Below are 71,091 nucleotides of genomic sequence, written 5' to 3'. Positions count from 1 at the left end.
GGCCCGCGGTCGTCGGGGCCGCTGCGGTCAGCTCTTAGCCGGGAAGCCCTCGTTCGGCTGCGTGGGCTGCTTCACCGTGGACCAGCTCCCAGCAGCCGCTGGTCGGGAGAAACGCTCTGGCTGCAGCTCCGATCAGACCCTACCAACACCTCGCCACAGACAGCACCGCATTAAAAGCCCACAATTACGACCCGCTCCCCATGTTACAGTTCTCAAGCACTGATGAACACATACATAACCCACAACAGCTATGAAATGTGTGTTATTTACGGCAAAAAGGAGATATTTTTCAAGCCGACGTGCCAATGTTAACCGCAGTTGGCTTGGAAATGTGCTGATTTTATTATTTTTATCAATTAAAACCCCCCTCGTTTGCTCTTACGTTTTACGAAAACGCAATATTAATTAAAGCACGCTTTAGTGATCAGCATGTAAAGCAAAGAAGAAATGTGAACATTTCAACCCATTTCGAACCAACCAGTAATATGATTTCTTAATACGGTGCAGCGGCAGCATTTAAAAACCAAAATATAGTTTTTACTCTCCAAAAAAAGGAGAAGACAGTCACGGTGCAGCAACCCATTTTAGTCCATTAATCTCCACAATAAATATCCAGACAGAGAATTTCTACGGCCTCGCTGTAAACTCCAATGTCACCCAGGACCAGTCTTAAAGAGACAACGCGCTTAAAGGGAAAGTGTGTAGATTTCTGGCAATAGGGGGTAGTAAATACCAAAGTCACTGCAAACAAGCTGTATTTTTTGTTCAAGTGAGGACCTTACTAACTAATGCTCATAAAGCCAACAAAACCCTCTGGACTCTAGCTGTAACTCTCAAATTAGGATATGAGATTAATGACTCAGGTTCACGCTCCAATACATTAATTGTTTGAGAAATGCATCTTTTTATGTTGAGTGCCATCCGCCAAATAACACACGAGAAAAGGAAGAAGAAGAGTGTTGTTGCACAGTTTTCAAAGGAGTCAAAAACCACCAGCAAAACCATAAATACAGCTAAATAAACATAGAATCCAACATGGCGTCCTCCAGAGAGTCAGACCCTCGCCTGTGTATTTTATTACTATGAAGGGTACATGAACTGATTAGGAACACAATGTCATAGGGTCAAAGGTCAAGGTTGTGTGAGGTCATATATATATCAAAAATTGCCTGAACGGGTTGAATGATTTTGACCAAATCAGAGGTGATAGCTCCCTATCAAAGGTAGATAAACTGATCAGGTCACAACCTCATAGGGTCAAAGGTAAAGGTCGTGTGAGGCCGTATATATGAAAAATTGGTTTTTGTGTGCAATATCTTCTGAACAGGTTGAAATACTTTGACCAAATCGCAGGTGAGAACTCCCTATCTAAGGTAAATAAACTCATGAGGTACAAAACCTCATAGGGTCAAAGGTCAAGGTTGTGTGAGGCCGTATATATGAAAATTTGGCTTTTGTGTGCAATATCTCCTGAACGGGTTGAAAGATTTTGACAAAATCAGAGGTCATAACTCCCTATCAAAGGTAAATAAACTCATCACATACACAAGTTCATAGGGTCAGAGGTCAGTGTCATGAGAGGTAATATATATGACCAGTCAGGCATATCCCGCGACGCTCTGCATCGATTTGCAGGGCTTTCTTGTTTCTACAGAGTTTATGTAGGGTGCTGCTGGTTTGGGGTGTTATGTCAGCAGGCAGAGTTTAGGAGTCTGACAGCTGTGGGGAAGAAACTGTTTCGGGACCTGGTAGTCTTAGTCCATAGGCTCCTGTAGCGCTTCCCAGAGGGCAGGAGGGTGAAGAGTCCATTCGATGGGTGACTGGAGTCTGATGGTTTTCCCTGCCCTTTTCAGACACCAAGAAAAAAGGAGAGTAACTTTATTTTGTTTGTGTGATTTTATTTTGTTGTGTGACTACTGGTTGCAGTTCCCTGTTCAATTGATTGCTGTTCCCTGTTAAATTTAAAAAAGAAAAAAGTCTAAAGTTTTGTTTTGACTGGAGAGAACTAAAAAAGGTTACACTGTCTTCTGGTACTAGCTCAAAATAACAAGTGGTGCTTGCTGCAGAACCACAAAGGCGGAGCTGCACCAGAAGGTGGAGCTGCACCAGAGTCAGCCCCGCCCATTCCAGAATCAGCCCCGCCCATTCCATTAGAGTCAGTCTAATTCCTTCCAGTTGTCAGACTTGATAGCATTCTGGAACCAAAGAGGGTGTTGTAGCTAAAAAATGCGAGATTGAGGACGGAGTTGAGAAGTTAATTGAACAGTTTTTGTAAAGGTTCCATATAATTAAAAATCTAACTTTTGGAACTTTTAATCATGTTATATTGTCATTTCCTCATAAGAAACACGCCAAAGCCATTTTTAGCCTCATTCATGCATTTTCCTCCCATCTCAGCTTCAATTTGGTCTCCTCCCCCGAAGCGGGTCTGGTCTTGGTTCTCAAATCTGGATATTCTGTGAATTTTCTGACAAATTATTTCTGAAATGACTTCTACTGAGACACCGCCAATAAACCATACATCCCATCTCAGAGACACACTGGGCAGCACAATTACATGTAACGCCACTTGATTTATAACAGATGTGGTGGTGTAGTGGTTATGGAGTCAGGTTGACATGCTGTTTCGCCTCCCAGTAGTGTAAGTTTTAGGTAGTTTACAACCTCTTTTCTTCATTTCTAGCTACACTTGCCAGTACTATGTTTACAACAATTTACTGGTATACCGTTTAACATATAATGTGTTTATTTATTTATTTATTCGTTTATTTAGCCAGTGTGAGTCCATTTGTGAGCAGAGTTTCAACTAAAATGCTGTTTAGGAACGACCAAATTCAAAGAACTTTTAGCGACATAAATATTTTGCTGAAAAGAAACATTACAACTAAAATATAAACAAATTGAATGTGGCTAAATAGACTGCTGATGACCCCACCGAGAATCGAACCAGCATCAGCTGAGGGGAAAGCAAAAACCAACTCAGACGATTTTACCACTAGACTACCAGAGGCCATTCAATATACTGAAGTGCTGTTGTAGACCACTTTTATTAGACCAGCTGTAGGCAGATATTCGCTAAAAGAAACCTTTTCATTTCGAGATATATTCAGTCTTTGTCATGTAGCAAGTTATATTTATCTTGTTTAATTGGAGTATAGAACATAGCATTAACGACTGTAAACTAGTAACAGCCGTAATTCATGTGGGTCAGGTCAGTTTGCGATAAAGTTGAAAACAAAAACGGAAGTCAGTGGGCTAGGCTGAGTTTGCGTGAATGGGCGGGGTGCAGCTCCGCCTTTGTGGTTTTGCAGCGAGCACCCTCTCCAAAATAACCACAGTTTTTTCCCTCAGTGTCATTTGATCTATTTCTTGGGAAGATGGATGGATGGATGGATGGAGATATATATATATATATATATATATATATATATATATATATATATATATATATATATATATATCTCAATAATTATTTTTAATATAGCCTTTTTCAATACCAAACTTTCAATACCAAACAAAAATGAACTACAATAAAATTACTGGCACACTAAATTCCAATTCTCCTCAATGGGACTTGAACTCGCCAACTGATCTCCCTTACACGACACCAAACGAGGTGCTTTACTTGATTTGGGAGGGGGGAATAAAAGCAGTAAAACAATAAAACTTTGAACATTACAACACAAAGAGAAAATAAATAATGTTACAGCAATTGCGGAATCCCATCTGCGGGATTCGAACCCGCCGCAACGACCAACCAGTAGGTGTCAAACCATGACTAATGAGTGCAAGCCTTGGCGCTCAGGGACACCCATCAGTATGTGATTGTGAGGCCACAGCACATACGTTTTAGACTGGGTGAGATTCTTATACCCAACAGGAGTCTTCTGCCCGCCTTCTCATTAGAATATGCATAATTTGTGTTTCAGGCACTAGTTAACTAGTGAGCTGCTGCACTGCCACACATGTAAACTGGTGAAATTTCAATTGTTCCACTAGTTAACTAGTGGACAAAAATGGTCAGCTTGTATGTGTTTTTAGATGCAACTAGTTAACTAGTGAGCAAATCCGCACCTCACTAGTTAACTAGTGAGGTGCAGATATGCTCACTAGTTAACTTGTGAGGTACTAGTGAGGTGCAGATATGCTCACTAGTTAACTAGTGAGCATATCTGCACCTCACTAGTTAACTAGTGAGCAAATCTGCACCTCACTAGTTAACTAGTGAGCAAATCCGCACCTCACTAGTTAACTAGTGAGCAAATCCGCACCTCACTAGTTAACTAGTGAGCAAATCCGCACCTCACTAGTTAACTAGTGAGCATATCTGCGCCTCACTAGTTAACTAGTAAGCAAATCCGCACGTCACTAGTTAACTAGTGAGCATATCTGCGCCTCACTAGTTAACTAGTGAGCAAATCCGCACCCTACTAGTTAACTAGTTGGCGTTTTGGGGCCCACTAGTTAACTAGTGAGCATATCTGCACCTTACTAGTTAACTAGTGATGCTTTTTTGCACCTTACTAGTTAACTAGTGGGCGCTTAAGGGTGCACTAGTTAACTAGTGAGCAAATCTGCACCTCACTAGTTAACTAGTGAGCATATCCACACCTTACTAGTTAACTTGTGGGCGTTTTGGGGCCCACTAGTGAACTAGTGACACTTATTTTGCACCTCACTAGTTAACTAGTGGACATTTGTACCCTCTCTAGTTAACTAGTGAGCAGTTCCGCCTTCACAAGTTTACATGTAAGTGTCACACTGAAGCCACTACTAGTTTACTAGCTGAGGTTCCTCTGGCCAGCATGTTAACTTGTGTGCCGCATGCAAATGTTTGGGGTGGGATTTTGCAAAATTCCGCACTGTGATTGGTTGTCATATTTTATTTTAACATAGTGAGCCAATAGAAAGCCTCAATTTGAGAAATTCTCTGCCTCGTAATTAGAATTCTGTGCAACTAGCTAGCTAGTGTGAATGTAGGCTTGAACTAGTTTACTAGTATACATTTATGTCCTCACTAGTTAACTAGTTTGGACAATGGATGCATCAACTAGGTAACTAGTGAGCCTGCTACAATCAACTAGCTAGCTAGTGAGTCATTAATGGTTCACTAGTTAACTAGTGGCACTGCCCTACTCCAACTACTTAACTAGTTAGGAGTTTTGCCTTCACTAGTGAACATGTGGACACTTTGAACTGTCACTAGTTAACTAGTGAGACACAAAAACCTTCAACTAGCTGACTGGTATGCATTTTAGCCCTTACTAGTTAACTAGTGAGCCATTTTTGTGTCACCTAGTTAACTAGGAAGCCAAAATGTGTTCACTAGTCAACTAGTGGGCATTTCTTCTGTCACTAGTTAACTGGTGTGCACATTTTGGCCATCACTAGTTAACTAGTGAGACACAAAAACCTTCAACTAGCTGACTGGTATGCATTTTGGCCTTTACTAGTTAACTAGTGAGCCATTTTGTGTCACCTAGTTAACTAGTGAAGCCAAAATGTGTTCACTAGTTAACTAGTGAACATTTCCGTCTCCCACTAGTTAACTGGTGGGCTCATTTTGACCCTGACTAGTTAACTAGTGAGACACAAATACCTTCAACTAGCTGACTGGTATGCATTTTGGCCTTTACTAGTTAACTAATGAGCCATTTTTGTGTCAACTAGTTAACTAGTGAAGGTCAAAATGTGTTCACTAGTTAACTAGCGTGTACAGTTTGACCCTCACTAGTTAACTAGTTGACCTGTTGACAAGATATCAGAATTAATGCTCAAGCGGCTGGCCAAATTGGGCAAAGTTAACAAGTGGGATTTTTACATTCAGTAGTCAGCTAGTACGAGTTTTTGTACCTTACTAGTTGACTAGTAAAAACTAAATGTGTTTTAACTAGTTAACTAGTGGACATTGATCTGTCCACTAGTTAACTAGTGAACACACTGAGCAATACTAGTTAACTAGTAAGATATGAAACATTTTAACTAGTTAACTAGAGAGAATTTAGGCCTTACTAGTTAACTAGTTGACATTTAGGCTGTCACTATTTAACTAGTTGACACAAACATGGCTAACTAGTTAACTAGTGGACAGAAATGGCTTACATGTTCATGACAATTCTGGCTGATATTCTGATATCAGAATAAATGCTCATTTGGCTTGCCATAGACGTCACATGCAGCTGCTAAGGTCACACACCACCATTTGGCCAACAGCAATTAATTACTAAGAATAAAATGCTGTGCAGAAATTTAACCACAAGAGTGCACCACACAACTCATGGTTTTAGGCAGAACAGCCATAATTGACATAATATGTACTAAGATGCCGTAAGTAATGACCACACCTGTCTACAGCACTATTAGTCACTCTTTCATACATTTGTCATCTAAAAATGTCAGCTATGGGTAACTTTTTCTCAATGAAATAATAGCAACATTCTAAAGTTGATCAAATTGTAATTTATGTAATTAACATTTTCTACGTAGGCACAGCATCATGTGAGAAGCTCACTGCCATTCTGTTAGCTCCACGGTTTGTGAAGGACGTAGAGAAGATAAGCCCTCAGTACCACACATCCACCTTGGAGGCTTTCCACAGCCTCATCATCAGATTGACTCCAAAAAGTCAGGTCTTCTCCTTCAAAGGAATGCTGTCTAGGTAATGAATACAACACATGTTCAAATTAATGCCTCTAATTGTTCAAATTTTAGCATGAAATGTAGAATTTTGCCTAAAATGTACATGGTTTGTTTATTTGATTATTTCAGATTACAAATTGCTGCAATGCACTACAATGAAAATGCAGCACGCTCACATGCAGCAACAGCAACTGGTGAGCTGAGATATGCTGTAGTGTACCCAAAGTACAAACGTGGAGACTACACAGTGAGAGCCCTGAAGACCAATCCAACCTCATGTATGTCAGATATTGTATGATAAAACCAAAATGATGTCATGGAGAGCTATTGTAATACTGAAAACCCTTTTCCAGTATATGTGCACAAGCTTATGGACCTGCTGTTCGACTCTGTGGTGGTGGATCCTCTCCCATATCAGGAGTACTCGGACAAAATTCCGGTTCCACAACCGCTCTGTGCCCAGTTCCAAAGACCAGATAAACGGGATGCTGTGAGCAGGCACAGGTCCAGGTTTTAAAGTGCACGTAAGGTGAGCTACACAACAAGAGATTGTAATTATTAGTTAGTTTTCTACTCTGTGTGGTTTTTCCTTTTCTCCTCCTCAGCCAGGCTGCTCACCACTGTACGACAGAGGAGATACCTGTCGTCATTATGGATCTTTATGCTCATCCACTCGTGACTCATGCTGTCCACCTCCCAGATGTCTATTGATCTCTACAACCTTTCTGCTCTGTGGCTCCCATACAACTTGAAAATCTTGGCCATATGTAACATAACAAAACTCACCAGTCTTGCTTTTGTAAGTCATACTACAGTCATACTAATATTCCATTTTTCCTCAGAGCCTCTTGATCTTGTAACAGAAAATCCTGTGCTCCTGGGATCCATCTCCACGTTTGTCATCACAGTGAAAGCTACCTCCAGTCTAAGGAACCAAAGAAACATCACTGTTGGCCCAACCTATCCTCACATGGCTCCAGAATCTCTGCTTGTGGTTTAGAGTTTTGTCAAAAATCATGAAAGTTATGATCAGATTGTAATCTAACATTGTCTTAGTAGTAGCTATAATAAATGTTATCTTTGCAGCGCATTTGTGTCATTTTAAATACAATTATATTGATATTTTGATGTGTATAAATACATATATCACATTTATGAAATTATCATTCATTTTTACCTATTTGAACCTGCTCTAGAATAGACTTCATTAATCACACAGGGTGTAAACTCACTTGTTACAGCAGCATTAATTAACCCCGAATTTAGAACCTTACTGTTGTAAGAGCTCATTTGAAAGTGTGTGGCTATATGTGTGTATATATAAATAATGTCAAAGTGTAAAGAAGTGCATTTACCGTTTAGTGATTTATGCAGCTTTTTATGGACAGGAATCAATACAGGAAATATATATTATAACATTTATTTAATCCAAAAAATATATATTAGTTCAGAGGAGGGAGGAATCCTTTGTATGCACCGTCTTCTGGGAACTCCTGCCTTATTCTGGAGACAGCGCATGACGGTATCACAACACGAACGTGCTGTCCCAGGTAACCCCAACACCACCTGACCACATTCCGGTACGCCAGATGTCTGTAACAGCTGAGAAAGAGGTGGTATGAGTAATAAAGTATTCATAAAAAAAGTAATTTGACAGTTGTCTTACCTGTTGAGCTTAGTCTCCTGCATCTCCCCATAGAGTTGCAGAAAGGTGCCATAAACTGCCTGCAACACGTAGGGATTCAGAGCAACAGGCTCAAAACCAGGATGCTCAGTTATGCAGGAGGTTACACCCACCTGCTGACACCTGAGCATTACCTACGACAAAGAACAACTGATATCAGGGCTGTAAGAGTTCAATATTAGTATGATGTTAGTGATTGTGTAACAAATGTGTACATTACAGAATGCTTTTCTCATGGTGGGGTACTTTTATTTTTATACCTTGGGCATTTCTCTGCAGCACACATTTTCTCTGGCAGACAATGATGTGCAGTAGCCGCAGGTGCACCTGTTGAGGCAGTCATACAATATTACTTTTAGCTAAGCTAAATATAGCTAACTGTGGCTAAAAGCTACTTACCACTCAGAGACTGGACCCATTCGATGCCTTGATACTCCTGTTGGCTCGGCTCCAGGGGCCTCTGACAACTCACGAGCTAGTGGCTCAAAAAGATACGGTTCAGGACCGCTTGCTTCCCCCAATAAGCCCTCCTCCCTATACTCTGGGGAAGAAGGTGGGGAAAAGTCCTCCACCTCGAATGACTGCTCTGAGCTAGTGTCGCTCTCCGTCGCCATCTGTATTCAAATTTCAGTATGTCAATCACGGTTGTAGCTCCACCTTCTCGGTCTTACAGGAAACGCCTCTTTGGGCCGCATTTTTCAAATATGAAATGTGGGTGGAGTAAGACTGAGGGGGATATTACCACTACTTTAATGACACATGCAGGTGCACAGATATTTAACACGTTACACAAAGAGTACATCGTGGAGCTAATCACTTAAAGATCCACACCAGAGCATCTGCGCTCTCACACTTTCTCACACAATCTTTTAAGAGTGGGCTCAAGCGCCATGCTAAATAGGAGCTTGAAGCGTGTCTGTGACAGACCTGTGCTCAAGAGTACAATGTCGAGTGCTTCCCGTTCTAGATAGTGTTAACCCTTCTTTCACAGAATCTGATAGACTCCTGGTTATTTAATTTTGATAAATGTTTCCCAATTTTAAAACTTTGGCTTAAGTAGCACCCGATATTCCGTCATCCGCTCAGATCCCGTGTGTCAGCGGGGCGCTGAATTATCAGGACAAAATTTAAACCGCCATGAGTGTCTTGAGTCAAAAGTCCAGAACTTCACAAGTCTCTTCAGCATGCTTCTAAGAGAGACTTGATTACAGACAGGCAGGTGCCAAATTCAGGTTTATGCCGGAGTAGATGAAATTTGCGTTTTGGCCACATTGTTTATATGTTACGAGCCCACGGGATTCAGCTTTTTTAGACCAAATAATGCACACCCCTATCCAGTAGCGTTTGCTCAGAAAAATTTACATTTAAATAAAATAGCACAATGGCGGATGCTGCAGGAAAATAACGATTAAGCTGGATTTTAACACTAACTGTGTTTAATCCGGACCATTTATATGTTACTCTACCAAACAACAAGTGTAAAATTAAACAAAAATTCAGAAAAATCAAGATGTCTCTTCCAGCAAAAATATTCAATGTGCTTCCATTAAAAGATTCCATGTTTGGACTTCTGCTGTGTTGTCCAATCATTCCGTGCATGATTACATTGAGTCACATGCACAAATGAATTGCACAGTCATTTATTGGACTGACGATAGAAGGTTGGAAAGTTATACATATAACCCAACACTACGGAATTTCCAAGCAAATTTTTTTTTGCTCCCAATCAAACTCATTTGATTTTTAGTATCTGCCAGTTCTGAGTCCAAATCAGATACTTCAGCTAAGCATTAAACTAAGAAGGAAAAAAGTAGAACACATCCAAGTTTTACTTAAATTTATGATATTTATTATCATTTAGGTAATGGCTTGTAATGGTTTGACCAACCATGAAATATGTCATGCTCCTTGTCGGTGTTTTGGGGTGTGAAGGTAAGACACCAGAAAGTATTGTGGGCATTTTCTGTTATTCTTAAAGAAGGAGTCGGAGACGGAGTTCTCAGCCAGACAGCGTGGTCTTTTTATTCATCTGCTCACAGCTCAGGACAGCCAAAAGACAAAGACAATCACGAGTGGTTCCCTTCTTTTATAGCCCCCACTCTTTGAACATTCCAGCTCACAGTCAACAGACGAGAACCAGACCATATTTGGTAGCACATCTCGTGGAGGCTATGAGTGGAGACTTCTTGCCTGGAACACAGAAACATTTTTGGAGTCACATCAAGTTTACTGTTAGCAAGTAAGATAAGCATCTAGCTTTTACTGGAAGCAGGCAGAGACCTAAACAGGAAATTCCTTTGGAGCTGATGTTGAAACAGCGCACAAACTCTAACCAGAGAACACATCTCGATAAGCTTTCAACCTAAGAACTCAGTTTCAACTCAATACATTTTGTAGATGACCTCTTGACCTTTTTGGCGCCGACAGTATCTCTCATGCATGCTTTCTCAATGTTTGGGGAGCATAGTAACATGAATCCCTGAGTGTTTCCTGAAACACCATCTAACACAGGGGCTGGCAACCTGTTCCCATCAAAGAGCCATTATTACCCGTTGCCCACTGTAAAGAAAACACTGGGAGCCACAGCAGACAGCTGCTTCAACCAATCACAACAGGTGACAGCAGCCAGTACCGGTCTCTTGTGTACGTCAAAGTTATCTTTCATAAGACGATAATCAATAAAACTCTTTGCAACAATTTTCACAAGAAAACAGAACAGTTAAAAGCAGGGCTTGTGTTGACCGGACAGTTCCCGTATTTGACCGTTTATTTTGACGGAGAAAGAATAGAAAGAATTACCCCGACGCATGCAGATGAACAGACATTTTATTCGTTATGCACATTGTAGATGTCGCTAAATCACTCAAGAAAAGATTCCCATCTGAACATCTGAGCTGGACACTGCTCAGCGCAGCTCACTGTCAGCGTGTACTACATAAGGTCCACAGCGAGCCGAAGATGTGGAGAGGGGCTTTGAGCGCGTCGCAGAACCAGAGCGCATGCGGGAAGATTCCTCCGACAGAAGCGAGGCTTGTCACTTAGAAAATGTTCCCTGATTATGAAACTTTGGCTGAATAGTGCTTGTTCCTGTCTCCAATGTGGCGACACATCCAGGAGCTGTCTGAGGAGAATCCCAGAATCTCACATCCTCTTCAGCTCAGAAAGCGCCGATATGATTACGCACATGCGTGATGCGTCAACCCGGACTCACAGTAAGACCGGGTTGGGCCTGTTCAGGTTTACGCAGACAATCTTTACATAGAATTGGCTTACAGATGTAAAATTAATGCCGTAAAATATAAAGCATTTTATTTAAATATCCATTCATTATTTTACAAGCACAGAGAGGATGGATCAGATGGATGGAAGAGCCGCATGCGGCTCCAGAGCCGCGGGTTGCAGACCCCTGATCTAACACCTGTGTATGTGTCTTTTCTCACTGTGCACACATTAGCTTTTATTTTACTGGACTTGGCTTTCCTACTCAGCCTTCTTTTTTCATAAAGCTTTTGGTGCTATAACAAAATATTTTATAGTTCATATTCTAACATTGTTTTTGTCTCTGCAGTGATGATGATGAAGATGATGGTGATTTGGCTGTGGCAATTTACGAGTCCCTCCAGGTTAGTTTGCCTTCCCCAACCATGGAAGAAGTGATATTTCAAGAGGTTGACTTTACAAATATTTAGTAAAGTAAAATTGTAATCTTAACATTTTAATATTTGTCATTCTATTAACATATTATATTTACGTCTGATGTTTGTGCCCTTGATTGTTCTACTTTGTAATTTTTTGTTCTGTTTTCTGCTTTATCTGTGCCCTATTTGACAAACTTGACCACTATGTTGCACAGTTTATTTACAGTACACAAGGGTTTTCCTGCATTCAAATTAGCATGGCGGCCACCTCCAGCTATTTTTGTGCCGGTGTCGGTACAAGATCTGCTCGGGTGCAAGATCGGTTCGGGGTCCGTCGGCTGCCGATGACGTCAAAGTAGTTGATTGGCTGAACATGAACCTTACGGAAGTACGTAATAACGTTACGTTGTTATCACGTTACGTTGGTCCAGGCAAATCTTTCTGTTGGAAAGCTGGACAACTTTTACAAAGAAATCCATCATTACCTCTTTGAAAATACACTTTTAGCATAGAGCTGCATGTATATTAGGGCTGAACGATTAACTGCATGTGCAATTAAATTGCGATGTGACAAAAGGAGATTTTCTAATCACAAAGGCTGCAATTTGGCAGCGAGTGGTTAGCGCAATGCTAATATACGTGGAAAAAGCAATAGGAATGCTAATGCTAATATCACCGATTACATTCTTACAAATTATGAATTAGAAACGTGCCAAATGATTACATTTGGAGTCTAATAGAAAGTAAAACCACCATCAATCAAATAAGTACAGACAGGTATTTTAGTAAAGCCAGAAAACTTTTAACTCCAGAGTTTTGGCTAGCAGCTATGAGCGTAACTGAACTACGCATGGACAAGACGTCAAAAACTAAACACAAAATACTTCAATAAATGGGACACACTTCTTTCCTGCAAATACAATTTCACAGGTGTTGCTAATACCTATGATCCTTCAAGGGATGTGCTCAAAGAGGAGTTCAACATTATGACTACAATATAGTGTTTTATTTTACAAATACCATTATTATAAAAACAAACTTACATCATAAGAAACATTATTTTAATAACGAAATTGCTAAATTCTTTCCAACAGTATAGATGTGTAGTGTATTTTGTCCGAGTGGGTTTGCCGTACTTTGACGTCATCGGCAGTCGAAGGACCCCGAGCCGATCTTGCACCCGAGCAGATCCTGTACCGACACCGGTCCAGCCTGATTTCCCTCTGCCCCCAACTATATGGATGTTATTTTAACTGCAGTTGCAGCGTTGCGCCACTACAGGGGCGCTGTATCAGCAGCGGTGCACTGAAAAGCGCTAAAACCGCTGCAGAAAAATATCAAAAATTGCTTTTCTCGCTTTGGTACATATCGATGGTTGGTGCTATTAACGTCCTGATTTTCCCCCAGGCTCTTCCATATTGGAGCAGGGCTGTAACTGTCTGTGCGCGTCTGTCTATTTTTAAACGTAGCACTGGTGCAACATCTTTGAATTACTATTTTCCCCAGAACTTTATTGAACAAAAGTAAGTTACATGTAAGAAAAATGCTTTTTACTAGTACACAGTGTGGTAATCTGAATGCAATTGAGGAAAATAAAGGAACCAGCAAAAGCACAAATGCAGAACTGGTCCAAAGTTTGGGATCAAAAGTGCAGATTGGCTAAAGCTAACGGGTAGCAGTCTCGTGATCAAGTGGCACACAGACAAATATATGATGATGATCATAAAAATAAGAAAGACTAAACTCTACAAGCGGATGAAAAGCCCCCACCATCCTGTTTGTTCTGCATCCTGCAGCGCTACGGATCAGAACCGCTGCAGATACGAGTCACACAGGAGCAGGAAGTACGGCAAGCCGTTATAGTATATAATTCACAAACGCATCTGTCTTTGAACATAATATAAACTGGATTATTTTCAACCCGTACATAATAGATATGCCACCATTACATTGTTAGCAGCAGAAATTAAATGTTATTACCATTTCCAATACAAATGCATTTTAATGAAATGCATTATATTTTACTGGATATATTTATGTGCTATTTTGACAAAGATGAGTGTTATTAAAATAGACCTAAAATGTTACTTAAATGTAGGTCAAATATTTAAAAATATTTTTAACTATAAATATCAGATAGGAAAAAGGGAACTAAACATTAATCTAATGCATATTATTGAGCATTTCATAATAAGAGTCTGTTATTTCAGCCTGATTGTTTAGTTGTTTTATTTTATATTTTTTAGCAGCAAACCCTGTTTTGTTTCACTTGAAACGTTGCCCAATGGAATATTCTATTAATCAACAGAAGCTTAGATTAGAACACTTAACGAAAAAAATATTTGGCCTTTAAAAAAGTGAGACTATTGAATGCACAGAGTATGCATGTGATAGCGCATGGTCAGGATGGTACCACCTCTGCCTCAGTTTGAGCCAGGAAAAACCCTGGTACTTATTTATATGGATGCTCCGACCATGTGATCAGAAATCGGGCCCAATCACATAACTTTAAAAGGATTGGAATTGGGTTGAAAAGATCTGATTTCACCTTTTAAAACAACATATGACTTTTAAAATAATCCAGAGATAGATTTTAAAAGGGAAGAACAATTGTTTATTTTTGATTTTAACTATTTCCTGTAAATCAGTATTCTTTGGTTCTTGGTTGAAAACAACAATGTAATGTCATACATTTTTCAAGGCAGGCAGGGATTATACAGACACCACAACATGCAGCTGTTAGCTAGTAGGCTAATGCCAGGAACATAACAGACGCAGAAGCGCAACACAGTGTTTTATTTTGAAATTTTTTATTTATTTAGTAAAATTTACCAGCCTGCTTCTTCTGCTTTGGTTTGACTTCCTGCCAGAATTGATGCGGCTCACTGTTAGCTCGTGAAAAAATTTAAAGCTCATGTCGAAACCATCACTGCACATCGTGAGCCTTCTTGGCGCTTCGCAGCTGATGTGACCGAGAGCGTAGGGTAACAAGGGCGCCGATTAGGAGCGCTCGTCGTTCGACAGCGCTTTGCGGCATATCGTCAAGCTTCCGCATCAGGTGTGTTCCGGACTAGAGGATGCATGAGATAAGGATGTAGTTTAGTTTAACATGATACATTTTTTTCTCTGGACAAGAAAAAAATTAATGGTAATATTGTGGATTATAAGATATGAGCCACCTCTAGATAGTTTCAATTATTTTATATTAATTATAAATATGTATTTAAAGAGTAACTAAGCCAAAAAAAAATTTTGCATATAAACTGTATAATTATGTCTTTACAAATGCAATCTTTCAGTTTCTGTGCTTTTTTTGACACGTTTGTGTAAACTTGATTAAATATAGAATCTAGGTCTAAAAACATTTCAGTGCTGCTCCCTGTGGCAGAACAGCAGCTACTGCATTTTAAACTTGTGATTGACGGTGGCTGGAACAATTTCTCATCATCGGTACAGTCTCCTCCCACTCCCCCTCCCTCCCAGGATAGAAATTCCCCACACTTGACCATGCCACTTTGTGACTCCTGGCAACGCCCAATTTCATAGCTTTCTTCAAATCTTGACTAGGGGTGGAGTTACATTTTCTGATGATGTGCAGTCCCTCTTAAAGTCGAAGTGCCTATGGAACATTTGAGACATGTATCTTCACTGTAATTAGATAGATCAGGGCTATTCAATTCCTAACCCTAACCCTCGAGCCTTACTGTTTTGTCCCATATATTTTAACTAAGAATATTTTTTTTACAGTAAATCATTATTTTAATTAGTGAACTTATTTTCTTTTTTCTTCAAAATTTCTTAGGCGTCACATACAGCAGAGGTGCCATGTTGTGAGGCCTCAGAAGTCCAGCAGGAAGAGTAAGTAAACATTTAAAGGGATGCTCCACTAGTATTCCCTACTTGTTTGCATTTAATGTTGTCCACATGAAATCTGATGCTACGTTCACAATGCAGGCAAAAGCACATCAAATCTGATTGTTTTGTTACCCCCATGTACGAGACCAACACCCACCGCCCCATCACATTCTGGTAACGTTCATGATCCGTGACAGTGTGTTGGGGGTGGTAGGTCTGGGTGCGCGCTCACAGATCAATCCGCCATTTTTCGTCAGCATCAGCAAAGAGGAGGCCTGTGGTTTGTTTCACTGTCGAGCGTCATTTTTGTCAGCGGAGAAGGTAGGGCCGGGGAGGAGGGTGGAACCACGCTTAGCCTGGCGGCCCACCAGTCTTTTAAAGTGCTGGGGGAAACCCTGTATGTGTTTTCTGTTGGTTGTTGTTGTACTTGAACAACTTGAAAACAGACAGAGTCTTTGACAAAGTAAGTTTGATAAACAAAGGATTGAGAAAGGCCTGTGGCTAACTTATTAAATGTATTGTTAAGCCAAAGACATGTTGTGAAAATGTAAACTGAATTAGCTTTTCCACTGAGTGAATGAAGTCCTTTGTGCATTCATGGCCATAGGTGTCCCCATGGACTTTTACGTTGGCCATAGGTTTCTTAAAAAAAATTCCAATAGCAACTCACTCCTCTACCAGAGTCTTACTTCCATAGATTTCAATAGACCCCTTGTGATATTCTGCTCAATTTTATGTTTTTTTTTTGTCAGACTCTGAAGGTCTTCTGTCTTATGTAGACCTCCAGGTGTCTCTTCCCCACTTGTACCATCTGAGCCCGAACAGAGTAAGCCAGACGAGTTGGATTCGACTTGGATCATACATGAATAGAAGGGCGACGGTGGCACAGGAGTTAAGTGCTCGCCCTGTAGTCGAAAGTTTGCAGGTTTGAGCCCCGCTCAGTTTGTCACTGTTGTTGTGTCCTTGGGCAAGACACTTAATCCCCCTTGACTGCTGGTGGTGTTCGGAAAGACCGTGCTGTCTGTGCTCGACAGCCTCGCCTCTGTCAATGCACCCCAGAGCAGCTGTGGCCACATCGTAGCTCATCCCCACCAGCGTGTGATTGTGTTGAAAAGCACATTTCATCTTCCAGCTCTTGGAGAGTACAGACGCTTTTTTCTCCTCTCCCTCCTTGCTCCTCCCAAGGCTCTCTGTCCTTTCTGTCTGTGCACGGCGCTTCTCTGCATTTTTTCTGGAAACTGGAAATTATTAAAATGGATCTGGTCAGTTGGTCTCTCAACGTGATTGGCAAAATCTTTTCAGCGATGAGAACAGGAGAAGGGGCTCCCGGATGCCCCTCTGGGACAGAGCCAGCTGGGTATATCATGGACTCCTGGAAACAGTGCAACCTGATCTGCCTCTCTCAACTGTCTGTAGAGGATTCTGAAGATGTTAGGAAATTTGTCGTTTTGGTGTCGGGAATCCTGCTGTTTGGCCTGAGCGGTTACCTGGCTTACCGGAAAATTAACAAGCTTTAGAGGAATATGGTGCCGTAAACTCACAGACTCATATAATTGTGGAGATGAGTCATAAGCTTGGAACTTTGGCTGAGCTTCAGGCTCTGGCACAGAAGGTGGATTCCATCAAGGAGAGAGTTGACGGATCAGCACGGATTTGAATAGTTTGATAATGCCATTATTGGACCTGGAGGGGTTGAAGTCCAACAGAACTCTAAGGCAGAGAGGAAATTATCTCTGCCTGTACCCAAAACAATTCTTGTTATCTGAATCTGGTGCCCTTGAAGCCTGTGAGGCTGAAGTGTAAACTGCCCTCAGAAGAAATGTGGAATGCTGCTGTTGCTATGGAAACCCTTTCTCCCTATCCCAGCCTGGGCGGGACTGTGACCGGTGAAGGCAGTGGAACCGTATCTAGTAGTCACTGTGCTCTCTAACCCATTATCTCCCTCCCCTGTCCAAACGGAGGTGATTAGCGCTGCTCCATGCGGCTGCGCACTCTGAAGTGAGGAGAGTCCCAACCCTACCTCCCCACCTAGTGGACACTTGAGTTGTGTATCGTCTGAAGTCTGTGCATATCTTGAGGCGTTATTTTGCATAGCAAAGCTATCCTGTCTGTCAGAGGGAACTCTGAAGTGCCTTTTTGCCCTCCCCCTGACTCTATCCTCATATAAACCCTCTTGATCTATAACGGTAACGCGACTCGTGTTGCGAATGACCAGTCACCAGTTCTTGTCATGTGTCTATGTATATATGTCTGATCTTGGAATTGTGTGTACTGAAACAATTGAATTTCCCTCTGGGATTAATCAAGTATTTTTGAATTTGAATCTTGGGGGTTCCAGGACTCTAGAAGGCGCTGTATCCAATACAGGCCATTTAATAATTTGAGCGTGATGAGTCAGTCAAGGACAGCAGAGAGTGAGAGGAGACAAGGATGCAAAGAAAGAGCCTTGACCCGTTCTCATTTCTGCAACATATTTCATAAACGCATACTGCCCACTAAATTTGACAAATAATAAACTCTCTGAAAATTAAATGTTAAAAAAAATTCACTCTAAGTTTGTTTAATTCATACTTGAAGTTAAATTTAAAAAATCAGCCAAAAAAATCCTAATTGAAGTTTTCGTAACTCATGCAAGATAGGGTTAAGTGGCAGCTGTGGTCACAGAAGTAACTGGGATGGCCCAGCTCCATGCAGCAAGTTAGCACATCAACCGTAGCCTGCTCATCATCACCCTCATTCCCCAACCATGCTTCTCCCCTGCTCCTCCTGCTATATATGGCCGCGTGCTGCTTCTGGGATGCGTTGATTTATGCAGTTAAACATAGGGATAGACAGGAAATCACACACGGTTTCAGTGTAAATTACCCGGTCATTTTAAAAATAAAAGTACTGCAGCGATGCAATTTCATATATATGTAGCTTACCTGTGACCCAACGACTTATTTACTCACAGCATCGTTTCAGAAGTGCAGCGTTGTGTTTTCATGGCTTTATTCCTGGCAGTGGAGAGTAACAACATCATATGTGACATCAATAACACGATTTCCGTTTATTTATTTTTTGTTTAATGGCGGATTGCTTAAACAAACCGTGACCACAAGTCTTGAGGGATTGTGTGATCTCGCGAGTCCAGCTAAGAGCACAGCAAGAAAGCTGTGCCACTTCCCAGACTCTCCCGGTGCGAAAAGGGCCGCTTAGAAGTTTTCCAGTAAACCGTTCCGCTGCCTTTTCCCCCGCTGATGCTTCCAGTGTGAAAGCGGCGTAAGCCCATCCTGCAATGCTCTGCCTGCCAGATGACTGAGTGCCTGTCCATGTCGGTTTTCTTTGAATAGTGATGGTCACATCAAGCCTCAGAAAGCAATGAAGCTTTCCAGGCAATTGCTTCACCAAGCGTTCACCACTCGAAGCTTTTTTAGTGCTTTATTTCCTCAGCTTTATATAGCAAGATGTACTGCTGGAGCTGAAACATGACAGCCAAATCATCATGAAAAATATGTCAAACCTGTAATTTGGTTTATGCTTATGTTCACATAACATGAAGCTGCTGCTTCATTCAAGGAAATTGTGTTGGTTTCAAAAGTTGGAGGTTACACAAATGACATCCATATCTTGCATTCATAATAATTCAGAACTTATTCAGCTCTGACCCACTACTGTCCCTTGGCCATGCTCGAGTCTGCTCCCCTGCATTACTCCAGATGACTACATCTCTGGGTTAAACTCTTAATAAAGTTCTATACATTCTTTGTTGGTCAGTTGTCTTTCTGTCTAAAGCCTCAGTCTAAGCCTTTACAGAACCAGTTTTAGTGAGTAATAGAGTTTGAAAGGGATGATTTATAATACAATTGTCATGACTCCCATCCTTTACCCTCATCTGCCTTATCATTTCCTCCTCATTCAGCTCACCTTGTCCTCTCACCAAGCTCCAGCCAAGCCCTGTTTTCCCCAGCAACCTCTGTCAGCTTCAATCAGCTCCATTCATTCCACCTGCTCCTGTAATCAGCCTCATCCCATACACCTGCTTCCCCTGCTATAAAAGAACCAGCCATCCAGTCAACAGATGCCAGATTACTACAGCCTTGCCAGTAGTTCTCCAGCCATCCACCCTGCCTGCTCTTTGTCTCCAGACCTTGTTTTTTCTTCTGACCCCTGCCTTGCTCGCTGCTAGTGATGGGTAGATGAAGCCTCATGAAGCGTTTCAGCACATTCCCCAAATAGTATTGATACTGTGTCGACACAGTGCTGCTGTTTTGCTCTATAATGACACCTACTGGACTTTAAATATCATTGCAGGCAACATACTGGAGACACAACAGACGCTGATTCAATGACCTAATCATACTCTTATACACTGTAAGCTATTGTAGGCCTACTTCATATGGTATTATTTTAAACTTCAACATTTAAAATATATACACCTCAAAATATTCTGTGAATTATACCAAGTGACAATTAAAGTGACAGTGTTGTGAATGTGATGTTACCCATTTCAGTGTCATTGACTCAAAGTTTTTTTTATTTTTATAAATTTTTATTTAGAAAAATAAGTTATTCTAATGTGTTGGCATTTAGTCTATTACGTTTTTTGGACACTATTTCACCAGCTTTCGAAAACACGCGTTCACAGGGCACAGAAGAAGCTGGGGTACACAAAAACTGTAAAGCCAGGTGGAAAAGGTGTGGGTAGGATGTCTTCCAGTTCCCCCAGTATGTTAATGGATTTTCTTGTCTTGAAATGTTTCCCTCTGCTAAGTAACGCTGGACCTCAATGATCGAGTCAGCTGTTGCATTGGTGGTTTGTCTACCAACCTCTTGATCAAGCTGCTGCCACAGATTATCTGAAATAATAAAAAAATACATAGAAGTTTTAGTTTTTGTTAGCAACAAAACAAATGTGAAAATAAACTGATAATACTGAACAACTTGCCTGAAGTGGGTAACTGCTCTGATGAAGGTCCAGGCTGTGGCTCAAATGTTGTGTGACCAATTACTGCAGCACACTCCATTTTCAGGCGATTGACAGCCTCACTACACTTGGAGGAACTACGAAATCCAAGTGTTTTAAATCTGGGGTCTAAAAGTGTTGATAGGGTCAACACACATGACTCCAGATTGGAAGCAGTGTCTGTGACGCGACGTCTATGTTGGTCATGGAGATGTGTGGCTGCTTGTGTGTGTAAAGAGTTCCGCTCAAGTGCACAATTTAGCATTTTCATCATCGGGATGACCTTTGATCCTGAAACTCTCCTCTCCTCAGACAACTCCACTGTGGCCTGATGGAAAGGGACCAGCACAAGAAGTGCTTCCCTTAAGATGTTGAACTCATCAGCTGTGAGTGGAGTTAAATTTGTTTGGAGAGAGGCAAGAGATACCCACACTGGTTCTTTCTCATCATGTAGCCGTGACAGCATCTGTGCTGTTCCAACGTGTTGGTACCTCAGTGACAAGTTTCAAGGTGGGCCGTCCCATCTGTTGCTGCACTTGAGCAAGCTTCTCTTTTGCTGTGGTGCTGGATCTGAAGAATGATACAACACAATGTGCCTAGATTTGTGTCTTATGGATGGAAGTTCAGGGATCTGATCACAGGATTTTTTGACTATTAAATTTAGTTTGTGTGCAAAATGCAGATTGAATGTCGAATTTGAAGAGTTCGCGTTGCTGCTATCATGTTTGGTGCTGCGTCGGTCACAAGACACCTTACCTTATTTGTTACGGCCCAGTCGTTCATCATGCCCCTTTTGACTTGGGCCAGATTGTCAGCAGTGTGACTTTGTGGAAAGTGTTTGACTCCCAACACAGATGTACACAACTGCATATTATCATTGATGTAGTGACAGGTAAGAGCTAAGTAAGCCTCCATGTTCAAGGAGGTCCACATGTCAGCTGTTATACTCACTGCCACAGCTTGCTGTACTTCCCTTTTTACTCGTTCGAGTTCCTCCGCATGCTTTTTGGCCATCATTTCCTTAACCGTCTGAAAATGAATCAAAATCAAATTAGTCTATTACTTAACACATTAATTAGACCACCTGTCATTAAAGCAAGAAAAACATCCAGCTATGAAGTTCTCTGTGTTTTGCCCTGTTGAATAGAAGGTAGGAATTTAAAACTGAATGCAGTTTTATACCCAAATGTGAGCTGACACACTGGACGGAAATTATTCAAGCATGCATGATATTTGAATCACAAGTGTTTATTTTTGTTTGCTGTGTCATAAACCTTAAATCAGACGATGGTCTAATACATTTGTTAAGCACTGTATATATTACATGAGTAACAGCAGCTATCTGAGACACTGTGTATTCAAACCTTTCTGGTTGGCAAAACGTAAGATGGATCAAGGACCTGAATCAACCCCCTGAACCCCTCACTCTCCACAATGCTCAGGGGTTGGCAGTCCTTTAATAAAATTCAGGACTGCTTGGTCCAGAGCAATCTTCCTAGATTCTAGATTTCAAAATAATAAAACATATATTAGTAAAACAACTGTGACAAAGCACGCCCAGTGTCTATATAGGTCTACCTGTGTTCGTTCTTGGTGTATTTGCTTCCTCTTCGTTTTCATGCTTGACCCTGTAATGTCTCAGCATTGAGGAAGTGCTCTTATTTGTATAAGACAACTCCGCTGAGCAGATCCGACATTTAACCTAATTAAATTAAATAAATAATTTACACCGAGAGTCGGTCACATTGCTGTTTTCAACTCTGACAGATGCGCAGAAACGAGGAAAGACAAACACGTACCTTATTTGCTGTTAAAAGATCAAAATGATCCCACACAGCAGAAACTTTTCTTTTCCTCTCTGGCTCCATTTTCTTGATGTAAAGAGGGATGTCTCGTTTTATCTTTGAAATGGTAATTTTTTCGCGGCGACTCATCCCGTTGACAGATGCAGAGTCGATACCTTATAAACACAGTTTGGCGCCTCGGCAATGAGTGACACAGCAGCAGTGTTGGTCACGTGACTTATTCTTAAAGCAACACACGCATCGACACTGATCGACACAGGTTTCGCTCCATGAGCTTGACACATGCGCCGGTGTGTCGGTGTTGCTGGACCCATCACTACTCGCTGCCTGCCATTTGGACCTTGCCTGTCTCTGACCCTGCCTCAGCCTCGCCCTTCTCTGGTAACTCTGCTAAAATAAAGACTTTTTAATCCATGTTTTACTGTGTTTGGCGTCTTCACGGGTCTTCAGAGTTCAGTCTGTGACAACAATATGTAAAATTTTAATTTTGTGTGTCTGCAATGGTTGTGTTAGAGCTTTTTAAAATGAAGAATTTCTTATCCATTATTTTTCTTTATGAAAAACAGAGATGAGGCGACTACAATTTTGAAGAACATTAGTTCCCAGCTGGTCCCAGGACCTCCTCCATCATCCAATAGTATTGTGGTGGTGAGAGATACTCTCCTCGATAGTGCATTCAGGGCATTCCGGAGGCTGAGATTTTCACCTGTGCACCACCTCAATGTGACATTTGTGGATTGCGATGGAACTGGAGAAGCGGCTGTTGATGACGGTGGGCCCACCAGAGAGTTCCTGCATTTGTTTGTTGTCTCAATCAGAGACAGCCGATATTTCAGTGGTCAAGAAGATTCGAAGAACCTGGCTTTGGTTGCCCGTGGTAAGCAATGATAAATTAACATGAATTGTGTGGTTTGTGTTAATTGATTGATTATGCATCTGTGAATTTTATTTGCAGGTGTTGAAAATGGTGACTAAAAGCTGCTTCGAAAGATGATCAGCGTTGCTCTTGTCCATGGTGGCATAAGGCCACGCTTCTTTTCAAGTCGCTTATATTGTTCCATTGCATGTCGTCCTACACCCCCCGTTAGCCTGCATGAGGTTGATGATCTTGATCTCAGGGAGAAGCTCCAAAAGGTGAGTGTGTGTGTGTGTGTGTCAGTGTGTGTGAGTGTGAGTGAGTGTGTGTGATTCTGTCCAACCATTTTCAGCCGCTTATCCAGAGTTGGGTTGTGGGGGCAGCAGCCTAAGCCAAGAGGCCCAGACTTCCCTCTCCCTAGCCACTTGGGCCAGCTCCTCCGGGGAGTTGTAATTAGTTAAAAATCATGTACAACAGAAGTTAAAATTTTTATCATAAAAATTTGTTTGTCCTCTGCTATGACTTAAAGCATGCTCTTTATGCACATAGTGTCTCAATAGAATTTTTTTTAACTCAAATATACCAATAATTTACAAAACTCTTAAAAACATACCGTAAATCCTCTAATATTAGCCTGTATTCAATTAACGGCCGGGTCTCATATTTTGGCCGGTGTCGGCGGAGGTGAATAATGGCCGGTCTCTTATTGTGGCCGGGTGGAATGTGGTAACAAGCAAGTACGGGGGGCGGTTGTGTCATCCGTCTCACTTTTGATTTGCCAGTGATAGACCGCGAGGGTAACTTTAACCGTGCGGAGACGAAGAGGAGGCGAAAATTTGATATCAAGTTCAAAGAGAACGTGCTGATTATGCTGCAGAACACTCTGGGGAGCAGTAGCAGGGGTTGTATGAACTAGTCGACTTCTCTATAGTGACTTTTTATGCCTGTCATCGACTAGTCGCTGTCACGTGATAATGACGGCAAGATGCAGCCCTCGGAAAAGACAGCAGCCTGCTGTCAGCAGGTGACAAGCTCCTGCGCATCGGGGGGGCAACGCGCTGTGCCTGAGCGTCTGTACTGACATGCGATCGTTCATGTCGGTTCATTTCCTTTTAATGTTTTCTGTCTTTTATTTGCGCCTGATGCGTTTCACTGTGGAGCGGGGCACATCAACTTGTCCTCCGGTGATGCACCGATCACTGATGCGGCTGGCGAGCAGCGAGCACTCCGCTGTTTTTGCGGTCGGTAGATCTTTTAGAACTGCAGTTCAAAGGTAACTCATGAGGTGAATATATATGAACTCAGGTAGCAGTTTCTCTTTAGGACTGAGAGGAGATGCAGGAAGATAATAAACAGACAGGACAGAAAAATAGTCAAATAAAAACAAGTTAGTTTTTGTACCTGGTGGTTGCAACAAACAGACACCATTGAAGGTAATCAGAAGCGAGGAACAGAAAATGAAATAATTATTTTAATGTTTAGAGCAGCAGGAACTCCGAGAGGCTGCAGGCGCATCAGTGAGTTTGCGGCCGCTGCGCAGGGGGGGGGGGGGGGGGGGGATGGCTGAAGCAGAAACTACCGTTGTTAAAAGAAATGTGTTTAACTTTGAAAATGTGGGCGCAATTTTAATTGTCAAAAACTCCAGCGAACCATTAGTTCATTTTGCTCAAATAGAAATTGAGGCCTGCCTCTAATTCTGGCCCTCCTTCCAATAAAGGCCTGGAGCTTGATGAGCTTGAGTCAAATATAGGCCCGGGCCTGTATTAGAAGATTTACGGTACATTTAATACTGCGCTAAATAAGTAAAAAAAAAAAAAAAAAGCTCAATCAGACAGAAATGGGCCAGTTTAAACCCAGTAAAACAGGTTTCTAACAATAAGCTAACTGCCGTTCAAAGTACAACTATCAGGTTAATACAATTAACTAAAACTGCCTACATGAGCAATTACTGTCGGCTTAAGGATTGACTACATGCATAATAAATGAATAAGATAGTGATATTCCATATAAATATGAAATATCAATCTGATTGGTCTTTGAATGTTTAATCAGAAGATTTTAGTTTCTTTGACTTATTCAGGGAACATAAACACACTTCACATTAATTCAGACAAGAATCAAGAATATAGTTATAAAAATGGGTTTTATTCTCTTTTCCTAAAGTGAATGATTGTACATGACAAGGTGTGAATGAAATGATGGTTGTAAGTTAGATGTTTTAGCAAAACCTTTCTTAAGTATTTGAGAGAGTTTGTGGTGTCTGAGTGGTAAAATCAGTTTGGCTGTATGGTTTGGTAAACTACAGATTTATTTATAAAACCACCCGACTCAATTTGTGCTGGTCTACGCACCCTTGTGTGAAGATCCCCAAGTGATCCAGGGGGTCAAGTGGTCGAGGTGGACACTGCCGATGGCTTGGACCTCTGGTACCGAAACTCGCAGCCAGCTCCAAGCATGACCCGTCTTGTCTGGGTTATCTTCCAGATGACTGTAGAAAGCTGGAGTGTCTATTTTGCTTCGGAGGCTGTTCGGTGGCTCTTAAAAGAGCTGGTGTGTCTGAAATCACTCACAAACATTGCAGAGAGGGTTTGACCTTGGGGTCAAAGAAGAAAATGGTCTCAAAATGCTTCTTCACCCAATTGGCATTATCAAGTTAGCTGCAAAGACTGAGGAATCAGGAAGTGATTCCTGTATTTATCAACTTTTGTTTATAATGTTAGACAAATCAGAATTTGACATTATTAAAAGGCATTAACAAAATACCACAGAAATCACGCCTTCAGTCAGATACTAAGATAACTCTTAGTGTGAAGAAAAAATGTTAAACATTAATAATAATCTTATTATAATATGTTGGTTAATATTAAACCAACGGACATTAATCTGGTGTAGTTTTAAATCTGAAATGAATAATTAAAAGAAAAAATATTCATTTTTACGCATCATTGTTTAATGCACACATTATTCATACACTTTGGAATTAAACAAGTGATGCTTATTTGACAAGTATGCAGTTATAAAGCTTTAAAAAGTAATTTATAATTCAAGGAAGATGAACTTTATTCCGAGTGAAAGTGCAGAAAGTATCATCTTCTACATGGGCCCGTGTCTTCCCACAAAGATAAGGAAAGCACTTTTGGCTAAATTATTTGGTTGCACAGTCGTAGATCCTTGCTTTTCTTGGTTGGAGAACAGACAGATGTAATGTGTCCCTGGATGTTAGACGCAGTTTGTGTCTGGAAATTCAAAGTTAATTTCTGGTCATTTTTTATACAGATATTTGACCTTTGGGTACGTTACATACCACTTCACAATGACAAAATTTTGTAATTTCATCAACTTAACGAGGGGGAATAAAATCCCAAACACAGAATGAACAGCGTTCAATAGTGGAACTATTGGTGTTTATAACTATTGGGAGCTCCTTGGCCGACATTACTTTCGCATGTCATTCTTTCTAGTGAAGCCTATGGGAGTGTCCGAACTTTAAATCTTAAAGGCATTGGACTGGACTTGACCATCACCTGCTACTGGAGAGGCTGAGAAACTGGGTAGGCTTATCAGGAACTGTTCTGGAGTGGTTCTCCTCTTATGTCTCTGAGCGCTCCTTTTCTGTGGCCGTCTCCAAGTTTAGGTCCTCCACCACCTCTCTTACCCATGGTGTCCCACAAGGTTCTGTGCTGGGGCTCTACTCTTCCTCCTCTATCTGCTCCGTCTTCAGCACATCCTGAGCTCCTTCAAAGGAATCTCCTACCATCTTTATGCAGATGACATCCAACTGTACATCTCCTTTAAGCCCCATGAGACGTCTAAGCTGCAGCTGTTACACACCTGCTTAGACTCTATCAAAACCTGGATGGTGGGAGCTTTCTTCAGCTGAATGAAGATAAGACTGAGATCCTCATCTGTGCCCCAGACAAGCTGGTTCCCAAAGTCAGACTTTCTTGGTCAGCTTGCTTCTCACACCAAACCTTCTGTCAGGAATCTTGGCGTGACCTTTGACCCAGCTCTCACCCTGGATTCTCATGTCAGTTCTCTTGTTCGCTCTTCCTTCTTCCATCTCAGGAACATTGCTAAGCTGAGTCCCATTCTGTCCCGCTCTGAACTTGAGACAGTTCTCCACACCTTCATCTCCTCACGCTTAGACTACTGTAACTCTCTTTTCACGTGTCTGAGCAGAAACTCCCTGAACCGTCTACAGGTGGTTCAGAACGCCTGTGCTCGGCTTCTGACCAAGTCCTCCACACACACTCACATCACCCCGCTTCTCCTCCAGCTTCACTGGCTGCCAGTCAACTTCAGGGTTCATTTCAAGATCCTGGTTCTGGTCTATAGGGCCTTACATGGACAAGCACCATCTTACATTGGTGATCTTCTTAGTCCCTACAACCCCAGCAGGTCCCTGAGGTCCAGTGACCTAAGCCTATTGATTGTGCAGCACCAGGCTAAAGGTCAAAGGTGACAGATCATCTGCTGCTGTGGCTCCATTTAACGCTCTCCAGTGTGAATGCTCTGCTGCACCAAACTGACCCACATGTGCAGAAGACAAGAAGTCACACTCAGTGGAGCCAAAACCAGGAGCGGTGGAGTTGTGATTTGGCAGGGGGATATCTCAGCCTCCTCCCGGGTGCCGGTGCCCACTTCCAATTTTAAACTGCACTTAGACACCGAGGGCTGAGGGTGTAAGTGGGGTGGTGCGGTGGCATCAGCTGGTATAGGCCGGATGATGCCCGCACTGCCCGCTCACCACAGCCATGGAATACACCTCATGATCAAACACTACATTGGAGCAGGCGGAGGGAGACTAGGGGTCTTAGCCACCTCTGTTATTGCTTTGCTTCCTGGGGCTGGAGGCTAGGAGGGAGATCTGGCCGTCTGGTTGGGGTCTGGGGTGGTAGATTGCTGTGCTGAGCGTTGGGCGGGGGGGGGGGGGGGGGGCTGCTCATCAGTACCCCAGCAGAAAGGGTCAAACTCTGGTAACCGGTGATGGTTGTACCCAATGTGCAGCAGTACCGGGACCAGAGTGAATAGGGTGTGTATGGGGAGCATGAGTGGGTGTCCGGCGTGCATTTTTGTAAGTCTTGGGTTGTATGTGCATGTGTGAGCATGAGGGAGGGAGTGTGTGACTGTGTTTGTGTATGACTGTATATGTCAGGTGGGGCCTTTGACTCCTCCCCTCTCCTGGAACTTCTTTTGATGATCTTCGTCCCCCCTCCCCCTGCCACACCTGGTGTGAGGGGTTGTGCCTTGGTCTGCCTGAGTGCTCGTGGCAACCGGGTCTGGGGGTTTAAGATTTTGGCATCTGCCTGATGGATCCCGGTGGCTGCCTGGTGGGGTCTGGGTCCCTGGGCTCTGCTGGGTCCCCGGCGGGGGTGGTCACCCCTGGGTCCCGGGTCGCTGGGTCCCGGGCTTGGCCGGCTAGGGGGTGGGAGGCTGCGGGCGGGCCTGAGGGCTTACCGCTGATATCTCCCGGGACTCTGCCGGCTGCTGGTTGTGGCCCCCCGGGGCGATCCTCTGTGCCTCTCGAGGGGGGTGGGGGGCCTTTCTGGTTGCAGTCTCCTTGGGGTTCCTGTGTTCTGGGGCAGCGCCTGGATCTCTGAGACTGGGAGCTCCCCCCGTCTCCTGCGCATCTTTGGGGGGCGGATCTGTGGTCCCTCACACTCTGTTGGACGCTCCTATAGAGAAACCTTGCATAAACAAGTGCGTGTACACACACAGGTGCTCACATGCTGCTCTCAAAAGTATGGGCTTGGGCACGTTCAACACAGGTCTTAAGACTATGGTGGGCACTTAATGCACTGTGATTTATTATCGTGATTCTTCAGTTAAGCAATGTTGATTATATATTTCCTCATCAAGTTGATGCAGTGATAGCTTTATCTTGTTGTATTGTTGTTGTGTTCCATTTTTTTTGCTTTTTTTTTTTTTGTCTTTTTCTGCAGGTCTAGAAGCAGACTCTTGTTCATTATTGTTTATTTTTGTGGAACCCCCCCCCCCCCACACACACACACACGCACACACACACACACACACACCTTTTCTTTTCCTTTCTCTTTCACCTCTGACTCTGTGTCTGGTCGGAATTACAAAGCATTCAACAACAATAACAATAAAGTTTTAAGTATCAGGCGTGACATTAAAAGCAGACGCTTTAATGCTCCACCTGAGAGTAAATCTGTAAAGCTTGTTACCAGCATTCAGACATCAGTTTTGCTTGCTTCACAGCCAGACAGGACATGGTAAAAAAAAAAAAATTGGATGTGTGTGTTCAGACTGTCATAAAAAATCAGATTTGGGTCGCATGTGGGGAAAAAGGCGGATTTAATGCACTTTTGCCTGCTGTGTGAACGTAGCTTTAGACAGGTTAGGAGTAAGTAATGACTCTTGCATTGAGCTACCCAATAAGATATAATGAAAAAGGAAAGCCAAGCCAACTTTATTTGTATAGCACCATACAACAGTATAAAACTAACCAAAGTGTTTCACAGAAATTAAAAAACATTAAAACGTTACACAACATAAAAATGCATAAAAACAAATGCTTAAGAACTAAAGCTAAAAAGACTCATACAAGGAAACTTTTTATTGTAATTTTACTGACCCATTGTTTCTATCGCACTACATGTTTATCAAAAGATACATATCATTATTGAATTGTTGTCCAGCCCTACTTTTCTCATAAACTGAGTGTCTTTTTATTATTCTCTCTTTGATACCTAGATCTTGGATGCAGAAACACTGACTGATAGTCAGGAAGCAGTCATGGAGGCCTCTGGAGCTTTAAGCTTGCTTGGGTGCTCGGATATCCTACTAACCATGGACCAAAAAAGCACAATTGTCGATGAAGCTGCAAGGGCCTATGTGGAGGGACGAACTAAAACTGCCAAGGAACAGTAAGTACAATCTGAATGTTGAGATTTTTTCTAAGAATTGTCTTGTCTTCGTTACACTTCCTTTTAGGATGAGTGCTGGTGAAGTTTCTCAGTCATCCAGGTCATGGTAATTCAAAGGGTTCAAATGAAGGCAACTGGACCTCTTTGGTTTCTCCAAGATGTGCATCTCATCAGAGGAGCTTTGTCAATTCTGACTGGAATATGGGAGAGTCAAGCTTAAAAGCTGTAGCTGTCTATTATTATTTACCGAGCAGAAACTACTCTGGGTACCCCCCTCTCCATCCCCTGATGAGACGTTAGCCTCTATTGAGAGGGATTCGTTGCATTGATTAGATGCAGGTAGGTGGGGCCATGGACTGAAACTGCTTAGGAATGAGATTCAAAGCTGCACTATAGGTACTGAAGCAGCAGGGTCTTGAGTAGGGTTGGACATCGAGCATCGATTGGAACCGGTTCCAACTGTTAGTTTTTCCCGGAATTGTTCAAAGTTTTTTATTTCAATTCCTAGAATGCCGACCGGAAGAGGAATCCGCAGCCGATCTCTGTGCAAAATAAACGTGATCTGCAAATTGTGATCAACGCTTTTCAGAGCTGATCTCACCAGCTGTCTGTGTGCAGCACCGAGTCCCCCCACACCCAGCGCGCAGCGGCCAGATATAAACAAACGCGTCTGCCGAACCTTTACTCCGTGATGTAAACTTTAACTCCTGCAGCGTAGAGGAAACGTGTTAAATACGTCAACACGGTGGATTTAATAGAAGCTTTACAGAGCAAACTTTGGACGGTGTGAGGTGAGTTTTTAAAATGTTTTTTCTAATTTTTATTCACCCTGTGTCTTATTGATTTTTAGCTGTTATTTTTGGGAATTTTGTTGTATTTCCTTTTTATATTCTATCTGTGTTCGACATGTTTGTATAACGCCGGTTTAATTAACTAACATTTTTAGTGTACAGCGCCTTGTTTGGTTGTAATGCCTTGTGAATGCGCTTTATAAATAAAATTGGATTGGAGTTTGTCTCACTGCAGAAAAAAAACACACACGGAGCGTCAACAGTCAGACACAGCTGCTCACCAACACGTGTGTGTGTGTGTGTGTGTAACCTGTACAATAATTAAAGTCATCATGCTAGAGCAGCTTCTCTGTGGTGGACCACACCAGCTTCTGCCACAATAAATAATAATAATAATAATAATAATAATAACAATAAATCACACACAAAGCTGTGAACATTTTAATTTCCTTTCTGATATTTCTGTTGAGAGTGTAGCGTTGTGGTTTATGCTCTTTTATGAAAGAGGAACCATTCTACATGATAATTTGTGATATTAATTTTATTAAATTAATAACCAAATTGTATAGTTTTAAGAAGACTCAAAGGTTGTTTTCATCGATAAACTGTCGATCATATCCGTGGGTCTGTGTTTCAGTTCAATGAAGAAACAAGTTTGACAATGAAAAGTTTTAATTCTTCAAATTAAACTAACGATTTTGAAATTGACAAACAGGAAATAACAATCAACATTGGCAACTTTGTGGGACAATCTTTAACAGTTGATATGCTGTTCTTGCTCAAATAGACCTTGTGGTGAATGAAGATTGAGAGTGATGTGATGTGATTATGGATGCGTGTGGGTGCAAAGTGTAGTGAGAATTGAACCTGAGGTGAGACGAATGCGTGTGTGCATCTGATTTTGCTTCAGGAAGAAACAGGTGTCTGAGTGAAAAGTGATGGTTTGAATAAACTTAGGTTTAGTTGGAAAAGATGCATCAAAACGCTATCTGTCGTGTTCTGCCTCACCGAAAATCGGACTCCCTGTTGGACCCGGGACGTCACCTTAGGATGATGTTTCATCCAGGGCACCTTGGCTGGCAAAGATGCGCCATGAACCGGTCCAGAGTTGCCCTCGGTACACGTTGATGGTAAAGCGTTTTGTAGTTGCGTTTGTTAAGTTTAGGTCACTCAGAAATCAAAAGACCCGGTATGAGTCTGCGTTAGAAGTTGCGATTCAGCTGTCCGGTCTGGCTTGGCAGGAACAGCGTGAGAGGGGGGAGAAACGAGCCAACCGGCTCTGTCCCCCCTTCGGTTTCTTCAGGTCCTCTCTCTTTCGTTGTCAAGCACGAACTGAAATCATAAGACTGAAACTTACCAAAAGCCTTTCTCTTCTCAAAGCTAACGTGTGTGTCAGCAAATGTGTTTTGGAGTTTACTGTGAGAATCTGTGTGTGGGTGTGTTTGAGTGTGTGCGTGAAGGTCGGTAACAACATCCTCAAACATTATCTAATTAAGTATGGATTCATTAATCCATTATAATTACCCAAAGCATAATAATCATTAATTTGATTAAACGCATTTATAATGAGCAAAATGATAATGATTATTCTTTAACATTAAAATCAAGAAAGGAAGTTTTAAGACTTGTTATGTTATGACTACTTGTCCATGAGAACTCCTTCTTCTGGTACTGCAGGTGTTCAGATGTTATGGTTTCCAGCAGACTCTTGCAGACTTAATGTCTGCAAAGGTCTCAATCTGTGGGTGAAAGTTCTCAGCGACCCAGCTTTGACCCAGCTGAGTCCAACACCACCTTTGTGACAGAAAACCCATATTTCCTCACGTTACATCTCCCCCCTTTCGCGACGACATGGTGGTTAAACAAAAACCACCTGACGTCGTGACCTCATTAACGTGATGAACTCATGAAGGTAGACATGCATGTTCCAGATGAAGGCAGGAGCGATGAAGCGTCTCCACAGGTCTCGTGTAGAAAGAAGTATATCCTGATCAGATGATTAAGGCCAAAACTGTTGCAAATCATTGTAAAGTAATCCACTTAGGAAATCTTGAAAGCAGAGCTATTTCAATAGCAGTTAATTTTCATCAGCAATAATGCAAAGGTACATTCAAAGGATAAGCAGCTCGTGTGTCCACACGGAGCCGGGCAGGTGATGTAACCCTCGGGCGTAGTCCAGGCTAAGTCCAGTGACGACCTCGACTCCTCTCGAACCACGACCGAAGCCCCATGCGACAGGAACCAGGTGGAGTAAGGTGAAGACGACCCTCTGATGGCGGAGACCCCCATGGAATGGAAGCAGACATCGAAGGCCGGACGAGCTCGGAGGAGAAGACACAGTGAGACAGCCCATACGATAGATCGCGTTTGATGCAAATCAAAGAAATGATCAAAAACCTATCTATGGGTACCTCTGGGAAAATGTGAAGGCATTTTGTGAATTATCTAAAGAAGAAATGTTCTGCACCCTGTTCTACATGTCATGTGAAAACATGATGCAGAGAAAACACAAATAAAAGAAATACAATCCTAACTGATATGTGAAAATCAGCAGGTTGCACTTATTAAAGGCTTATATTAAAAAAAACATGAAAATGAAGGGCAAATTGGCTTGTAGCCCTTAAAGGAAATTTTTAACAAGTTAAAATTTGTAATAAAAAATAATCACATTACACAAAGCACTAATAAAAGATAGAGGTGTAAATCAGTTCTAAAAATGTAAATCAGTAGGTTAGTAATCCCTAAAAAATGTGAGTTAGTAACAGGACCCTGGCTGGAGGCAGGTAACCTGGGAAAAAAAACTCAAAGGATATCACATTTGTTAAAAATTCATCCAACAAAGATTGAATTTGTAACGTTCCACCTGCTAGTGGAAAAGAATCCGGTCAGAATCGATTTGGTCAGTAAGCGGTTTGAATCTGGTGTTGCGAACCCACAGAGAATGAGTTTGAATTTATCTGTGGGAGCCGTGTCATAATAGATTTGGTCATCATGCGGTTTATATCTGGTGTTACGAACCCACAGGGAAACTTGATTGAATTTACCTGCGGGTCCCTTTTGGAACTGAAGCGAAGCTGATGGTTTAGCTGTTAGATCAGAACCTGATTTTACCTGCTCAAAGTTGTGTTGCAGCTTAACGGAGGCGACTTTGTTGTGATCAGAAATTGGAGTGAACTGGAGATGCGAAAATGATGCTCGCAAAGCAGGAGGAGGCTCCCCACCCCCCTTTTGTTTCTCAAACTTGTGCCGTGTCTGTAAGACAGGAGAAGCATAACAAACCACAGTTCTTAAGCTCTTAAAAGCCCTATTACCAAGAAGATGCACATTGTCACCAGGATCGTGCTGAAAGAGCAGGTGTGCAGGTGTCCAATGATCTGGAGGTGTTGGACTTGGAGGTTCTGAAAAGGAGTGATCCAAGGATGGTTGTGTCACGGGTGTCAAAGCAAACCTAGCCATGTGAAGAATCAGATACAGACATGTCGCTAGCTTTAGGAAAATGGCCTGTCCTGAAAACTGAAGCCAAGAATACTTTATTCCCAAGAATGATGGAGGTTCCCACACAGGAACAGAAAAACCCGGTTTAACCAGAGTATTTACAGACTGACTAAAGTTCCGCCCCGTAGAAGTTGCCACACCTATCTCCGGGTTGGAGGTCAAAGTTGTCAGCTGAAGTGGTGGAAGGTCAGTGTCGATTTCTGCAATGACCCGCCCGCTCGGAGGAGGGGTTACCCCGAACAGCCTGAAGTCCGCAACGGTAAACTCAGTGCCACTCAGCACCCCCCCCCCCCTTTGTCAGGCGGGGCCCTGAGCAGGGCATCACTGCACGCACCTACTGCTCGCGGGCCGGGTGGCCATCCCGTGCCCGTGAGAGAGGTGAACTCATCAACCACCGAGCCTCCTTCAATATCGCCACTGACCACAGGACTGCTGGAAACCGCAGGGTTTTCTGCGCCATCATGGTCACCTGAAAGAGAAGTCACAGGAAAGAGAGCACAGAAGCCAGAGACTAAGTCACACCCCTGTGAAAGGAGAAAACAATTGCCCACCGTATTAGCAGAGGTCACGAACTGAGAAATGACAAGGTCATTCACAGAAAGGTCAAGATGTCCAGTCACAAACCCCTTAAATGGCAGGATGGCCACGGCTGGAGGCCACAAACGCGTCACGGCGGCTGATGTATTCATCTCGCCCTGTGAAACGAGCCGGGTTGTGCATGATGTGGACTGATGATGATTAAAGCAGACCTCTGACTCAAGCGGTGGGTCACAGCTGGAAGAGTTCACACCCATGCCGGAGAGATGTTCATCATCTAACATGGGGTAAAGAGAAAAAGCATCAGGAACCACAGGTTTAAACACAAGCTGTTTGTCAGTATGGTTAACCATAGGTTCAAGAGATTTATTTAGCATTAAATTAGCAGAGAAAGTGTCGTTAATTTCAAACCTTGATGTTATTGGTGGGTTTTTGACCCCCTGGAAGGAACAAAGGCAAAGAAATAGCAATGTGACAGTAAACATCATGTTGCTTGAATTCACTTCAGGAAGTGCAAAACAGAACCACCTCCGACCCAGTGCAGTTGACACCGAACCGCTGTCACTCATACCCACCGCGTCAGACCGGCGGCACCTGTCCAATGCGGGCCCGTTCGCGTACGCGGCGGGACCAGCGAGGTCCGGCCGGTAAACAGTCTCCTGTGTCTTGGTGTGTTCTGGAAGCAGAACGTCAGAGAACCTTACACCAGGTGTAACAGTACAAGAAAGATGTTGTCGTGTCTCGTCCATTTCTCATTAAATACAGAGCAAATCGCGTTTTTACCTTCTGAGCCTATGTATAACGCCCGGTAAAGCACCCTTAATTCATCTCACAATTAAGGACCTCCCGTTGCGTAAACTTAACTTTATAGCACAGGGTAAAACAAGGAATTGTTGATAGAGAAATGAATATAACACAACTTCACCACAAGATGGAAGAAAAAGTCACGGAACCGGCAGAACGGAGGCCCTGAAGCCTGACCCTTTCACCGGCTCAAAGAGATGAAAACCCACGCGGCCGCGTTGGTATTAGACGGACAAAACTCCTGTTTTACTCCGCCTGAAGGCCACGTAGTAAAATGTCGATTCCACACACCGGAGTTATTTACAAGAACCGAAGTGATTTACAAGAACCACCGCCAAAATCCAAAAAGGATTTTAGGATGCAGAAGCACTGCGAGAGAACGGTTTAACCGCTTATCGGGGCGCGTAACCCGAGCGTTAACCTATTTAGCTACTTAGCTCTTCGGCTAAGCTTGGTAGTGTCTGGCGCGACCAGACTGAAATTTGCCCGATTAACCAAACGTTCCTTAGCAACGAGGTAATTTGGGACTTTATTGACTGCACTCTGGTGTGCAGATGTGGTCTGCGGTCTCTAACCACGGCTTAAAGCTGATAATATTAGCGAGGTATGCTAACGATTATGCTAGCGCGGTTACCGGAAAATAAACAATGCGTGGATCAGTCGCTACGCCGACGGAATTATATCCGACGGGGAGTAAAATCTGGGAGATTTTACTGACAATCGCATACAGTTTCAAAACCCCTGCGACAAAGGATTCCCGAGAGTTCAGAGTTTTAGTCTCACTTCTAGGCGAAGGTAAAATGGCTTGAAGGTAAGCGGCTAGCTTTTAGCTCGCTACAGCGATTCAGAGCGGAAAGTTAGATTTCCGACCTGAAGAGTTCAGAGACGCGATGTCTCGTCAAAATGGACAGAATATAGTGAAAGACCCGACTCACCCAGCCTCTCACCGAAGGACGAAGATGGGAAAACTCACAGGATTTGCTAAATTCGAGGTTAATTTGGCATCGGAAATTTAGATGGGAAATTCTACAGTAATCTCCTCCCCCGGACGTCTCCAGGAGGAACGAGTTTAGTGTAGAACAACTTCCGGTTTTTCAAAATAAGACATCAAAGTGAAACACAGAGAAAACGTGTAATTTTGTGAGACGAATGCGTGTGTACATCTGATTTTGCTTCAGGAAGAAACAGGTGTCTGAGTGAAAAGTGATGGTTTGAATAAACTTAGGTTTAGTTGGAAAAGATGCATCAAAACGCTATCTGTCGTGTTCTGCCTCACCGAAAATCGGACTCCCTGTTGGACCCAGGACGTCACCTTAGGATGATGTTTCATCCAGGGCACCTTGGCTGGCAAAGATGCGCCACGAACCGGTCCAGAGTTGCCCTCGGTACACGTTGATGGTAAAGCGTTTTGTAGATGCGTTAAGTTTAGGTCACTCAGAAATCAAAAGACCCGGTATGAGTCTGCGTTAGAAGTTGCGATTCAGCTGTCCTGTCTGGCTTGGCAGGAACAGCGTGAGAGGGGGGAGAAACGAGCCAACCGGCTCTGTCCCCCCTTCGGTTTCTTCAGGTCCTCTCTCTTTCGTTGTCAAGCACGAACTGAAATCATAAGACTGAAACTTACCAAAAGCCTTTCTCTTCTCAAAGCAAACGTGTGTGTCAGCAAATGTGTTTTGGAGTTTACTGTGAGAATCTGTGTGTGGGTGTGTTTGAGTGTGTGTGTGAAGGTCGGTAACAACATCCTCAAACATTATCTAAGTATGGATTCATTAATCCATTATAATTACCCAAAGCATAAGAATCATTCATTTGATTAAACACATTTATAATGAGCAAAATGATAATGATTATTCTTTAACATTAAAATCAAGAAAGGAAGTTTTAAGACTTGTTATGTTATGACTACTTGTCCATGAGAACTCCTTCTTCTGGTACTGCAGGTGTTCAGATGTTATGGTTTCCAGCAGACTCTTGCAGACTTCATGTCTGCAAAGGTCTCAATCTGTGGGTGAAAGTTCTCAGCGACCCAGCTTTGACCCAGCTGAGTCCAACACCACCTTTGTGACTGAAAACCCATATTTCCTCACGTTACAAGAGTTTAAATGTTTAAAATCTGTTAGACTGTTACTGACAGCAGCTATGTTTAAGTTTCACTTTCTGTTCTGACTGAATGCTGCTGCAGCATGGAGGTGTCGGTTCTCACTGGTCTACCAGGTGCTACAAAGCTGAACAAATGAATTCAGTTTTTTGTTGTCTCCCTTTGCCCAGGTTTATGGATGGTTTGCAGACTTTGGAAGTCAGCAGTGCAATAATCAACAACCACGAGACATTGAAGATACTGTTTGTTGGAGGACTCCAAACAATCAGCCTTCAGGACATGCAAGACCTATTTAGTGTACAACATGCAGAGCCAGGAAGCAACAAACGAAGGCTGGAGAACCAGACGATTTACTTCTGGAATGATTGGCTGATGGAGGTGGATGGTATGTCATCAATAATTTACTGTGTGAAACATATAAAGTTCTTCATCAGGCACGCCAATGACTGTGGGACCTTGCCAATCAAGTGGGTTGTCTTTTTAAATAAATAGTTTAACCCTTTGGGCGCCAGAGTTTTTTCAAGAAAATATAAAGTTTTGACATGCATATCTCAATAGGTTGTATCTTGGTAAACGTTAGAGATAAAGGTAAATTGTAATTGAGAAAAATCTTCAGTAGGACCCAAAGTTTGTTTAGGCTGCAAATTCCCTCATTTAATTTTCATATTATGATGTCATCAGGCTGCCATATTTTTCCTTTTTACAAATGTTTAATCTTATTTTGACATATTATTTAGAAATTTCCATTATATTTTGAACTTTTTAATTTATTTATACATACATAAAGCTCTTTTTAAATTTTTTAATGAAAACTTAAAATTTAATTTTTATATTATGTGGCACACTTTGACTTTCATATATAACGCAGGCACTTATATTGCTGCTACATCTGTCACATCAGCTGTGTTTTTACCATCTTTTATCCTTCCATCATTTCCCAAAGACAGTGAAACAAACATCAAACCCAGCGTTTGAAGGTTGTAAATAGGGATGCTCCGATCCGATATGAATATCTGTATCGGGCCGATATTGAAGAAAATACTAGATCGGGGATCTGTGACAATGGGCCCGATCCATAGGAGGATGCACAGAGTGACGTCACGCGCTAATACTGTCGGGTGATAGTGCTGTGCTAAAGGCTCACATGGCGCCAATATGGAGCGAGCAAAAGGATCAGCTATCTGGAACTTTTTCATACTACCTCAGCCAACCCATCCAACCGCTACGTGCAATACTTGTGCAATGAAAGTCCCGAGAGGCGGCAGTAAAATTTCAAGCTACAACACAACGAACTTGATCAAGCCCCTTCAGAGATTTCACCCCCAAGAGCACGCCGAGTTTGTTGCCCGAAATGAACAAAAAGGAGGTGACTTGAAGCAGCTAACTCTGAAGGAGATAAAGGAAAGAGGTGAGAAGTTTCCGCCTAATAGTGTGCAGGCCACAAAAATCACCAAGCGGATACTGAACTTTATTGTCCTGGATGGGCAGCCGCGCTCCGTTTTTGCAGATAAGGGCTTTTGGCTGCTAATCAACCACCTGGAGCCGCGCTACAGCATTGTAGGGAGGAAATATTTGTCTGAGACGGCTCTGCCTGAACTGTACAGTAAAGTGCGGCAGCATATATTGGCAGAAATGAAAGACGTCAGAGCGCTGTTTTACAACAGATGTCTGGAGCTCTGACGTTTCTCCCATGTCACTTTTGAGTTTAACTGCACACTGGCTGGATGAAGGTTTTGTGCCACACAGCGTCATGTTAAATGCAACAAACTTTCGTGGGTCACACACAAGCGACGTGATTGCAGCAAACCTGAAGGAACTGTTTGAAAAGTGGCAAATCCCGAAGAGCAAAATCCACGTTATTCTGAGGGACAACACTAGGAACATGAGAAAAACGATGGACAGCTTGGGGTCCGGAGTGTCGGCTGCGTTGCGCACACAATGCAGCTCGTCGTTAACGAGGGGCTCCTGTCACAGCGCGCTGTGATTGATGCGGTTGCATGTGCAAGACAGGTTGTCGGACACTTTAAACATTCTCCACTGGCATATTCATATCGTTTTTCCTCAAGTTCAGTCTTTATTTTATTTTAAATTCCTAATTGTACTGACTGAAGAATTTGAAAGAGGGTTTGATGTTTCAGGTTATTCTTGTTGACCATAGTAGTCAAGCTATTTTCAGTTCCAGGGACGTTCTTTATTTTACACTAAGTGTTACTATTCTCCTAAGTTCACTTACTAAGCAAAGTAATGGTTTTGGTTATGTTTCACAAAACATTTGAAGCTGTTGGTTGGTTTAATGTTTTAAAAAATATGATAAACATGTTGCCCTGCATAAATGAAGGATCTAAGTTTTTTCCATATAGTAAGAAATGGTTTATTATGTAATACAGCGCTGTGTATCTGTATCGGATCGATGTCGACAGATACTAAACCTCATATATGGGTATCGAGAGTGTAAAAAGCAGATCGGAGCATCCCTAGTTGTAAGTGCAGCACCAGCTGTTTGATGCCACGCACTGCAGCAGCATCAATTTTTCTGGCTGGATGAGTGAATTTTGCCATCAGAGAGTCAATGTTAATAAATATTTTATGGAACAAAATTTGACTTGCATTTCATTCATATTTTAGGCTTGTATTAATATAACTCATCCTAGTTACTGTATTAACATTTGCCTCAGGTGTGGACACCGTCCCGCCACTTGGATTTTCACACAGGCCTGTGATTGAGTTTCTGCATGTGGAACATGGAAACCGCCGCATCTTCCCAGAGGCAAACACATGTGAAGTGATCCTGCGGCTGCCTGTTCACCCGACCTACAACATCTTTGTGGAGTACATGGAGTCTGGCATCTTGCAGTCCCCTACATTTGGGTTCATCTGAGTTTAGGTAATGGGTGTAAAATTGAGGCTTTATATAGATTTGGTGTTAATGTCTCTTTTTTCCCTCTCTCTTACCAGATACTGTCAGGCATCCTGTTTGCATCCTGTTGACTGAAAGTTAACCACAGGCTCCAACGAGGCTAAACATGAATGCAGACCTGCCAACCTTTACGCATTTTGCGTAGCCAGTTTGCAATTTGGCATCTATTTAAGCTGGTACAACTCGTGTGGTACTCATGTCTGACAACACAACTCAGCGGCGTGGTGAAGAAGTTTAAGCCAATCATTGTAGAAAAGCAGAGAAAAACCAGAGCTAACTATCCTGCCTAGCCTATAGCGTAACACCCCCACCCCCCTCCTCCCTGCTTCGTCCTGCCCGCTGCTCTCTCCCGCTGCCCGCTGCTCTGGTAAGGTAAACTGTGTGTGTGTATATAAAATTTTACATCCAGTGAATGGGGAGATTACTGCGTGAAAAGCAATGGAGTTGCAAAAGTCCGCGAAAAAACGCCGCACAAGTGCTACTTAAAATATTTTTGACAAGGTTGGCAGGTCTGTGAATGACAGGACTGCGCTTACATTTACTACTTGGTTGTTGATTGTTGTTCCTAATGCAGATTTTTGATTTATTTACTGCCATGCTGACAGCCTGGCAGTATTCTGTTAGAAGCAAAGAGTCGCAGATAACATGTGATAATAGCATGTGGTTTACTTAAGCATAACATCTTTGATAAGTGTTTCTAAAGATATTTGTATTTTGAAAATAAAGGGAAAGTTAGAATTTTTTTTAACTGTACTTTCATGAATGTATGTGTAATGTTTAACATTTCACCAAAAACTACTAGGTCCACGTGGGTTGTTAAAACTTTACATTTTAATTCAGAAAATATTGATTTAAAAAATTGATAAATGCAAGTTAGCATAATTTTTAAACATACATTTTCCCTGGTTCACCATAATGACAGGTTGGTATTTTCCATACAAGTCATTTTCATAATGTTCCGTCATAATTTTCAAGGTTACACACACTTGGTACAATTTTTAATTGTTTGGTTGTGTGTGTGTGGGGGGGGGGGACTAGGTGTAAGTACAAACGTAATCCTCTCTAGATTGAAAAAAAAAAGTGCTTCACAGATGCAGAAAAAAAATTAAAATGTATCAAATCAGCATTTAGAGTTTTGTGTTTGCTGCCTTTTAAAGGAAGTCTAATCAGTGCCAGAGGAACATCATTCCTGAACAAAATACTCAAAGCATGGTTGGTAATATGTGGTTTCGTTTCTATTTTTCAAATCTTACTAATTTCCGTTCTCTCTCCCATCTTTGTCAACATACAGCCACACACTCCCACAACCACCATGGCAACAATCTACAGCAACACCATGGAAGCAGCCTTTCTCCAGGCACTGATGGATGCTGGGAGTTGGAGTTCAACACTTTTGTTTGTGGTTTTGTTTTTCATGTATGAGCCAGTTAAATAAATATGTTACTATAAATGTTTAGATTAAAATAATTAGTATAATTAAAACAATTAGACCACATAGATTTAATTCTTTGTTCTTTATTCCTGAATAAAATCCTCAATGCACGGTTGGCAAATGCGTGGGAGTCTTATTTTGAAATAGCCGGCTCCGTGAACCGGAAGTAAGTTGGACATTTGTTAACCTTTCAGATAGGCTAACGAAGCAGGTCAACAGAGACGATTTATTGAAGACTGGATTATTACAGCATAATCAGACAACGTGATGTAACCTAGCCGCTAACAGGCAGACAACATCACGTGACTAACGCCCGAACACTGACAGACGAGATCACGTGTCGACAGGGTAACGACAAACAACAGCGTGTGTCGGCAGAGACAACAGCACGTGTCGACAGACTGAGACAGCAGCGCGTGTCGACAGAGGGTAACGACAGACTCGGACAGCAGCGCGTGTCGACAGAGGGTAAAGACAGACTGAGACGACACCATGTGACAACAAGGCTGGAGAACAAAATAAGACAAATCAGATAAAAGCAACTCCTGACAGTTATAACAACTGACCAGACTACATCACGTGACAACAGAAGACAAGTTCTGTACAAAAGTGAAAATACATTAGAAGAGCATAACATTACAGCAACACAGTGCAGTGAGCGTAAAAATACATAGACACGCACATAAATACATAGACACACATTACAGCAACACAGTGCAGCGAGCGTACAAATACATAGACACGCACATAAATACATAGACACACATTACAGCAACGCAGTGCAGTGAGCGTACAAATACATAGACACGCATATAAATACATAGACACATTTTTGGCACATTCAGAACCTCATACGAAATGCGTTCTACATTTTTAATACCATCGTTTAAAAAAACCTTGAATAGAAACGGTGCGATTGGTCGAGGAAAATGTTTAAAAGCAATACAAATAATTATACTACAGCTGTGTGTGTGTGTGTGTGTGTGTATGACTATACTTGTGAGGACGTACCCTTGACAAACGACCTGTACTGTTAGGACATTTTCCTTTGTGAGGACATTTTGCCATGTCCTCACAAAACTTTGCCTTAAATCTTCTTTAATTACACTCAAACCTGTTCTGACAAAGTTTCAGAAAAGTACCTCAGAAAAATAGTAATTACTGAAATGTGTGTTTTGGCATCAACTCTTGAGCTCACCTAGTGGACACACACTAGTACTGCAGCTCTGGACTTGAATTTTTTGCTCAAATTTTCTGATTGGCTGAGGTCATAGATTTTTCTGATTGGCTTTTGTAGTTATGTGACCTGCTTGACAAGTAAGTTAAATGAAATGAAACTTAGAAACTACATGGATTTATAAGTTTAGACAAAATATTTTAAATTAATCCTCAGTTAACATTTAATTCAAATGAATAATTCTGCTCCTTGTATTCATATAAAATAAAAATAATTACAATAATAATAAATTCTAATTCATTGTTAAATTATATTAAATAATACACTATAGCCAATATAGGCTGTAAACTGGCCCTTCTGAATGAGACAGCAACTTGAAACTTGAATATGTTGGAGCCGTCAGCTATGTAAAGACACAGTTAAAGTTTCAAGTCTCTAGGTTGAAGAGAACCTTGTTTTTCAGCCCAAAACCTTCCTTTTTTCTGCATGTACCAAAACGTTGTGACCTCTGACCCAGAACACCACCAGAACGATGCTATGGCTACCAATCCGCCTGGGCTAGCTCAAGGTGATGGTGGCATGCCCAATCAGTGTTTGTTTGGTGAAAATCGGTTGAAAAATGCCACATTTGCGAGCACATGGCAAAAATGGCGGGAAAACTGCCCTCTGGGCCCAAACAAACCCTTGAAACGATGCGACCGGCACAAATTCAAAATCTGTGGGTCGCACCAGCAACGGGATGCACCAAAACAATTTTTGTGTGCATCAAACCACCGTGGGCCGAACGGCGGCAAAAAGGGGCTCAAATATAGGTCAGGCTTCGTTTGGGGCCTAGGGTTTTGGCCGTTGCATTTAAATCATTAAAAATAGTTATATTCTACATACGGACACAAAATTCACATGTTTTGGTTAATTTACCAATTCAGGGGGAACTCACTGAGATTTATCTACTCCATCTACTCCACCTAACCAAAAATCCCCACTTTCAATGGGAAATTGTGATTTTCTCCAAACTCTCCTCAGGACACCTGGGCCTCATTGCTTAGGCTGCTGCCTCAACTCAGGATAAGCAGATGAAAATGGATGAATGGTTGGATGAAATTATTGTTTTAGTAATAGTGTTCTAACCCTCCCTTTAAGACGATAGTGTTTGCATTCTGGTACGTCACTCCTAGTCCGAAAAGCCCCCCCAAGTCCCGTACTTCAAAAAGCTCCTATGCTTTAACATTGCCTTTTCCACTAATTTTGAGGTCACGGTGTGGGTCACAGGAGGGATGTAAAGGGTCTTAAATCAGGTCACTTCATCATCTTAACCCTCCCTTTGAGGTGGTCATATCTGCATTCTGATAGGTCATTCATGCGCAAAAACGATCCCACCCCCGTACTTCAAAAAGCTCCTATACTTTAACATTGCCTTTTCCACTAATTTTGAGGTCACAGCGTGGGTCACAGGAGTGATGTAAATGGTCAGAAATCAGGTCACTTCATCGTCATTACCCTCCCTTTAAGGCGGTAGTGTCTGCATTCTGATACGTTATTCTTAGTCTAAAGAGCCCCCTCAAATGTACTCAAAATAGCTCCTATACTTTTAACACGGACTTTTCCACTAATTTTGAGGTCATTGTGTGGGTCACAGGAGGGATGAAATGGGTCTTAAATCAGGTCACTTCATCATCATAACCCTCTCTTCAAGGCGGTCATTTCTGCATTCTGATACGTTATTCATGCACAAAAAAGCCCCCCACCCCCGGACTTTAAAAATCTCCTATACTTTATCATTGCCTTTTCCACTAATTTTGAGGTCACGGTGTGGGTCACAGGAGGGATGTAAAGGGTCTTAAATCAGGTAACATCATCATCATAACCCTCCCTTCGAGGCGGTCATGTCTTTATTCTGATATGTCATTCATACGCAAAAAATCCCCCCCAAATGTTCTTCAAAAAGATTCCATACTTTAACATGGCCTTTTCCACTAATTTTGAGGTCACGGTGTGGGTCACAGGAGTGATGTAAATGTTCCGAAATCAGGTCACTTCATCGTCATAACCCTCCCTTTATGGCGGTAGTGTCTGTATTCTGATGCGTCATTCCTAGTCTAAAGAGCCCCCACAAATGTACTCAAAAAAGCTCCTATACTTTTAACATTGTCCAAAATCCAAAAACTCTCCATGTCCAAAATGTGCGTAAGCCAGCTTCTTGGGTCAACTCAAAGTTGCCCACATTTTCCCACTAGTTTTTCCTTTATAAATCCCAAAGTTTGCATGGCAAGTTACTTATGCAGTTTTCCAACCCCATTATGTGGGTAAGCAAGCTCTATAAATGAGACCCCAGGTCACTACAAAACTTAATGATGTAAATCTGCAGCATGCAAGGACCATTTACAGGGGTTGATTTTATTTGTCACCTTTTTCACCCCTTCAGAGTTTGTAGGTATGATCGTTCTTGTTCTCTGCACCATCACAGCAGATTCATTAGTTGAGCCCCAATACATAAAAAATTAATTAAATGAACAGGATATATATATATATGTAAAAAAGCCCCCCCAAATGTTCTTCAAAAAGATCCCATATATATATATATGTATGTATATATATATATATATATATATATATATATATATATATATATATATATATATATATATATATATATATATATATATATATATATATATATATATACATACGTAACTCCGAGCGGGTTGGAGTAGTCTGATCGCTGCTGCAGTCAGCTCGATCTCCGACGGGGATTTCCAACTCGAGAGGGGGGTGGGGATGCATTCATCCACCGGCTTGGAGTAGAGCACCGGTCGTTCTTGGATTCTCCAGATCTCAGATTGCCAGTCCACTTCTGCCCCGTCTATAACCTTCACTCTTTCACTCCAAAGGCCCAACAACATGAATACTTTTGACTCCGATGGTCAGTGCCACCCCAAATGTTACAACAGGGTGTGCTTTGTAGCCTACCAGTGTTATGAGTGTTAAAGAGAAAATGACAGGGAGTGAAACAATGTTTAATATCATTTTTGCTGCTGGAAATAACACAAAAGCATTGTTTGTACCAGTCAGCTGATGGTTTCACATATGAAGAGGTGTCCCCATCACTAGTGCTGCAGGAGCACATCTGCACACTACTTAGGGCAGGCTGTTTAAACAGTTTTTAGGAAGATATATATTCAAAATATCTAAAAATCTATTGTTTCTATTAAAAACCTTCAAAATAATCCATAATAACCTTCTCAATATACACAATGATCATTTCTGATATATTAAAGTGTCATTCACCCCCCTAGCATCACATCCACCCACACTTCCTGTTTGAAAAATGCACTTAAAGGAGATGTCATCTGGTGGATCAGGAGAGCTGTGGCGCAGAGGAGGTGACTGACCCCCCCTCACTTTTGATTTGCCAGAGATAGACCGTGAGGGTAACTTTAACCGTGCGGAGACGAAGAGTAGGCGAAAATTTGATATCAAGTTCAAAGAGAACGTGCTGATTATGCTGCAGAACACTCTGGGGAGCAGTAGGGGTTGTATGAAATAGTCACTAGTCGACTTCACCGCTCTATAGTGACTTTTTATGCCTGTCATCGACTAGTCACTGTCACGTGATAATGACCGGCAACATGCAGTCCACGGAAAAGACAGCAGCCTGCTGTCAGCAGGTGACAAGCTCCTGCGCGTCGGAAGGCAACACGCTGTGCTAGAGCGTCGGTACCGACACCCGCCGTAAAACGGACATTTAACCAAATTGTGACGTTTACCCTCTTGCAATTTAACATTCCCCCACCCCCATCCTAACCTCATATTAACCAGCTTGCACATGCAAAGCTCTGATTGTTGACGCGCTCCAGACATCTGCGTCCTGAGCACGGCCACAGTAACATTATCAAATCAGGTGTCGCCACCTCAAAAACTAATTTAACACGCGATCGTTCATGTCGGCTCATTTCCTTTTCATGTTTTCTGTCTTTTATTCTTTTATTTGTGCCTGATGCGTTTCGCTGCTGTGGATCGGGGCGCATCACCTGGTTTGTCCTCGGTGATGCACCTAACTGATGAGGCCGGCGAGCACTCCGCTGTTTTTGCGGTCGGTAGATCTTTTAGAACTGCAGTTCAAAGGTAACTCATGAGGTGAATATATATGAACCCAAGTAGCAGTTTTTCTTTAGGATTGAGAGGAGATGCAGGAAGATAATAAACAGGCAGGACAGAAAAACAGTCAAATAAAAACAAGTTAGGTTTTGTACCTGGTGGTTGCAACAAACAGACACCATTGAAGGTAATCAGAAGTGAGGAACAGAAAATGAAATAATTATTTTAATGTTTAGAGCAGCAGGAACTCTGAGAGGCTGCAGGTGCATCAGTGCAGGGGGAGGGGGGAGAGGGCTGAAGCAGAAACTACCGTTGTTAAAAGAAATGTGTTTAACTTTGAAAATGTGGGCGCAATTTTAAATGTCAAAAACTCCAGCAAACCATTAGTTCATTTTGCTCAAATAGAAATAGAGGCCTGCCTCTAATTCTGGTCCTCCTTCCAATAAAGGCCTGGAGCTTGATGAGCTTGAGTCAAATACAGGCCCGGGCCTGTATTAGAAGATTTACGGTATTCATACTTCAGTCAATGTATTCACACTTTGTTCCATATATTCACACTTCACTCCATATATTCAGACTTTGTTCCATATATTCAAACTTCACTCCAAATATTCACACTTCACTCCATATATTCACACTTCAATCCATATATTCACACTTCACTCCATATATTCACACTTCAATCTATATATTCACACTTCAATCTATATATTCACACTTCACTCCATATATTCACACTTCAATCTATATATTCACACTTCAATCTATATATTCACACTTCAATCCATATATTCACACTTCAATCCATATATTCACACTTCAATCCATATATTCACACTTCAATCCATATATTCACACTTCACTCCATATATTCACACTTCAATCCATATATTCACACTTCAATCCATATATTCACACTCCAATCCATATATTCACACTCCAATCCATATATTCACACTTCGTTCCATATATTCACACTTCGTTCCATATATTCACACTTCGTTCCATATATTCACACTTCGTTCCATATATTCACACTTCACTCCATATATTCAGACTTTGTTCCGTATATTCACACTTCAATCCATATATTCACACTCCGATCCATATATTCACACTTCGTTCCATATATTCACACTTCGTTCCATATATTCACACTTCAATCCATATATTCACACTTCACTCCATATATTCAGACTTTGTTCCATATATTCACACTTCAATCCATATATTCAGACTTAAATCTGAAGTCTGAATATATGGATTGAACCATGAATAAATGGAATGAAATTCAACACATTGAATGAGAAGGATGTACTGTATGTGTGTATATATATATATATATATATATATATATATATATATATATATATATATATATATATATATATATATATATATATATATAATTATTATCCATGTTTTTTAAATTAAAACATTTCTTTTATTTTATCAATTTGAAGGTACAACATTCTTGCTCATCAGCTGACCCAAATGCGGGACTTAGGATTTAGTTGGATGGCCATATCTCGAATGCTGTCTGTCAACATTCGAACACTGTTCAACCACAGGACTCAACTAGGTTTAGTCGACTATGGAAGTTTCACCAACATTTCAAATGAGGATCTTGATCATCTTATAAATGAGGTTATTCGTCAAACTCCTGGCTCAGGAGAGACCTACATAACAGGTAGTCTAAGAGGAAGGGGGGTCAGAGTTCAGCGATGGCGAGTACGAGAGCGTTTAAGGATAATAGATCCGGTGGGGAGATCGTTGAGAAGCCGCAGGACAATTCAGCGCAGAGTCTATGATGTTTCTGTCCCCAACCAACTCTGGTATGTATTATTTTGTAAATTTCAATAAATTTCCAGCAAATTTTGCACAGATTAATACATTGTTTTATTTATAATTCCAGGCATATTGACACCAATCACAAGTTAAATCCATGGGGATTTGTCTTTCATGGTGGAGTTGATGGATTCAGTCGCTGCATTACCTACCTAAGATGTTGCACAGACAACACAGCATCCACTTCTTTGCAACTTTTCCAGGGTGCAGTTGAGCAATATGGACTTCCACATCATGTCACGGGTGATGCTGGGCGTGAGAATATTGATGTTGCACGGTTTATGATTGAGAACAGAGGCGCAAACAGGGGAAGTTTTGTGGTTGGACGTAGCGTTCATAATCAAAGGATTGAAAGATTGTGGGGAGAGGTAAACAGGGTGGTGTCATCCTTTTAAAGATCTTTTCATTTTCATGGAGAGTACTGGAGTTTTAGACAGCACTAACCACCTCCACATTAGGGCTCTTCACCATGTGTATCTTCCAAGAATAAACAGATCTGTGGATGAGTTTAGACGACAGTGGAACCACCACAGTTTAAGAACAATGGCAAACATGTCCCCTCTTCAGTTGTGGACTACAGGGATACTCCAACTTCCTGAATTTCTAAGACCAATCACTAATATTCATGTGCACCATGGTTACAACACTCACCAATGGGATGCAGAGTTAGGGCAAATTAATTATTTGCATGATGATGGAAACCATGGAATAGAACTTTTTTTATCTGCATGTAATCTCCTTGAAAGAAACACATAGGGTCTGCTCAGTCTTCATGCTCATCATCTTGAAAGGGGTGTTGTCTTATTTTTGGATTTCACAATGTACACACAGTCCAAGAACTATGTTATGAGGTTTCATTTTGTAAAAAAAAAGTCTATAGGAGCAAAGACAATGTGCAACTGCAGAATTTGTTTGTTGACACTTCTAATGACCTTACTGACAACACTAGCATCTTTTATTGTTTATATTTCTGTGTGATTGACCACTAGTAATTTTCCTTCATAATAAAGGTAAGCATTGTAAAATCTTAAGCCTTGAGTCCTTATTTCTTAAATAAATGAATTGGTAACACTTCAAGTGTCCCTTTACTAATGCTACATAGTGCATTACTAAGTATTAATAAGATATTTCATAGCTTGTCAGACACTTTATGGTGCCATCAGATAAAAGAAAAAGATCCAGACATCTCCTTTTTTTGGTTAACATTAATGTAAAACTTATAAAGGGACCCTTATTGTTAAGTGTTACCAATTTAATTTTATACAACATGTATCTTAGAAAAGGTAAAGATATCACCACGAGTCACTATTAGGACAAAGAAACAAAGGGTTGAACTCTGCTATGTGATTTATTTCACAGGCTTCATTAACAGACTGTTACTGAAAAAATACTGCCCTTTACTGTACTAATAAACTTAAAATTCCAGCAAATTAAATATTGACCTGTAAAAAAAAAAAGAATACTTTCTGGTCAATCCAAACAAGAATTAAATTAGGATTTTCTATTTAGTGCTTACATTATATATGGCAGTTTTTGAAAAAAAGACAACACACAAAAAATAAATAAATAAATTGTCAGAAACATCTTATGATGTGCCAAAACCAGGAGAATTACGTATTCCGAAATCCATGTCACATTTTAATCCAGCATATGTACTGTGGACCGGTATGCGCAGAACATTTTCGCATGTGTTGGCCAATGGAAAGCGAGAATTCTCGATGAACTCCAGACTTGGCTTTGGAGTGAAACCAAGAGCTGGAATACTGTCACATCCGGTGAAGAAAATGAGAATATCCTTCAGAGAGACACCATCTCCAACTGCAAAACAATTACAAATATTATCAGCATTATCAACTACAATGTCATTTCCAAAATAATCAAATATTAAACCTAATTTACAGTAATTGAACCAGCAATATTTTTTCTGTCCTGAAATTACATTTTTTTTCAGTTGGCTCAAAAAGCATCATTCTGGTAAGTAGAGTTAATCAATTAGCAACAAGCAAAATATCCACAATAAAGTATAAATCATTATTAGTGAAGAAAAGATTTAGCTGGATGAGGAGATAAGCATTTTGTCTACAGAGCAGCATAAAACTTCTTAAGTGTTTATTTATTTTTGGAATAATTATGTTAACAATATCTTAAAATGTCTTTATTTTACTTTGAGGATTTTATACTTGGATATTTTAAAGTTAAAGTCCCATTAGTTGTCACACACAGGTGTGTGTGCGAAATTTGTTCTCCGCATTTGACCCATCCCCTTGGGGAGCGGTGAGCTGCAGACACAGCTGCGCTCAGGAACCATTTGGTGGTTTGTCCCCCAATCCAACCCCTTAATGCTGAGTGTCAAGCAGGGAGGCATTGGGTCATATTTTTTCAAAGTCTTTGGTATGACCCGACCAGTAATCGAACCCTGATCTCCTAGTCTCTGGGCGGACACTCTACCTCTAGGCCAACTGAGCTGGTTTAAAATGTCCTTTAAAAAAATAACATGTTAAAATGAAAACCAGGGTGTGGTGGAATTCAACTGGTTGGGAGTACAAGGAAAAATACAGTCACACACTTGGCCTGAATCAAGTCATGCAGCATGAAGTTCCAGCGCTTGAAGGTCAGGCTGTGGTTTTCCTGTGTGCTTGGAAACGTTCTCAGTTTGACCTTGGTAAGGTTCGTTGATGGACTATTGACCTGCCTAGGGTGTACCTTGCCTCTCACCCAATTTCTGCTGAAGATAAGCACCAACCCACCCACAACCCTGCAAGGATAGACAATGGATGAATGATGTATTACATGCTTGTTTATTTCTCGCTGCGCTAAAAATGATGTCCCTGACTGCTATGACTTTCCTCTTAAGTAACATGTCTGAAATCGAGAGGTGGGATCCAGTCACTGTTTTTAAAGTCGAGTCAAGTCTAAAGTAAAATGCTGGCAAGTGTGAGTTAAGGCTGAAGTCTGACACTTCAGTTTTTAAGTAATGTAGCATCATTTTTAAAACATTGCAATTATATGTTCAATGTAAATCACAGACCATGTATTATTTTCTAAATCTGTATTTATCTCAACACTTCATGAAACAAGCGCAACTGAATCAAGACATTAGGTACAAAAACTATGTCCAAACTTCTACCTCTATGTTGAATATTTTTAACCCTTTGATGCATGAATTATGAAATCTTCACCCATGATTTAAAAAAAAATTTTCATTCATTTTTAGGTGCAAATGAAACAAATTTCAACAAATATCTTTTGTAATGTTCTGCTAATTTACAAATAATTTATTATGTGTCCACTTCAGTGGACAGCGTGCAGTCTGAACATGAAATATGTTGGCTTGGCTTACTGAAGTCCAAATGGAGGGGCTCAAGTGCAATAAAGTCTTCAACAGCTGTGCTTAATAGCAAAAATAAATAAATAACAATTTTGAATACCTGTCCACTGTAGTGACCATTATGCATCAAAGGGTTAATCAAACTAACCCCTTCTGCACACTGGAAGCCTTTTGTGGCACAGAACAACAGCGGAACGTCACTGCTTAAAATAAAATAAATTAGAGTTTATGGGGGTGATTGCAACCAGCCACGACACAGCAATTTACTGACACATCCCAGAAGCAGCACACTGCTAAAGATAGGATCAGGTTCCAATTTTGACGCAAGCCGCTCATGGGACACGACAATTTCTGCCAAAAACATATCACTATACAGGTAATCACACACATTTTCAGAGTAAAACCCCCAGTAACTTTAAAAATAAAAGTCCATTGCAGCGATGCCATTTCATATCTATGTAAATTACATCAATACAAGCGGCCTAACAGCTTATTTACTCCCTGCATCATTCCAGAAGTGCAGCGGTGTGTTTTCATGGCTTTAATCCTGGCAGTGGTGAGGAACAACATCATATATGACATCAACTAGCTATATCAAATGTGATTTCCTTCTTTTTGGTTTAACACCCCCCACTGTCCTAATGGGTGTGACCCTGCGAGGAAAGTTGACCATTGAGCAGGATTGATGGTTTATCCCTTGAGGTCCACATGGCAGGGGTGAGGTGGTGCTCACTCCTCACCCCTGCTATGTGGACCTCAAGGGATAAACCATCAATCCTCACAGGGTCACCCATGAAGACAGTGGGAGGGTTAATGGTGGTACGGCATAAACTCGAGGGATTTGTTAAACTCACGAGTCGAGTGAAGAGCACAGTGGAGAAGCTGCTTTGTGACTGAGACTCTCCCGGTGTGCCCTGGCATGCAGCAATGGTCGCAAGTAAATATTTCCTCTGCCATTACGCGCTGCCGATGCTTGCAGTGTGCAGTAGGGGTAAGAATAGCCTTCCTTTAAAGGGCCTGAGTCATGCTATTTTACAATGTCCAGAGCAAGTATAGCCACAATATATGATACAGTATTACCAGTGGCACCATTACAGTAAGAACGTGTAGTTTTTACCATTAATCTCTGGAAATACCTATTGAAATGTTGTTGCAAATGATGAACACACCACTCAAATCAAGTGGTGAATTTGGGGTGGGGGTGTGAGCCCAGACAGTATTCATGGCAACCTGGTGATCCTACCAAAATAGCGGTTTGACCCACGGTAACACGTCGGGTCTGGGCACAAGCTTGTAATGAGCCTGCGCATCTTCACGTTTTTCCGAATTTCTCCCTCCAGCTGGTGAGACTACTGCTGATATGAATCATGTCTGCTACCGATTCAGCATTTCCTGGACATTCATCCACATTCTCAACAAACAGCAACAACTTTATTTCAAGATGTCCTCTAATTATCGTCGTCGTCGTCTTCCTCCGCTTATCCGGGTCCGGGTCGCGGGGGCAGCATCCCAATTAGGGAGCTCCAGGCCGTCCTCTCCCCGGCCTTGTCCACCAGCTCCTCCGGCAGGACCCCAAGGCGTTCCCAGACCAGATTGGAGATGTAACCTCTCCAACGTGTCCTGGGTCGACCCGGGGGCCTTCTGCCGGCAGGACATGCCCGAAACACCTCCCCGGGGAGGCGTCCAGGAGGCATCCTGACCAGATGCCCAAACCACCTCAACTGGCTCCTTTCGATCCGGAGGAGCAGCGGTTCTACTCCGAGTCCCTCCCGAATGTCCGAGCTCCTCACCCTATCTCTAAGGCTGAGCCCGGCCACCCTACGGAGGAAACTCATTTCGGCCGCTTGTATCCGCGATCTCGTTCTTTCGGTCATTACCCAAAGCTCATGCCCATAGGTGAGGATTGGGACGTAGATCGACCGGTAAATCGAGAGCCTGGCTTTCTGGCTTAGCTCCCTCTTCCCCACGACAGATCGGCTCAGCGTCCGCATCACTGCAGACGCCGAACCAATCCGCCTGTCGATCTCCCGATCCCTCCTACCCTCACTCGTGAACAAGACCCCGAGATACTTAAACTCCTCCACTTGAGGTAGGACCTCTCCCCCGACCCGGAGGTGGCAAGCCACCCTTTTCCGGTCGAGAACCATGGTCTCAGATTTGGAGGTGCTGATCCTCATCCCAGCCGCTTCACATTCGGCCGCGAACCTACCCAGCAAGAGCTGAAGGTCAGAGCTGGATGAAGCTAGGAGAACCACATCATCCGCAAAAAGCAGAGACGAGATTCTCCTGCCACCAAACTCGACACACTCCACACCACGGCTGCGTCTAGAAATTCTGTCCATAAAAGTGATGAACAGAACCGGTGACAAAGGGCAGCCCTGGCGGAGTCCAACCCTCACTGGGAACAGGTCCGACTTACTACCGGCTATGCGGACCAAACTCACGCTCCTCTGGTAAAGGGACTGAATGGCCCTTAACAGAAAGCCACCCACCCCATACTCCTGGAGCGTCCCCCACAGGGTGCCCCTGGGGACACGGTCATAAGCCTTCTCCAAATCCACAAAGCACATGTGGATTGGTTGGGCAAACTCCCATGCCCCCTCCATCACCCTTGCAAGGGTATAGAGCTGGTCCACAGTTCCACGGCCAGGACGAAAACCACATTGCTCCTCCTCTATCTGAGATTCAACTATCGATCGGACCCTCCTCTCCAGTACCTTGGAGTAGACCTTTCCAGGGAGGCTGAGGAGTGTGATCCCCCTATAGTTGGAACACACCCTCAGGTCACCCTTCTTAAAGATGGGGACCACCACCCCGGTCTGCCACTCCCTAGGAACTGCCCCCGATGACCACGCAATGTTGTAGAGACGTGTCAACCATGACAGCCCTACAACATCCATAGCCTTGAGATACCCAGGACGAACCTCATCCGCCCCCGGGGCTCCGCCGCTGTGTAGTTGTTTGACTACCTCAGCAACTTCTGCCCCCGAGATCGGACAGTCCATCCCCAGGCCTCCCAGCTCTGGTTCCTCCTCGGAATGCGCATTGGTGGGATTGAGGAGCTCCTCAAAGTATTCCTTCCACCGTCCGACTATAGCCTCAGTTGACGTCAGCAGCTCCCCATCCCCACTGTAAACAGTGTGAGCGAGTTGCTGCCTTCCTCTCCTGAGGCGCCGGACAGTTTGCCAGAACCTCTTTGGAGCCGATCGATAGTCTTTCTCCATGGCCTCACCAAACTCCTCCCACGCCCGAGATTTTGCCTCGGCAACTGCCACTGCTGCACCCCGCTTGGCTATCCGGTACCTGTCTGCTGCCTCCGGAGACCCACAGACCAGCCACGCCCTGTAGGCCTCCTTCTTCAGCCTGACGGCTCCCCGAACCTCTGGTGTCCACCAGCGGGTACGGGGGTTGCCACCACGACTGGCACCGGCCACCTTACGACCACAGCTAACAACAGCCGCCTCGACAATCGCAGAGTGGAACAAGGCCCACTCGGACTCAATGTCCCCCACTGCTCTCGGGACGTGGTCAAAGCTCTGCCGGAGGTGGGAGTTGAAGACCGTCTTGACAGGTTCTTCTGCCAGGCGTTCCCAGCAGACCCTCACTATGCGTTTGGGTCTGCCAGGTCTACGCGGCATGTTCCCTTGCCATCTGATCCAACTCACCACCAGGTGGTGATCAGTTGACAGCTCCGCCCCTCTCTTCACTCGGGTGTCCAAAACATACGGCCGCAGGTCAGATGATACGACTACAAAATCTATCATCGACCTGTGACCTAGGCTGCCCTGGTACCAAGTGTACCGGTGGGCATCCTTATGTTCGAACATGGTGTTCGTTATGGCCAAACTGCGGCTTGCACAGAAGTCCAATAACAAAACACCGCTCGAGTTCTGATCAGGTGGGCCGTTCCTCCCAATCACACCCCTCCAGGTCAAGCTGTCATTGCCCACGTGAGCATTGAAGTCCCCCAGCAGGACAATGGAGTCCCCTGATGGAGCACTATCTAGCACTCGTCCCAGGGACTCCAAAAAGGGTGGGTACTCTGAACTGATATTTGGCCCATAAGCACAAACAACAGTCAGGACCCGTTCCCCGACCCGAAGGCGCAAGGAAGCTACCCTTTTGTCCCCCGGGGTAAACCCCAACACACAGGCAGAGAGTCTCGGGGCTAACAAAAAGCCAACCCCAGCCCTCCGCCTCTCACCCGGAGCAACTCCAGCAAAGTAGAGTGTCCAACCCCTCTCCAGGTCTCGGGTTCCAGAGCCAATGCTATGTGTCGAGGTGAGTCCGACTATATCTAGCCGGTACCGCTCAACCTCTGCCACAAGCTCCGGCTCCTTCCCCGCCAGCGAGGTGACGTTCCATGTCCCAAAAACTAGTTTTCTTGTCCGGGGATTGGACCGCCAAGGCTCCCGCCTTGGTCTGCCACCCGATTCACATTGCACCGGACCCTTCATGTTCCTCCTGCGGGTGGTGGGTCCACAGTTGGACGAGCCCATGTATCCGGTTCGGGCTGGGCCCGGCCGGGCCCCATGGGCGAAAGCCCGGCCACCAGGCGCTCGCTCACGGGCCCCAACCCCAGGCCTGGCTCCAGGGTGGGACCCCGGTAACCCTCCGGGCCGGGTACTCCGACTCTTCGTTTTAACCGCCATGAAAGATCCTTCGAACCGTTCTTTGTCTCACCCTTCACCTAAGACCAATTTGTCATGGGAGACCCTACCAGGGGCACTAAGTGCCCCAGACAACATAGCTCCTAGGATCATTAGGGCACTCAAACTCCTCCACCACGATAAGGTGACGGTTCAAGGAGGAGTTCTGAAACACGTTACTCTTGTGAGTCGACAGCTGCAGCGCTGTTTAGTGAGGGTTATGGTGGCTTTTATCTTGTAAATCTGTTTGGCTTTGCTGCACACACACACACACACACACACACACACACACACACACACAAAGAGATGTATCCACTTGTTTATATTGGAGCCGTGAATGGCTTAAAAGTGGGCAATTTTGAATTAAAAGATGTGTAAAATTAGACTACATGTGGAGAAAATATCAAGTCTTTTTGTGGCATTGCCACATTACATCAGTGTTAAAATAAAAGAAAATATTTAATATTAGTTGCACAGAGGATATGACAAAATGGTCTAAACAATTACCAGAGTATAATCTTAAAACTGTGCCACTGTGATTTTCTTTTCCACTGTATGTAATTGGGTGGTTCTGGGTTGTTCATTTATTTATCAGTGTATTTGTGTTGTTTACCACACCCGGGCTATTAAGAGAGGGCTGCGTCAGGTGTGGAGAGAGAAGAAAAAAGACTGAGCACGGATGGGTGTGGTGCAGGTGTCAGCGTGGATCTGCTGCAGCCTGATTAGTATGGGGCCAATTCACTGACTAAAGTGGTCGTACTTGTAAACTGAAGATTCGTGCGTGGTAGTCAACGGTCATGCATAATATTAATGACTTGTACCCAAAGCTGAGCTTTTGTAAACTCTTGCCTCTGAAAATAAGATTGAAAAATCTACAACACTAATCAATTACGAGTATGAAGTAAAAGTTTATCAATACGAAGTGAAATTTTACGACTGTGACAAAAGACGACTCTCCAGTTATGAATAAGAATTATGTGCTGCCAAAACAGTGACACCTGATGACGGTCAGGGTCACAGGCATTATGCGTCGAGCAAAGAAACAACGATCTTCTAGCATGCGTTTCCCGTTTTGCGCTCTCAGCGGCAACATGGAGGACGGAGAGAACCAAAACACAGGAGGAAGTCAGGTAAAACAACATTTGTTGATCTTTTTAAAGCGGACTGCTGACATATTTCGGTTCCAGGATTGCTATGATGTTGCGTTAATATTGATTGTACTCTGTAGTTGTGCTTGTTTTTTAGTTTTGAGTCACTTTTTTTCCCACTTTCTTTGTTCGTCAGGCTCAGTTATCGGCCATTCTAGACACGGCAAACAGTCTGGTGTCGATGCTACACCGCAGGTTAAGCAGACAGGGAAATACACGACAGCCAGATGAGGGACAGGCAGAGCAAATAGCGAGTCCTCGGCAGACTGCCCAGCCCAGCGGGTCCGGGGTCTCCGGACAGTCAGTGCATCAAGAAATGGCTAGGTGTAACTGCAGTGCTGCAAATGAGTTTATGAAATTTACACGTTTAGTATCGATGAATAATCAAGCTTACTTTCATTTTTAGATCGTTTTCTGGATTTTTTCGGAAACAAGCAAAAGGCAAGAAACGTTTTGCACCATATGCACGACCTCAAAAGACTGTTTTACTTCACTTTTTTTTGCTTGACAAAGAACATGAAAAGACCCCCCAAGCAGATGTGGAACTCAAGCTTACATTGGCTGGACTTGGGAAACGTTCTCTGACTGTAGGTGAAAGCGTCACACATTCAGAGGTATTTATTTTTAAAACATCAGATGCACCCTCAAGGTTAATTTTGTTGTGATTATATTGTTTTATTTTTAAATTATTTGTATGTGCAAAGGAATGTACAATTTAGCTGTATGTTAATTACAATAATCCAGCTACGTTATGTGTAATGTTGTTTTATTAGTTGACAGATTTGCTTGTGAAGGCATATCCAAGACTTGGAAGTATCTGTGGTGGCTGGATGCTGCATAAGTCTACAGGTGTTTTGGGGCTTCAAATGTTGTTTTTACCTACAGCATTCTCCTAAACCTCCTTATGGTTACTGTAGATGTTTTTCCATTTCCAGGCGGGGGTGGGCAGCGCAGATTAGTTGCTATTCCTCCTGATTTAGATGGATACAATGGTCAGCAGCTGAAAGGAGTTAACGGAAATGGAAAGTACACACTCTACATAGCTCCTTTACAAGAAGAAATTGACAAGACTCCATTACCACCAGAAGCCAAAGAGTTTGAAAACATGCCCAAGGCCCCAAGCAGCACCTGCAGAAAGATGTTTCCACTTCAGATTCTTCCTGTGCACATCAAAAGCTGCAAGGAGAATATAGACCTGTGTACTTCATCTGAGAATGTATGTTGAATCTCAGGCTGTCAGTCTTTTGGGGATTTGCTTCAGCTGCAGGTTTTGTGAACTCAAATGTTATGCTGTTTTTTTACAACAGGAAAACGACATGTGGGAATGTACGCTTCCAGTGTGCTCCGAAAAACAGGAAGAGGTTAGCATGTAATTGTATTAGTGCAATGATAATCTGTACTAGTGTGTTAACTACCGGTAGTCATTGAGCAGAGTTGTAGTTGTTCATTGTATATAAATAAGTGTTGTAAATTAATATTTTTAGACTGCCGAGTGTCCAGTGTGCAGAAAAACATTCGACATTGATGTCATTGAAAGTCACGCATCAGACTGTGGATTACGGTACTCAAACCATACATATTACACAAATTCAGAATAAAAAAAAAATAAAACTTTTGTGAATAGATAATCATTATTTTGCTTTTTTCATGTGTGCAGAAGTATGTATCCTGAGAACAACGTGCCAACTGAAGCAATACATTCCTTTCAAAGGTAAACTCTAAAGTAGCAGTTATACTAGTGTTGAAATATACTGCAGATGTTAGTGGATATAAAAGTCTACACACCCCTGCTCAAATGACACCAATTAATATAAATCCATAACTATTCTACCTTTAATGTGACCTATAACCAGCACAGCGGCATCGAACAACAAACTAAAACCTTAAAAGGGTAAAAGTATAAAATAAATACATTTTTAAAAACTTGTATAAAAACTTATATTTGGGGCTTATTAGAAGCTCTTTAATTGGTGAAAGGTGTGTGCTGACTTCAGCTTAACATTAATTTAAATGTAACTGGTTAAATCTGAACACAGTCACATCCCCAGTCATAAAACAGCGTTCTCATCTGTGCAACCAAATTATCTCAGTTTGTTTAATACACCTCTGATGTATTTCTGTTCATCAGTGGCGTTGTGCAGGTTGTAGGTCACATTAAAGATGGAAAAAGTTGTAACATTATTTGACTCACCATTTTTTTACATGACCAAAAACTTGCATTTGAATAGGGGCGTGTAGACTTCTATCATCCACTGTATATTTAGCCTTTTACTTATATTGTATGCTTTTGGTTTAAAGCTCAGTGGACGTTTTGAATTGGATCCAGTGTCAAGTGGAGGAGGGCAGCACGTTTTACCTGTGCGTGTCTAGAAGTGACATCTTCAAAAGAGGAATGCAACAGTGGCAACGGCAGAAAAAATCCTCACCTAAAAGCCGATTGAAGGTTTCATTTATTGGGGAAGTAGGCATAGACTCTGGCGCTCTCAGTAAGGAATTTCTAACAGGTACAGCTCCATAACACTGCAGTTGTACTCGCTTTCGTGTAACATCAGATTTTGAGTTTATGTATTTGTCCAGAGATGCTTGCAGAGATTGAAAGGACCCTTTTTGTGGGCAACGCGGACAAGAAGGGAAAGATTCCGCTTCACGCCGGGGACACACCGGCCGCGGAAGCGCCGAGAAGCGAATCGCTCACGAAATTCGGCCGCTGCTCGCCGCTCCTCAGTTCACATCAGACGCGCCCCAGTCGAGGCGCGCCTCGGCTCAGCTGTAGTTTTTCTTTTAAACACTCGGTGTCCTCCATTTCCTCTCTGCCTTTCCTCAGCTCTTTTCCTCTACGTTTGAGTGTGTGTGTGTGTGTGTGTGTGTGTGTCTGAACCTATGGTATGAGTTGTTTCTGCCAGTTGAATCTCTTGGACCCCGCTCCAATTCTGCAGCTGTATCCTAGCAGTTTCTCTTAAATGGGTACGTAAATAACCGTTTTTCGGGAGTCGTACAGCTCCTCGTGTTTCTCAACTTCCATAATTCATTTAAAGTCATTCATCCTAACTGCTTGCCTCAGACTTTCTGCCTCTCTGTCCTGTTTGCTCCGGTGAAAAGACACCCAAAACCACACACCCCCCTTCACGTGGTCACACACGCACACAAGTTCGATGTGTGTGTATGTGTGTGCGTGTTCGTGTGGTTTTTCTGCAGTGTCTGTTTACGAACACATTTGACTATTGCGGAGTTTTATTTTGAAATGCTTTATTTTGTTAACTTTACCGGCCTGCCTCTTGTGTCTACGTTTGACTTCCTGCCAGAATTGACGCGATTCACCCGCGGCTCGCGAAAAAAATAGAGCCAACGCCGAAATGATCGCTGCACGGCGCGGGCTAGAGCGCCGGCGTGCGCCGGCGCGAGGCGCTTCGCAGCGCTTCAGCGGCCCATGTGGTCTATAGAATTGCTTAACAAGGGCGCCGAATGAAGGCGGTCCCATTTTCGCGGCGCTTCCGCGGCCAGTGTGTCCCCGGCCTTACTGTCTCCACAGTCTGGATCAAAACTACTTCAGGTTCATTGTATAGAACTCACATTTTATGCAATTCCATTGATTCATAAATGCTACCTGTATTTAATACAATGGCTGTCACCAACAGTTAATTTCCATTGATTGCCATCTATGAACTTTTTTCCCCCAATTGAGCAGATTAGGGAATGATAGATAGCCTGCCTTAGGAGTGCTTATCAGAAATATAATTACAGGATGTAATGACAAATGCATCTTGTAGTTGGAAATGTAACTTACTGTAGGATGTGTGTGATGCTTTTCTACAAACTCAATGTTTAAGTCAGAAATTGGTGTTATTGGTATAACCAGCCTATGTTCTGCTGATTCTTAAAGAACAAATAAAGAAAAATTTTTTTCCTGGTGACAATATTTTTTTTCTGATAGTTTTGTTGATTAGATTGTTACAAAGCAACATTTTTAGTGGCCCTTTAACGACTGTTTTTTGAAACCTGGACCTTGTTTTTTGCATGCATAATGTTAACTTACTTTTACAATAATTTATAGTAAATTTAATTCAAATTCAAAAATAATATATGGATCACACAGGGAAATTCAGTTTAGAACAAAAAATGAATATTCTGCACATTACAAATAAGATCCAAGTTGCAAACCAAAAAATTGTTACTCTTTTGTCAGTCAAAATGCTCAAAAACTCTGGCAGAATTTAGTGCATTGTTCTGATAACAGCTGGCAGCCAATGAGTTTAAGTGCTGTTGTATTTTTTGTTCTGATATGTAGGTCTGCAGGAGAAATTATAGCTGCTAGTCTGGCGCAGGGTGGACTTCTCCCCAACTTCTTGAAGCGAGTGGTGCTTCAGGTACTCTGAGATTCAGAAGCCATACAAGTGTCAAGCAGTGATGTCACAGATGCAGAGTTGTCACAGCTTATCCTGAAGGTAATGAACCCTGAATGTTAAAATTATATTATGTACTCTGACATTTACTTGCACATACAGTCATGTGGAAAAGACACCCTCTGAAAAACAGTTTTTTTGGGGGGGATGTTTTTAACTTATCACTTTCATTCACCATTTTCATTCACCTATGTATAATTGTATCTGTTGTTACACATCCCAGAGTTAGACAAGTGAGAAAAGAAATTGAGTAAAAGGATTTTGTTACCAGCCCTGTCATTCTATTGATCTGGCAGCAGTCAGTTTTTCTTTTTAGCATAAAACAATGATAGTGAATTAGCTCAGAATAGATTACATTTAAAATTCATTGGATGTCATTCATTTGAATGGAAGGTACTAGCATCCTAGAACCTGCTCCCAGATCAGGAGAATGACTGGGCTAGTTACAAAATGTATTGCTCTCACTTATGTAACTCAGGGGAATCTAACAACACACATAATTGTACTTGTCGCTTTAAGCACCTTCTGATTTACACTAGAATTCATGGTGGATTTTATGATTATGAATCATCCAGGTCCTAATGCTACCAAGCAGCGCAACAGTCCAGTACCAGAGTCATATGCAGCTACAATGTTGTTTTTGAGGCACCTGAGAGCACTTCAATCTCAACACACTCCCATTTCTAGTCAGAGGGACACCCACAATGTCGGAGGTTATAAAAGGGAATTCTCCATTTACATTGCTGAGATTTGTTTTTGTTTACATAGTATGGTATACCTGTGTGTGGTTAGGGCCATTTAAAGATTAAATAAAAATAGGGCTTGTTTTTCTTCAGTTAAATGCTTTCTACTGTATTTTTTTACATTTCATTGAAGTCCTTGAAATTATTTTACTTTATTTCTGTTGGGTTATTTTATTTTACTAAATTGTAGCAACGATGTACGTTTTTTCATTACTGTAATTGAATGAAGATGTATTAATTATGCTTTCAGATAAACACCGCCACTGAGGAAAATATCAACGACCTTAGCGATGATATTGTAAGCTGTGGATACACTGGAAAGGTGTCTGTAGAAAAAAAAAAGACCTCATAATCAGGTAGTTTAACATCCAAGCTGTCTGATATATACACTAATGGTTACAAAACTGTATTGCTTAGTAAACTTTTATGATCTGATTAATTAAAATCATCATGTAGTGCTTTTTACAAACTACTACTAGCGTAGTACTTGCTTGCCTATAAAGTCTGACTTTTGTTTTAGGGCGATTGTGCTTCATTCCAGCGTGAGAGTTATCCCCATGCTGGACCAGCTGAGAAAGGGTCTTCAACTATATGGCCTGCTCAGTGTTCTGAACCAACACCCAGAGCTTGGTCTGCCACTCTTTGTTCCAGGGGATGATGATGACAGGGTAATTAGGTTTAAATTTGCTATGTTTGCCCTTGTTTACTAAAAGTGAGTTTTGTACAGAGTTGGTTTCATTGTTATTGTAGGTGGATGCTGCCTTCATTATGGAAAAATGGCAACCTGTGTTCAGTGAGAAGGGCTCTCTGAAGTACACTAGAGAGGTCAACATTATGAACTTTTTTCAGGACTTCCTACAAGAGACTGAGGATCGAGGTAAGTTTGAGCTATTATATAATTACCGATTGTTATGGAGGGGGAAGATTGATGAACTCATCTAAAATTGATTAGCGCACCAGCAGCTTGAGAAGTCTTTCCTAGTGTGATGGAGTTTACTTGTTGATGTATTAACCTAGTTTGTATTTCACAATATTGCCTGTGTTTTTATTACAGAGCAAGCTGACCAGAGTGATGCGGACAACAACGGCACCACACAGGAGCTGACTGTTGGCAGAATCATGCAATGGATAACAGGGCAGGCAGACAAGCCTAATTTACCAAGCGAGATGAATGAGTTCATCATATCTGTCCATTTCTACCATGACTGTGACACACGTCACACCATTTGTTTCCCAACAGTGAGTGCATGTACTCGTACCATTACATTTCCAGTTGCTCACCTGACAACCTTTGATGAATTCAAATACATAAAGGAAATAGCAATGTCTCATGGTCAGTCCTTTGATAGGGTACGAATCTCAGTTCTTGCAGAAATTACACTACAGTTAACAGAGCCAAGGTTTTTTTTTCTCTTGATGTGCTGTTTTGTTGTTTACACATGCACACTCATTTTGTAGTTTGTCTCAACAACATTAAGTGACTGGGTGATGGATGGATGAATGAATGGGCGATGGATGGATGAATGGTTAGTTGCACTTGACTATGTTCCATTACAGCACAAATGTGCCATTTTACAACTGTTTACATGTGTTGAAAGAAATGGCCTGTGAAGTTTCATACCACTGCCATAGTTCTACATCCAAATGTTTTAAGCCAGACTGATTTAAATTTTACAAACAGTTAAATGTAGTTACAAGATGTGCTTTAGTATTTGTCTGAAAATAAGCTGTGTAATAAAATTGACAAATTGAGTTACTGGTTTGTTGGTAGTCATTTATTTAAAGCAGAGCAGTATATTTCAATGACAAATCAAGGCATTTCATGTTCTCAATTAAATGTGTTGCATTACAATATGTTGTATGTTCAAAGCAAAACAACCCAACTGCTGATGTAGACGGCCACACATGACAAGACCACACATTAGTTTGAAGTCTTCAAGAGCTGCAGTAGACCCCTTGACGTTTTAAAGTTGTCATTGTAGTGTGGGCAGAATTTTGGGTTTGTATTTCGCTATATTATTACGTCAAGGTTTTGTTAGATTCTTAACAGTGAACCTACTGTGTGTGTAGTGCTACAAAGTTCAGTGCAGCCCTGTAAATGTCTCTGCCATTGTCCTGGGAGGGAGCAGTGGGGGAGATGGCTGTCATCAGTCCTGCTATAACTTGGGGCCCCACAGAATGCTGGATGGGTGGCACAACTATTCCACTTCCAGGTTCTTCTCCCAAACTGTCAGCATTCCAGTCTATGTTGTCTTGAATAGTCTGTAAAAAGCAAGTAATCTTTTATTATATAATAAAATATATAAAAACACTTTGTAGTATCTAATTCTGGGATATATATATATATATATATATATATATATATATATATATATATATATATATATATATATATAATTAAAAATAAACATTTGTTGTTATATTTCCCAGAATTTGATAGGACAAATAAAGCATTTTGTAAGTAGCCCAGTCATGATCTAGCAGCAGACTTTTTGCTTTAGTTTAGCATGAGATAATGTAAGTGAATAGAATTAATAACTAGTGTGTTGTTATTACCATTCGCTTACATTATTTTATCAGGACAATGATCAGGAAGATGACTCGGCTGGTTACAAAATGCTTTGTTCAGTCTTATTTCATTCTGGGAAGTATAACAGACAAAATTTTACTTGGTGCTGGAGTGTCACTTTGATGGGTAGCACATTGGAAAATGTCCCGATGATTTTAAAATATCATTTCAAAACTAATCCTAACACTTGTGACTGAAACAGAAAAGAACTTAGGCTGAGCATGCTGTACCTCCACACTTGCTGGAGGAGCCACAGGATGGTGAAGAAGCCCCATAGCCCAGAGTTGATTCGGAGTCATGTTTTCCTCCATTCGTAATGGGTGGTTGTCCCATCCATCTTTGAAAAGGTCAAGGTCCATGTGGAGTCTTGGTATGAAGACATATTGACAACAGAACAAGTGCAAACTGTTGGAAGGGTCCAACAGGCCCTCCTCCTCAAGGCTATGCAGCACCTCATAATAAACACTTGTAACAGCCATCCATATGTCACGCCACAAGCGCTCAATCCTACAAGATGAAAACATGCAAAATGGGTTTGTCAACCATCTCTGCAAAACAAAATTACCTCTCAAATAACTAAACAGAGTATTAAGGTACAGCCAGGCAATTATTTTAATACCCCTTTAAAACATTAAATTATTATTCACCTTTGGTTGTGCACACTTTTGCCAGATATGTAGCTTCCCCTGCCACATCCACGGATGCTGAACATGCAGTTGGCAATGCCAACATTTTCAACGCCTTGGTCTCCCCTTACTCTGTTTAAATACAAGTAGTTTGTCAAACATAAAATGTTGTGCAAAAAAACATGTAGAGAGAGGAGATTGGTCACTCGACCTTTATCATGTTATAATTAAACACGTGTATATGGGGGGAAATGCATGTTGGGGTGGAAACACATGGGGGGGGGGGGGGGGGTATGGAGCTACTTGTATAAAACAATGTAGGTGATCAAGGTTAGTGAGGTGAGTGACGTGGCAGAGTTACATGAGTGAGTGAAGTGGGGGAGCAAGGGAGTAAGTGAGTGGATGCTGCTGAGTGAGTTGAGTGAGCAGAATAGGATAACAAGGGGAAAACTGCAGATTAAAGGAACCTCTTTTTTTACCTTAATGGAAATCCAAACTCTTCCACAGAGGTCATGAAGAACTTCAGAGCAGTTGAGGCCTTATTATTATTTGCTGCACAGAGATACATTATCTGCAAGAACATGCCTCAATGTCATTCATAAAATAATGATGAGATATACCGCAGTCAGAAAATGTAAATATTTTTTTTACCTTTCTTGAATAACCCTCAATCCCACCGAAGATTACAATTCCATATCTGTTGGGAAACACCATGTTTTAATTATTTTGAGATGTAATGCATGTATCTTTTTGGAAACAAAATTTAAGAGTGAGACCAGGGCCAGAGTGGGGACTTATTTTCAGCCCTGGAGTTTCATGCCACAGACATGCCCACTTATATTGCAACCTATTATTTAAATCTTGCAAATGTAACCTTATATGCTAAAGCTACAACATTATACTTTTCTAAAAAACATGTCTTCAATGGCCAAACAAGCTTTTTTGGATTACTTTTATCCTCCTCTTTCAAATGTGGACTTTGGGTATCGTATCAATTTGAATGAAAACAAATCTAACAGGTCATTTAGGCATACTAGGTGCTCACATTTTAAGTAACGCCTTCTTGTTTTCACACCTGTTCCTTCCACACAAGAGAAATCGCCTCACTGACTTCTGGCTCTGCTTCTGATACTAAATCGGATTAAAACTTGTCCAAATTCTCACCGATGTGCCATTTTGCCAAGCTTATGATTTATTCATCTACGTTTTGAATCAGCTGGCATTGCTGGAATTGTTTTATACAGAGCAGGTCTACACCCTGCTCTTCATGATAAATAATGCTAAAAATATTCACTCAATCAGCAAACCAGCCCATCTGAACCTGTGGTCTCATTTCACCTGGTGCAGGATTTAAATTCTAACTCTGAGAAGTCAAGACAACTTTGTGTGAAATCACATCAAATATGTTAGCTGCCACAAAATCTCACAATTCATTGACTTGATAATTAACTCATTTTGGTTTGCAGGCTTAGTTCAATATGCTGTTTTAACCATTTTGTCATTGTTAGTTGTCACAAACAGCCAGGTTGTTGTAGTGAAAAAATAGCTATTTTAGCTAATTTAACAGTCAGGTCCCATAGCTTTTTTCTTTTTAAATAAAGCATGATTACCCACTCCTGAATTGTATGAATATATAAACATACAGCCTTAAACAAGGCAGATAGGCAAGTCTCTCTCTTTTTCTCTCCCACAAACAAGCTGAGATTTACCTAATTAATTTATGATTTGTGTCCACATGAACCAGAGACTGTGGACCTTTGACAGAGTAGGTCCTTCTAGCAACACAACGCAAATGTGCTGTTCTCTCCAAAATACCAGCTGAATCCACCCGATGCATCGATGCTGAAACTTGCTTCCATTTGACACGGTGACCCATGGCTTGTAGCTGTCCCTTCATTATTCTGTATCCAATGTGTGGCATCCTCTGTTTAACTGATCGCACAAGAGTATCCAGTTCCTCTTCAGTAACATTGCTGTATGATTTTTTACAGGAAAGATCAAACTCCTGCATTCGTCTAAGCACTGTCCTTTCGCAGACGCCCAAGAGTTTAGCAATGCTTGGAATGGACAGTGACAAATCAAGAAGGTTTTGTAGACAGTCTTTAGAAACCTCAAATTTGGGTCGCCCCATGAATCCACCCACAACCTCCACATAAGCAGAAGGTGGTCTGTCTTCCCCTCGTGCGTTAAGGAGTCCTAGAAGATTGGACATGGCAGAAAGAATATCCTCTGGAAATTCTACCACATTAGCAAAAGCACGTATGAGTCCCATCTCACGATTTAAAACAAAATGTAAACAGTCCACATCTACAGGATAACGTTGCAATACTTCTTGGATCCTTCTCAGAAGTCGCTCCATAAACTGCATCCCAATGAAAGATACCTGCAATTCATATAAAAAAACATGTGAGAATTTACATTAAACTTTCAAATAGTCAAATAACTTTACTCAAATGTATTGTTATCTTTAGTGGTGAGCAGCTGCCATATGCCATTTTTCTTTTATAATTCAGTAATTCTAGGAAATAATTTACGACAGATGTACATCCTGTAAATGGCCCTGCTGTACATATAGGTGATATGTGTGTGTGTTTTAATTCTACTTGTGTAAATAGTCTCTGTACCTTCGTCCCTCTTTGGTGCTGTTAGGACTATTGTATTGACTGTTGTATTCTTTTCTATTCACCATTAGTGCGGTCACCATCACTTGCACCACTAGGTGTCACTGTTAGCACCGCCAAAAAAAGACAGTAAAATTCAATAAAATAAAAAAACATGGCTTTTTATCATGTTAATAGGTGCACTTGAATCATTATATACCCGAGCCTTAAGGCTGGGACATTAGTTTAGCCAAGAGTAGTACAGTAAACTTCTCTTTTCACAATGAAGTAGACGAAAACGACACTAATTCTGAAAGAACTGAAATGTCAAGACACTGAGCGGGCTCTCTCGTACGATATAAGATGGACATGCACTTAGCTTCACCTCCCCAACATAATGAAGTAACTTAGCAATAAACTGTTACCTGAGTACTGCCAGCACTCCGGTTCTCTGTCAGCCATGTTGCCAAGAGGAACGCAAACAGTGAACGCACGCGTGTAGGATCGGTCTTCTTTTCCTTCTTCCTCTTCTTCTTCTGTTGATGTTGGCAATTAAATTTTAGATGCATTACCAACTCCTGTGTTTTGGTTCTCTCCGTCCTCCATGTTGCCGCTGAGAGCGCAAAACGGGAAACGCATGCGCAGTATAGAAGATCGTTGTTTCTTTGCTCGACGCATAATGCCTGTGACCCTGACGTCATCAGGTGTCATTGTTTTTGCAGCACATAATTCTTATTCATAACTGGAGAGTCGTATTTTGTCACAGTCGTAAAATTTCACTTCGTATTGATAAACTTTTACTTCATACTCGTAATTGATTAGTGTTGTAGATTTTTCAATCTTATTTTCAGAGGCAAGAGTTTACAAAAGCTCAGCTTTGGGTACAAGTCATTAATATTATGCATGACCGTTGACTACCATGCACGAATCTTCAGTTTACAAGTACGACCACTTTAGTCAGTGAATTGGCCCCATAGATTAGTTATCAAACTAAAGGTCTACCACGTAACTGAGTGTAAAACTCAGTAGGTCTATAGTTGACTGTTAAAAAATAATAACAATAAATAAGAATAGGAGTTTAAGCCAGAGAGAAACCCCCGACGATCCCGCACTGGAGCGTGCCTGGATATCTGCGCTCTCCAGCTGAATGAGAGGAACAACCCCAGATCAACTGCCTCACCGTAGAGCCAGATCGGTGGATATACGGGGTCACTGACTGCTGAACCCGGTGAGACCTTTTTTATTTTGTGTTATACCACTTATTTTATATTTTTTGCAAGCAGACGCATTTTTTTCAACCTCTTTTTTCTTTGGACTGCTTCGGCTGCATTCGGGTCAGTGCGTTGTGCACCAATCACAGACTTCCTAAGGGCATTATGGTGGTGCTGTAGATGTTATGGAGTTAATTTACAGGGAGATATACACCAAAGCCACGTATGAATGTCATGTGATTCAAGTTGAATAACAACCGAACCATACGTGGGAGATCTCATGTGGTTGGTGTTCCGTGTCTTATTTGGCA

General features: G+C 42.0%; 5 protein-coding genes and 1 long non-coding RNA gene across 7 annotated transcripts in view; 4 read left to right on the top strand and 2 right to left on the bottom strand.

Annotated features, from left to right (window-relative positions):
• LOC139073217 (uncharacterized) overlaps nt 1-7,363 on the top strand; it is a 12,345-nt gene extending 4,982 nt beyond the window's left edge. For both annotated transcript variants that reach the window (XM_070556189.1, XM_070556190.1), the window contains 4 exons: nt 6,487-6,658; nt 6,769-6,917; nt 6,993-7,168; nt 7,245-7,363. In XM_070556189.1, coding sequence (XP_070412290.1) covers nt 6,487-6,658; nt 6,769-6,917; nt 6,993-7,156 — 485 coding nt within the window. In that variant the 3' untranslated portion in view covers nt 7,157-7,168; nt 7,245-7,363. The remainder of the gene's footprint in view (nt 1-6,486; nt 6,659-6,768; nt 6,918-6,992; nt 7,169-7,244) is intronic.
• A 33-nt stretch (nt 7,364-7,396) lies between these two features.
• On the bottom strand, nt 7,397-8,937 carry LOC129160176 (P2X purinoceptor 7-like). The gene is made up of 4 exons (XM_070556139.1): nt 8,723-8,937; nt 8,584-8,650; nt 8,306-8,457; nt 7,397-8,241 (listed from the first exon to the last, which is right to left on the bottom strand). Exons 1-4 carry the CDS (start codon nt 8,935-8,937, stop codon nt 8,082-8,084), a joined length of 594 nt encoding a protein of 197 aa, XP_070412240.1. The 3' UTR covers nt 7,397-8,081.
• A 12,432-nt stretch (nt 8,938-21,369) lies between these two features.
• On the bottom strand, nt 21,370-22,726 carry LOC139073055 (uncharacterized). Its single transcript, XR_011521865.1, has 3 exons — nt 22,340-22,726; nt 22,126-22,263; nt 21,370-21,790 (listed from the first exon to the last, which is right to left on the bottom strand). It is a non-coding gene; the product is annotated as an uncharacterized lncRNA (long non-coding RNA).
• A 14,569-nt stretch (nt 22,727-37,295) lies between these two features.
• LOC139073182 (G2/M phase-specific E3 ubiquitin-protein ligase-like) lies at nt 37,296-40,927 on the top strand. The gene is made up of 3 exons (XM_070556138.1): nt 37,296-37,327; nt 38,208-38,422; nt 40,713-40,927. The coding sequence occupies exons 1-3, from the start codon at nt 37,296-37,298 to the stop codon at nt 40,913-40,915; spliced, it is 450 nt and encodes a 149-aa protein (XP_070412239.1). The 3' UTR covers nt 40,916-40,927.
• Nucleotides 40,928-59,275: 18,348 nt separating this feature from the next.
• On the top strand, nt 59,276-61,998 carry LOC129160172 (uncharacterized). Its single transcript, XM_070541847.1, has 5 exons — nt 59,276-59,847; nt 59,939-59,992; nt 60,116-60,192; nt 60,289-60,342; nt 60,930-61,998. Exons 1-5 carry the CDS (start codon nt 59,536-59,538, stop codon nt 61,147-61,149), a joined length of 717 nt encoding a protein of 238 aa, XP_070397948.1. The 5' UTR covers nt 59,276-59,535; the 3' UTR covers nt 61,150-61,998.
• A 507-nt stretch (nt 61,999-62,505) lies between these two features.
• LOC129160210 (uncharacterized) lies at nt 62,506-65,530 on the top strand. Its single transcript, XM_070556008.1, has 5 exons — nt 62,506-63,073; nt 64,025-64,130; nt 64,295-64,442; nt 64,525-64,651; nt 64,829-65,530. Exons 3-5 carry the CDS (start codon nt 64,332-64,334, stop codon nt 65,230-65,232), a joined length of 642 nt encoding a protein of 213 aa, XP_070412109.1. The 5' UTR covers nt 62,506-63,073; nt 64,025-64,130; nt 64,295-64,331; the 3' UTR covers nt 65,233-65,530.
• Nucleotides 65,531-71,091: the final 5,561 nt, after the last annotated feature.

Source organism: Nothobranchius furzeri, chromosome 11, assembly GCF_043380555.1.
Source record: "Nothobranchius furzeri strain GRZ-AD chromosome 11, NfurGRZ-RIMD1, whole genome shotgun sequence".
NCBI lineage: Eukaryota > Metazoa > Chordata > Actinopteri > Cyprinodontiformes > Nothobranchiidae > Nothobranchius > Nothobranchius furzeri.
The sequence above is the reverse complement of the archived record's forward strand: the minus strand, read 5'-3'. Positions and strand labels throughout refer to the sequence as shown.

What these genes read in the sequence shown, in the direction of transcription:
- LOC129160176 (XM_070556139.1), bottom strand. Translation starts at nt 8,937, where the DNA reads ATGGCGACGGAGAGCGACACTAGCTCAGAGCAGTCATTCGAGGTGGAG. An exon ending in ATGGGTCCAGTCTCTGAGTG is followed by an intron (nt 8,651 to 8,722) that starts GTAAGTAGCTTT and finishes CTGCCTCAACAG; the next exon opens with GTGCACCTGCGGCTACTGCA. An exon ending in GCTGCAGAGAAATGCCCAAG is followed by an intron (nt 8,458 to 8,583) that starts GTATAAAAATAA and finishes TCTTTGTCGTAG; the next exon opens with GTAATGCTCAGGTGTCAGCA.
- LOC139073182 (XM_070556138.1), top strand. Translation starts at nt 37,296, where the DNA reads ATGCGCCACGAACCGGTCCAGAGTTGCCCTCG. An exon ending in CCGGTCCAGAGTTGCCCTCG is followed by an intron (nt 37,328 to 38,207) that starts GTACACGTTGAT and finishes CCCTTTGCCCAG; the next exon opens with GTTTATGGATGGTTTGCAGA. An exon ending in TTGGCTGATGGAGGTGGATG is followed by an intron (nt 38,423 to 40,712) that starts GTATGTCATCAA and finishes CATTTGCCTCAG; the next exon opens with GTGTGGACACCGTCCCGCCA.
- LOC129160172 (XM_070541847.1), top strand. Translation starts at nt 59,536, where the DNA reads ATGGTTACTGTAGATGTTTTTCCATTTCCAGGCGGGGGTGGGCAGCGC. An exon ending in TGTGTACTTCATCTGAGAAT is followed by an intron (nt 59,848 to 59,938) that starts GTATGTTGAATC and finishes TTTTTACAACAG; the next exon opens with GAAAACGACATGTGGGAATG. An exon ending in GCATCAGACTGTGGATTACG is followed by an intron (nt 60,193 to 60,288) that starts GTACTCAAACCA and finishes TCATGTGTGCAG; the next exon opens with AAGTATGTATCCTGAGAACA.
- LOC129160210 (XM_070556008.1), top strand. Translation starts at nt 64,332, where the DNA reads ATGCTGGACCAGCTGAGAAAGGGTCTTCAACTATATGGCCTGCTCAGT. An exon ending in CAGGGGATGATGATGACAGG is followed by an intron (nt 64,443 to 64,524) that starts GTAATTAGGTTT and finishes TTGTTATTGTAG; the next exon opens with GTGGATGCTGCCTTCATTAT. An exon ending in ACAAGAGACTGAGGATCGAG is followed by an intron (nt 64,652 to 64,828) that starts GTAAGTTTGAGC and finishes TTTTTATTACAG; the next exon opens with AGCAAGCTGACCAGAGTGAT.